The 69191-nt window shown below is 54.5% G+C and overlaps 2 protein-coding genes and 1 pseudogene across 6 annotated transcripts; 1 reads left to right on the top strand and 2 right to left on the bottom strand.

Annotated features, from left to right (window-relative positions):
* The first annotated feature begins 5866 nt into the window (after positions 1–5866).
* On the top strand, positions 5867–9653 carry LOC112610156 (annotated as a pseudogene).
* Positions 9654–37933: 28280 nt separating this feature from the next.
* TMEM235 (transmembrane protein 235) lies at positions 37934–46208 on the bottom strand. Its single transcript, XM_025363193.1, has 4 exons — positions 46019–46208; positions 43865–44002; positions 39599–39848; positions 37934–39123 (listed from the first exon to the last, which is right to left on the bottom strand). The coding sequence occupies exons 1-4, from the start codon at positions 46206–46208 to the stop codon at positions 39111–39113; spliced, it is 591 nt and encodes a 196-aa protein (XP_025218978.1). The 3' UTR covers positions 37934–39110.
* Positions 46209–46902: 694 nt separating this feature from the next.
* On the bottom strand, positions 46903–65246 carry BIRC5 (baculoviral IAP repeat containing 5). 5 transcript variants are annotated; one of them, XM_025363547.1, is made up of 5 exons: positions 65017–65245; positions 64655–64764; positions 62987–63104; positions 61913–61914; positions 52693–54525 (listed from the first exon to the last, which is right to left on the bottom strand). In XM_025363547.1, exons 1-5 carry the CDS (start codon positions 65125–65127, stop codon positions 54303–54305), a joined length of 564 nt encoding a protein of 187 aa, XP_025219332.1. In that variant the 5' UTR covers positions 65128–65245; the 3' UTR covers positions 52693–54302. The 5 variants fall into 5 exon arrangements, 4 of the variants coding, with proteins under 4 accessions (XP_025219332.1, XP_025219334.1, XP_025219333.1 ...); XR_003116292.1 differs by lacking the exons at positions 61913–61914; positions 62987–63104 and adding an exon at positions 46903–46934 and having other exon boundaries at positions 53988–54525; XM_025363549.1 differs by lacking the exon at positions 61913–61914 and having other exon boundaries at positions 65017–65246.
* Positions 65247–69191: the final 3945 nt, after the last annotated feature.

Here is a 69191-nt window from a genome sequence, read left to right as displayed (position 1 = left end):
TGCAATCAACCCTGGTTTATAGGAACTGGGGCCCCAATGCCCAGACTCATGGGCCTCCAGGGGAGCAGGTGGGAGGCCCTGCCCAGCTCACCTCCCTGTGAGCATGGATCTGAGGTCACACACACCTGGCTGGAAGTGACTTATCCTGTGAACCTCAGTGTCCTTACCTGTAAAAGGCAACAAAAATCCCTCTTCCTCCAAGCGGCTGAGAAAGGTAGAGAAAACAGCACAAGAGCAGCTGGTCCCAGGCCCGTAAGCACCAGCCTGGACCCCTCGGGCGGGATCCCCTCGTACCATCTCTGCCCACGATCCAAGGAGACCATTTCAGAGAGGTTAAACAACATGCCGGGCTCAGGGCACGGGGCAGGCTTTAGCTTAGCCACAGCCAGCTGGCTGGTGAGCAGGCGCGGGGTGGCCGTGAGCCTGGAGAGTGAGAGCAACTTCTTTCTACCCCCTCCCAGAAGGAAAAAACCTACATTTTTAGGTACCACAGCAACCCTTTTGGGCAACAGGCTTCCCTTTTTTTTTTGAGACAGAGTCTTGCTCTGTCACCCAGGCTGGAGTGCAGTGGCATGATCTCGGTTCACTGCAGCCTCCACCTCCTGGGTTCAAGTGATTCTCCTGCCTCAGCCTCCCAAGTAGCTGGGACTACAGGCAGCTGCCACCACGCCCAGCTAATTTTTTGTATTTTTAGTAGAGATGGGGTTTTACCATGTTGGCCAGGCTGGTCTGGAACTCCTGACCTCAGATGATCTGCCCGCCTTGGCCTCCCAAAATGCTGGGATTACAGGTGTGAGCCACCATGCCCAGCCCTCTTTAAAAAAAAAAAAAAACTTTTAAGTTCACGGGTACAAATGCAAGTTTGTTATATAGGTAAACCCGTGACATTGGGGTTTGTTGTACAGATTATTTCACCACCTGGGTACTAAGTCTAGTACCCACTAGTTATTTTTTCTGATCCTCTTCCTCTTCCCAGCTTCCACCCTCTGATAGGCTCCCGTGTCGGCTGGTCTCCTCTATGCAGGTTCTTAGCAATATCAACTGAGACCAGGTGCGGTGGCTCACGCCTGTAATCCCAGCACTTTGGGAGGCCGAGGCGGGAGGATTACCTGAGGTCAGGAGTTCAAGACCAGCCTGGCCAACATGGCAAACCCCCCTCTCAACCAGAAATACAAAAATTAGCCGGGCGTGGTGGCACCTGTAATCCCAGCTACTCAGGAGGCTGAGGCAAGAGAATTGCTTGAATCTGGGAGGTAGAGGTTGCAGTGAGCCAATATTGTGCCACTGCACTCCAGCCTGGGTGACAGAGGGAGACTCTGTCTCAAAAAAAAAAAAAAAAAAAAAAAAAGATAACTACCCCTGATGGAATGCAAGGGGAAAGCTCTGCTCTTGCCCATCAATCCTGGCAGGTGCTCCATCCTCCCACTTGGGGACCCAGGTGGCAGCCAGCAGAGAGAGCTCAGAAACTCTACGTCAAGGTGGCAAAGCAGCCTCCGTCTGGGTCCCCTAAGGGGGTAGGGCTGCGTAGACTGGGTGCACCCGCCCTGGGCTGTTACAGAAGGAGAAATAAACTTCTTCTCCACGAGCCACAGCTGCTATTGTTGGCTACTGTGCCGCAGCTGCTAAGCCTACCTTAACTAGTGCCAGTTACAAGAAACAGAAACTCATCTCAAACCAGCTTAAGTCAAATGGAGACTGAAATGCAAATTAAAACCACAAGAAGACACCACTTAATACCCATTAGGATGGCTACTATTTTTTAAAAAAACAACAGAAAATAACAAGTGTTGGTGAAGATGTGGAGAAATTGGAATCCTGTGCATTCCACTTTTTTTTTTTTTTTGAGGCGGAGTCTCACTATCGCCTAGGCTGGAGTGCAGTGGCGCTATCTCGGCTCACCACAACCTCCACCTCCCAGATTCAAACAATTCTCGTGTCTCAGCCTCCCAAGTAGCTGGAATTACAGGCACGCGCCACCAAGCCCAACTGATTTTTGTATTTTTAGTAGAGTCAGGGTTTCACCATGTTGGCCAGGCTGGTGTCAAACTCCTGACCTCAAGTGAGCCACCTGCCTCGGCCTCCCAAAGTGCTGGGATTACAGGCATGCACCACCACGGCCCGACTAATTTTTATATTTTTAGTAGAGACAGGGTTTCACCATGTTGGCCAGGCTGACCTCAAGTGATCCACCAGCCTCGGCCTCCCAAAGTGCCGGGATTACAGGCGTGAGTCACGGCACTTGGCCCTGTGCACTCAATTTTGGTGGGAATGTAAAATGGTAGAGTTGCTGTGGAAAACAGTGCGGTGAGATCCCCAAAAAGTGAAACATAGAATTAGCGTATAACCCAGCACTTCCACTCCTGTGTCTATCCCCAAAAGAATTAAAAGCAGTGACTCAGAGAGATATATGTTCACCCGCGTTCATAGCAGCATTATTCATTTGCAATAGCCAAAAGATAGAAGCAACCCTAGTGTCCACGGACGCATGAATGGATAAACTGTGGTCCATCCATACGGTGGAATATTATTCAGCCTTTAAAAAGGAAGGAAATTCTATCACATAGATGAAGCTTGAAGACATCACACTGAGTGAAATCAGCCAGTCACACAAAGACACATATCGTGTGATTCCACTCACGTGAGATCGTTAGATTTGTAGAGACAGAAAATAGAATGGAGGTTGCCAGGGGCTGGGGTTCAGGGAAATGGGGAGCTAGTGTTAATGGGACAGTTTCAGGTTGGGAAGATTAGAATGTTCAGGAGCTGGAGAGTGATTGTGTAACAGTGGTAATTAATGCCACTGAATTATACACTTGAAAATGGTTAAAATGGTAAATTTTGTTATGTGTGTATATATTTATATATATATATATCTTTATATACATAAATTATTTATTTTACAGATGGGCAAAATTAGTTTAAAAAATACACTTTACCAAGGAAAAAAAACAGGTTAGACAAACATGGGAAAATATTAATAATTTTCCCATGTGAAATCTGGGTGATGTTCTGTGGGGATTCATTATGCCCTTCTGCCTATTTTTATTTATTTATTTATTTATTTTTTGAGATGGAGTCTCGCTCTGTTGCCCAGGCTGGAGTGCAGTGGCGCAATCTCAGGTCACTGCAATCTCCGCCTCCCCGGTTCACGCCATTCTCCTGCCTCAGCCTCCCGAGTAGCTGGGACTACAGGCGCCCGCCACCACGCCTGGCTAATTTTTTAAAAATTTTTTTAGTAGAGATGGGGTTTCACTGCATTAGCCAGGATGGTCTCAATCTCCTGATCTCGTGATCCACCGGCCTCTGCCTCCCTATGTGCTGGGATTACAGGTGTGAGCCACCACGCCTGGCCCCTTCTGCCTATTTTTTAAAAATATTTTCATAGGCTGGGCACAGAGGGTCAGGCCTGTAATCCTAGCACTTTAGGAGGCCGAGGTGGGCAGATCACCTGAGGTCAGGAGTTTGAGACCAGCTTGGCCAACATGGCGAAACCCCGTATCTACTAAAAATACAAAAATTAGCTGGGTGTGATGGCAGAAGCCTGTAGTCCCAGCTACTCAGGGGGGCTGAAGCAAGAGAACTGCTTGAACTGGAGAGGTGGAGGTTGCAGCAAGCTGAGATCACACCACTGCACTTCAGCCAGCCTGGGTGACAGAACAAGACTTGGTCTCAAAAAAAAATTTTTTTTTTCATAATAAAAACTAAAAACAAGGGGAGAATGGAATGATCAGTCCTGCTTCTTCACTCCCTTGTAGTAGAATTATGCATTCATATCCTTGATATGGGCATGGCTATGGGACTTGATCAGCACGATATCAGGGGATATGGAGTGAGTAGACTTGAACTGTGCTTGCACAATGAACTTGCTCTCTTGCGCTGCTGAAGTCATCCTGGAAGGAACACGCCTCAGGTAGCCTGCTGGGCCAAGGTTGATAAGAAACATGTGAAGCAAACCTGGACCCAACTCACAGCCCAGATGCCAGCCAGCTAATTCGAGCCTGGATCTGGTGAACCCCAACAGACCCACAGAGATGTGAGCAAAAAAACAAATGCTTATTGTAGAATGCCACCAGGATTGTGGGGCTGCTTGTTACACAGCCTGATTATGGCAATCACTAACTGATACAGGGAGTTTCTCATGAAACCCAAGAGAAGCCACTAGTCAGTATTGTGACTGACAGTGGCACTCTGGTTAACCCAGGTAGAAAAGGAATTGAGTGGGTGTAATCGTTAGCACAGAATGGCCTGCATAGGGTATCGAGGCTGGATACTCACTGTGTGCTGTGACACACTGCTGTCTGGCTCTGCCACAATTCTTAGGAACAATCCTAAATGAATCTTTTTTTTTTTTTTTGAGAGTCTTGCTGTGTCACCCAGGCTGGAGTGCAGTGACGTGATCTTGGCTCATTGCAACCTCCGCCTCCTGGGTTCAAGTGATTTTCCTGTCTCGGCCTCCCGAGTAGCTGGGATTATAGGTGCACACCACCACACCTGACTAATTTTTGCATTTTCAGTAGAGACAGGGTTTCACCATGTTGGCCAGGCTTGTCTCAAACTCCTGGCCTCAAGTGATCCACCCGCCTCGGCCTCCCAAAATGCTAGGATTACAGGCGTGAGCCACCACACCTGCCCCTAAATTACTCTTGAACTTGGCATCTCATCTTCACCATTAAACATTCAGGTGGAAGCATTTAATGTGATCACTTTGGTCCCATTCCCAGGAGTCAGTTTTCAGAGCCTGGGAAAGAGAGCAGGGACTCCCAGGACCCTACCTCCAACATAGAAAGGGTATTTGACACCAGGCAACCAAAAGGGCAAATGTCTACCACTGGCAGGAATGGAGGGGCTGAAGACAGGGCTGAGCGCTCGGCAGGAGTCGGGGGCCTGCTCCTACCTCCTGCTGTTCCCCCACGTCCCATCTGTTTTGAACTCAGAGTTTCGGACAAGAGCCTCCTCCTGCTGTCTGAAGGGCACCAGTGTGGCTGCCCACTGCTCCCAGGTTCCACGTGCCCAGCTTCAGCCACCTGGAGGGAGACTGGTTCCTCTTCCTCATTCCAGTTCTGATTTCTGGAGCCAAGCAAAAGCCATTCGGGCCGGGCGCGGTGGCTCACGCCTGTAATCCCAGCACTTTGGGAGGCCGAGGTGGGTGGATCACGAGGTCAGGAGATCAAGACCATCCTGGCGAACACGGTGAAACCCCGTCTCTACTAAAAATATAAAAAAATTAGCCGGGCGTGGTGGCGGGTGCCTGTAGTCCCAGCTTCTAGGGAGGCTGAGGCAGGAGAATGGCGTGAACCCGGGAGGCAACGGAGCTTGCAGTGAGCGGAGATCGTGCCACTGCACTCCAGCCTGGGCGACAGAGCGAGACTCCGTCTCAAAAAAAAAAAAAAAAAAAAAAGCCATTCGGAGAAATGTCCCTCGGCTTCCACTGTCTCCAGGCAAAGGGTAGGAAGGAGCGGTTCCCAGAGGCTGAGAAGAGGACTCAGATGAGGCCACGGGTGTCTGCAGCCATATGGAGTCTGGCAGATGCAGGCGGTGACATGGGGAGTTGTCGACGTCCCAGCTAAGTCAGCTGAGAACAGAAAGCCAGTGAGACAGGCAACCCCAACTCACAGGGCGGCTGGGGGGCTGGGGCGAGGCATGCCGAGTACACCTGACTGATCCCAGCCCAACTCTAGGACAGCTGGAGGGCTGGGGAAAGGCATGCTGACCAATCCCAGCCCTGGACAGACAGGCATGGAGAGGGCTGTGAGGGAGGCAGACAGAGGAACACCCATGCCTCCAACTGCACTGTCCCTCACCCCCATGTTCTACAGGTGCCTCCTACTGTGGGCTCCACAGAGGCAGAGGATGAGGGAGCCCACTGATACGCCCCTGTCGGGCAGCCTCCCTGAGCGAGCAGGAGCAGGTCAGGGGTGAGTGTGGAAGGATGACAGCCCAGGGCATCCTAGGCCCCCGGGGCAAGGGCCAGTTCCCCGTACTTCCTGACCTCTGCCTCATTTGCAGATACACATGCTCCTGTTGGGAGATACCTGGAGTCATCTCAACTCCTGTCCTCCATTCCCCAGGTCCACAAGTCACCAGGTTCCATTCCCCTTCCCCTCCACATATCTCAGAGCTGTCACAGACTCTCCATGCCCCATTTCAGGGGTCTCGGCCCAGGTCTTGTCATGCCTTATCTGGACCAAGAGCAATGGTCTCCAACCAGCTCCACCCAGGTACCCCCTGCCCCGCCCATGTCCCCCACGGTTGCACCATGCCTGCTTGCACCTGCCCTCTCTCTTCGCTGCAGAGGCAGGGCTGAACCCTAGGCCTGCTCTCAGGGCCCCACCTCCTGCTCATCCTCCATGTGGCCCAAGCCCTCTATGGCTGTTTGCCTATTGCCCACATCTTCCATGTTGACGTTGCCTGGGACTGGAGGATGTATCAGCATATGGGTCCTCGGGCCAGGTTAAAAACGGTGTGTGAGGCCAGGTGCGGCGGCTCATGCCTATAATCCCAGCACTTTGGGAGGCTGAGGTGGGTGGATCACCTAAGGTCAGGAGCTTAAGACCAGCTTGGCCAACATGGTGAAACCTCATCTCTACTAAAAATACAAAAATTAACCAGGTGTGGTGTCACGTGCCTATAATCCCAGCTACTCGGGAGGCTAAGGCAGGAGAATCGCTTGAGCCTGGGAGGTGGAGGCTGCAGTGAACCAAGATCGTACCATTGCACTCCAGCCTGGGCCACTGAGGAGAATCTGTCTCAAAAAACAACAAACCAGGCCGGGCGCGGTGGCTCAAGCCTGTAATCCCAGCACTTTGGGAGGCCGAGACGGGCGGATCACGAGGTCAGGAGATCGAGACCATCCTGGCTAACCCGGTGAAACCCCGTCTCTACTAAAAAATACAAAAAACTAGCCGGGCGAGGTGGCGGGCGCCTGTAGTCCCAGCTACTCGGGAGGCTGAGGCAGGAGAATGGCGTAAACCCGGGAGGCGGAGCTTGCAGTGAGCTGAGATCCGGTCACTGCACTCCAGCCTGGGCCACTGAGAGAGAATCTGTCTCAAAAAACAAACAAACCCGATGCGTGAGTCCAGCTTTGCCACTCAGCTTCTTCATGTTCATTTCCTTCATTCACTCATTCATTCAATCAACAAAGCTTTATCTGTGCCAGGTTCTGCCCTGAGGCTCTGCAGACCCAGCTGCAGAACAAGCCCACCCTCTACCTTCACAGGGTCTACAGGAGTCAGTGCATGCAGTGTGCTTAGCACAGGGCCTGCTGGAGGGATGTTTACTACTATTATTAATGACTGATAGCCGGGGCTAGTGATCCAGCATTTCCTGCCAAGAGCCCCAGCCCTCCTCAGCCTCACCAGGGACATTGACAGGTCTGACCCCCTGCAGCCTACAGGCAAGAACGCTTTTGTCTTTTCCTGTTACTTCCTAGTTCCGGAAAAGGGACTGGGGTTCAGGCGGTGGGGTGGGCTGGACTGAAGGAGCCCAGGACCAGAGTCTATCCTGCAAGGGAACTGCTCCCAAGACTGAGCCACACCCACCCCCACTCCCGGAGGGGTCCCCATCTTGCCTCTTAGAAGATAGAGGGAGCAGAGTTGAGGCTAAGGGGTGCTGCCCCCTCATACCAGAAATCAGGACAGAACCACGGCAGGGTGCCAAGTTGGGGCTCAGCCCCCACACTTCCTCCTGAGCAGGAGAGAGCAGGTCCTAGGCAAAGGCCGAGCCCCTGGTCCTGCTGAGCAGCCACGGGTGTGAATTAAATGTCTGGTATGGCCCCAGCCGGCAAGCCGGCCCCACGCAGGCTTCCATCCTCCCTTTATCATCTGCAGCAAAGCGTTTACAGTCAATAAGCTGGCTAATTAATTCTCTTCAAAGACCTCTCAATTATTCATCCTGGGCTACAGAGAGAACAATTAGAGCATCTCCTCGCTCGCTCTCGCTACAGAGTGAGGCTGGGCCTGGGCCACGGAGCCCCCTGGGCCCCTGCAGCCTCGGGTGTCCCCAGGGGCCCCTCCCCCCGGCAGAGGCAGCAGGACAGAACCTTCTAGGGGGGGATCCTCTTCCCCAAGCTTGGAAGCAGCTCGGATCATTATCCCCACTGCTCAGGGGGAGGACACGGAGACCCTGAGCAGGCAGCGACTTCTGGAGTTCAACAGCCCCCTAGGGCAGACCCGTGGATGCAGAGCCGGGCTCCAGGTGCCGGCAGCTGGGCCACAGGGACCTGGGGCTGAGCCCTCTCTGCCTCCAGGAAAAAGGTTTGTGCTGGGAGGGGAGGGGAGGAAGAGGGGAGCAGCTAACAGGGTAGCAGCTGCAGCCAAGCCGGGAAGGGTCTCGTGTCCCAGCGACTGCAGCAGGGGTCACTCTAGAAGGGGTGAAGTCCCAGAGCAGCCCTCAGGTTCCAAGAGGAGCCGCACTGTGGGCCCCAGCTAGGACTCCTCTATGCCAAGGGGGCCCCTAGGTCAGAGCTAGCTTCACTGCTCCGCTCCAACTTCCTGGAGTTGCTCAAGTCACTCACTGGGGCCTTCAAGGACAGGGCAGCTGGTTGTGCCCCCGGTCCACCCTCTCCTCTCCAGCCTGGGGCCCGCATTGCCAGCTCTCGTTCCTGTCTCCCCCAAACAACAGACACCAGCATGCGCAGAGTTAACTCCCCGAGGCTCCAAGACCGCGCAGAGTGGGGGGTGGGGGGCCGGGCGTGCCTGTCGGGAAGTATGGATTTCTGCAGTGGTTTTACTGGAAAAGCTGTAGCTGAAGGTGGGAGGGGGTCACCATGGCAACTTCTGGCTGTGGGAACAGGTTGGCTAGTGGGAACCCATTGTTCCAGGGGCCCAAGGGGGCCCAGCAGGCCCTGGGGGACCCCACATTTGCCTCCCAGGGGTCTTCACCCACTCCGAGAGCTACGGAGACCCTCCTCAATCTGGAATTACCAACCTCCCCGCCTCCCTTCCTGTCCTCCCTCCTGTAACATCTCCCCAGGGCTGGGCCCCTCACTCAGCCGCCCCGCCCCCCCACTGAAGTGCCCCTTGCACCCGAGCTGTTAATCGAAGCACCAATTACCCGGCGGAGGCCCAGGAGCTCCAGGGAATCTCCCTCTTGGAAGAGCTTTTCATGTGGAGCGAGCCTGGCTTCAAAGCCTGGGGTGAATTCAGGGGATGCCATAATTGAAGCTCCCGACCCCAACACAACCCACCAGAGGGAGCCCGGGATTCCGGCGGCGGGCGGTGGGCGGGGTGGGCAAGAGCTCACCCCAACCCCACCCCAACAGGGAAGATTCCAAACAAAGCAACAAATTCTAGGAAGTCCTCCCCACCCCACCACAAACCTGCACAGCCCTCCCTGCAAGGGAAATCAGGGTAAGGGGAGGCGGCCCGGAAGGGACAGGGGGCTCCCAGGTGCCCCTCCAAATCCCAATGCCCCCCTGCCTGCTCTCTGCCCAGGAAGGCTCCTTGGTAGCTGGGATCAGCCCTGCCCAGCGTCCCATGCCAGTGCAAGTGCGCTGCACTAAACCTCCCATGGGGACCCTCTGCGACGCCTTGCTGAAGCCCTCGCAGCTGACTCAGCCCCGGCCCCGGAGCGCCTACTGGGTGCAGGGTGCACGGGATCGGCGATCAGGCCAAGGGAACACGGGGCACATGAAAGCAGACACAGCTGGCTCCTAGGCCCTCCAGGCTCAGGTTCCTCCCTGGTCCTGCAGGGCTCCGGGCTGGCCTTGGAGCCCTCCTGCAAACCAGGGAGGCACAGAGTGGGGGGCTGGGAGGGCCCCGGAGGATGTGTGTGTGTGTGTGTGGCCCGAAGGCACTTCCAGGAATCTCCAGTGGCACTGCCCAAAAGGCCCTGGCCAAGCAGGGATGGCTGCGGGGGAGTGAGGGGGGACGGTGGCGGGGGGGTGGGGTGAGGAGAGCCACGCCCCCTGCTTTTGTTCCTTTCTCTTGGGATGCTGTCCCAAAAGCCCACCCGCCCGCCCCCCACCTGGGCCCCTCCCTGCTGTGCTGGAGGTCCTCAGATCAGTGACTCCTCTCACTCTGGTTTCCTCTTCTCAATATGGGCCAGATAAGCCCACTTCCAGGGGGTGGTGGGCGCCGAAGGAGATCAGGTGATACACGGGAAGTTAATAGGTGACGGATTCCTAGTCACGCTGGTTCCTCCTTCACCCCCACCAGAAAAGGGCAGTGGCCCTTCTTAAGTCCTGGGTTGCTGCTGAGAGGTGTGGCTCCCTACCCTCCCTCCAGTCCACCAGAGTCCTGTGGGGCACGGGGGACATCAGCACAGGCCAGACCCCACAAAGTTGCGGAAGGCCTGCCCAGGCCAAACACCCGGGTGCGATTTTGCAGCGTTGGGCAGGGCCTGAAAGAGTTAACCTCACTGTCCTTAACCAGGGTCTTTCCTTCCTCTGGGTCATCCAGCTGATTTGGGGGACACCCCAACTTCCGGGGCCTCCCTGTGCTCCCATAATATCCCTGCCCCGGCCCCACACCCGCTGCCTGCACACTCGATCTGCCGAATCCCGATAAAACATTTGGAGGAGATAAGTACTGCATATAAATAATTAAGACCACATGCAGATTCGCCAACAAAAGAAAAGTTTCAAACCCCTATTCCGGGAACAGCTGCCCGTGTGGGGCCCGGCAGGGCTGTGGAGACCCACCCCACCCCACTGGAGGCCCACCCCACTGGAGGCCCACCCCACAGACTCTGTCTTCTGGAAGGACCAGCCAGGGGCTCCTCCCCAAGCCAGTGCCTCCCCCAGCACCAGGGGGCCTGGCTTCCAGAGTGGGCAGGGGGAGTGTGGCAGAGGCACTGAGCCCAGGGTAGGATGGGGAGCGCCAGCACCACTGTGGGGTGGCCCTCACGTACCCACAGAGCCCAAACCCCTAGGCAGGGTCCCCTAACCCCAACACCAGGTAGGCTCTAGCCACCCTGTCGGTGCCCAATAAGCCATTTACTGAATAAAGATTGAACCCAAAACTCCAGGTTCCCGGGGAGTGTGACTCCTGAGCTCTGGCTGAGGGCAGCCGAGCTGGAGGAACTGCCAGAGGGAGTAGCTGTCCCCCATGCCCTTCCCCTCTGCGGGACAGGTTGGCGCAGGCTCGCCCTGGACTAAAGGAAGGCTTGCCCTGCCATGCCCCTGCTCAAGGACCTGCCAGGGCTCCCTATGGATGTTAGTATCTGATCCCATCCCTCTGCCTGGCTTTCAAGGTCCTCCTGGGGCTCATCCCTCTAGGTTCACTTCTCACCTTCAGAAGCAATTCCCTCTCCACCCCCTGCTGTTTCCTCAGCCACGTTTCTCCAGTTATTTCCTGAATGCCATGATGCCCTAAGCCCCCTGCTAGGGATCCTGAGAATGAAAGACTCAGGTCTTTCCCTCCGGGAGCCTGAAACCCAGTGAGGGACGCTGTGTGACCGATGACAAAGGCAACTGTGAGATAAGACAGGTTCCAAGGAAAAAGGGAAAAGAGGGTGTGTGTCTTGGCAGAGGGGTAGGGCTATCACGCAAGGCTTCCTGGAGGAAGAGAGAGGCTGAAAAACAACTGGAATTCTTCCAAGTGCAGAAGAGGAGGAGGCTGGGCAATGCCTGGAGGCCCAACAGCACTGCCCCCGGCTGACTCCACACACACCTGGGGTACACACAGCCAGGGTGGGTCCTAGAGGGAGGCAGAGACCTTAGCAGTGCAGGTTCCAATCCTGGTTTTACTGCTCACCAGCAAGGTTCTCTTCCTCCCTAATCTGTTTCCTCCCCAGCAAAATGGGATCATGGTCCCAGCAGTTCATTCGAGATCCTCTCCCCTTGGCAGGAGATGAAGGACACTGACGCCAGCACCCAGCATGGGCTGGCAAACCTAATCAGTGCCCATGCATTAGGTGTGCCATCCACTGACTGGTGAATGGATTGAGGACCTTGGAGTTATCTTCCTGAATCTTCCCTCCTTGGTGGCAACTCACCTCCGCTCACCAAGGGGTCCAGGAAGGCACCTGACTCTCAGGACTGCTGGCGTCTTGTTCGTGTCAGTCACCTACCTGACCAGGAATGCATGGCAGCACACAGCACCTCTGCTCCTGCCCAGGGCCCTGGCAGGAGCGTGACAAATACTTCTTGTGGAATTATGTTCTCCAGTGATGACGCTCTGCCCAGGGATCCCAGGGCAGCTTGGCAAGTGGGCGTGCCTCAGCAGGTGCCCAGTTGTCTTTCTGTTCCCAGGAAGGGGCTCTTGGGTTCCTAATCAGAGGGCCCATGGCCGGGAGCAGTGGCTCATGCCTGTAATCCCAGCACTGGGAGGCCGAGGAGGGCAGATCACCTGAGGTCAGGAGTTCGAGACCAGCCTGGCCAACATAAAGAAACCCCGTCTCTACTGAAAGTACAAAATTAGCCAGGCGTGGTGGTGTGTGGCTGTAATTCCAGCTGCTTGGGAGGCTGAGGCAGGAGAATCACTTGCACCTGGGAGGTGGGGGCTGCAGTGAGCCAAGATTGCATCATTGCACTCCAGCCTGGGCAACAAGAGCGAAACTCTGTCTCAGAAAACAAAACAAAACAAAACAGAGGGCCCAGCAGGGTCTTGTCTCTGCTTCCAGTGAGGGCAAGTGCTCACCAGAGAGAGGCCCGAGCCCCATGTGTGTCCACGTCACCTCTCAGTCTTCAGGCCCGCCCGTGCTACTCATTAAACTAGGCCTTTCTGCTGCAGCCGGTCCTGCAGGTCCCCGAATGTGGGACCTTCTTTCATCCTGCCATCCTTGACCTTGGGATCAGCAAGTGGGTGGCCAAGGACAGAAATTATAAGACCTAGAGCCAGATGCGGTGGCACACGCCTGCAGTCCCAGCTACCCTAGAGGCTAAGGCGGGAGGATCTCTTGAGCCCAGGAGTTCGAGGATGCAGTGAGCTTTAGCCTGGGTTACAAAGCAAGACTCCATCTCTAAAATAAATAAATAAATAAAAAGTAATTAAAGAAATAATAAGACCTAGGGGAAAGTGACCTTCAAATCTTCACACTATTGTGATCATGCACCCTTACCCGTACAAATGATATATGCATAGTTATTTTTAGATTACAAGTTTCCATGACTGTATGAATACATTACTTGCATTATAAAACATTCACGAAAGATAGGCATTTAAAAAGAATGAGATTGGCCGGGCGCGGTGGCTCAAGCCTGTAATCCCAGCACTTTGGGAGGCCGAGACGGGCGGATCACGAGGTCAGGAGATGGAGACCATCCTGGCTAACACGGTGAAATCCCGTGTCTACTAAAAAACACAAAAAACTAGCGGGGCGAGTTGGCAGGCGCCTGTAGTCCCAGCTACTCGGGAGGCTGAGGCAGGAGAATGGTGTAAACCCAGGAGGTGGAGCTTGCAGCGAGCTGAGATCCGGCCACTGCACTCCAGCTCAGGCAACAGAGCGAGACTGTCTCAAAAAAAAAAAAAGAATGAGATTTAAACGCTAAGTATAACATTCTCCTCCCCGCCCCAGGCGGTCATCCTTTATACCCATTCTAGAGGCCGATGTCAGCAGGACAGCCCTCCCCTCCCCAGCTAGGATGGAGCCCCTCCCCTCTGATCCATCCCCCAGCCACAAGTTCCAACCTTCCTTCCTCCCAAAGACCCCCTCGCAAACTCTGCCACTATGAAAACCATACTTTTCCTCTTTTCCTGATCCCAACTGTTCTTTTCTTTTTCTTTTTTTTTGAGACAGAGTCTCGCTCTCTCGTCCAGGCTAGAGTGCAGTGGCACGATCGCAGCTCACTGCAACCTCCACCTTCCGGGTTCAAGTGATTCTCCTGCCTCAGCCATCTGAGTAGCTGAGATTACAGGTATCTGCCACCATGCCTGGCTAATTTTTGTATTTTTAGGAGAGACAGGGTTTCACCATGTTGGCCAGGCTGGTCTCGAACTCCTGACCTCAAGTGATCCGCCCGCCTCGGCCTCCCAAAGTGCTGGAATTACAGGTGTGAGCCACCGTGCCTGGTCTGTCTCAGCTGTTCTATCATCAGCTGGGGAGCCATGCCTGGGGTGCCCAGGGCTCCTCTCACAAGGGCCATTTCTCATCCTCTGCAGGGCCACCCTGGGACAGAAATTCATCTTGCTTATGGCACAGGGACAGAAGCAGACTGGCTGAGGACAAGGTAACAGAAGGGCTAGGGTTTTTAGAAGACAAAGCTTCCTTCATGGATGCAGAAGGAGAATGCTGTTTCGCTGCGCTGGGCAACTTGGGTTTGAATCCCACCTCTGGGATACGTGACTGACTGCAGGGCGCACAGCAGGTGTTCGGTACACAGAGCCCTTACTGCAGATACTGCTCAACAAGGCAGGATCTGCCTGGCCCTTGCTTCAGGCCCTCGGCGGGGATTGGGCAGCCGCTCTTGCCCATGCCCTGGGGGCTCCGAGATGCCAGTACTCCTCTGGGTAGTTGGGGAACCCACCCAGGGTGGAGGAAGTGGGCAAGCCCAGGGATTCCACATCTCCAGGGCAGCAGACCCCACAGTCTCCAGGGATCTTGTCCATGCCCAAACTCGCCTTCCCTGTCCTTCCCCACAAGAGCCCTGGCCCTGGTGGCTGCAGGAGTGGGAGGAGGGGATGTGGGGGGTCTGGGGAAGGCTGCCCTCCGTGACGCTCTGCCAAGCCAGGAGGGGCGAAGGAGTCACGCGGTCCCCATGCTGGACCCTGGAGTCCAGGGAGCAGCGCCTGCAGCTGGCTCAGCCTTGGGTCCCCTGCCCCTGTGGAGCTGGCCCTACCCCAGATGGCCACCGTGCCTGATGCCCGGCATCTGACCCTGTGTCCTCCCTGCCGAGGGGCCAGAACAGAGGCCCCGGGAACAGGCAAGGCGCAGTGCACGGAGCTGACCCCGTGCCTCGGTCCAGGCCTAGTAACAGGAAGTGAGAGGCCAATGCCGGTAAACGAGATCCGAAAGATTAGAGGCCTCGCTGCCGCCCCAAGTTAGAGGACAAGTTCCCGGAAGGAGGAGGAAGCTGCCGCAGTAAATAACGCCAGACCCCAGCACGCGCCCCAGCTGTCAGCAGCCCTTGTGGCCGCAGGCTGGTGGGCCCGGGCGGGAGCAGGTGGGGGCAGAAGGCCAAGGGGGTGCCCTGGTCTCAGCCTGAGCTGGGGACACCTGGAAGGCAGTAGAGCGGTTCCCGAGGGTTCCCCCAGCCTAATCCCCAAGTCCCCATTCCCCTGTCCACACACACCACAGCTTGCAACTGTATCTAAAGACAGAAGCAGGGCCGGGTGCAGTGGCTCATGCCTGTAATCCCAGCACCTTGGGAGGCCAAGGCGGGTGGATCACCTGAGATCAGGAGTTCAAGACCAGCCCAGCCAACATGGTGAAAGCCCCTCTCTATTAAATACAAAAATTAGCTGTGTATGGTGGCCGGTGCCCGTAATCTCAGCTACTGGGGAGGCTGAGGCAGAGAATCGCTTGAACCTAGGAGGTGGAGGTTTCGGAGAGACGAGATTGCACCACTGCACTCCAGCCTGGGAGACAGAGCATGACTCCATCTCAAGAAAAAAAAAGAGAGAGAAGAAAGAAAGGAAGAAAGGAAGGAAGGAAGGAAGGGAGGGAGGGAGGGAGGGAGGGAGGGAGGGAGGGAAGGAAGGAGAAGAAAGAAAGAAGAGAGAGAGAAAGGAAGGAAGGAAGGAAGGAAGGAAGGAAGGAAAGAAGGAAGGAAGGAAGGAAGAAAGAGGAAAGAAAGGAAAGAAAGAAAGAAAGAAAGAAAGAAAGAAAGAAAGAAAGAAAAGAAAGAAAAGAAAGAAAAGAAAGAAAAGAAAGAAAAGAAAGAAAAGAAAGAAAAGAAAGAAAGAAAGAAAGAAAAGCCAGCCAGCTGCAGTGGCTCATGCCTGTAATCCCAGCACTTTGGGATGCCAGGTTGGGAGGACTGCTTTAGGACAAGAGTTTGAGACCAGCTTGGGCAACATAGCAAGACCTCATGTCTGCAAATAAAATAAATTAGCCAGGCATGGTGGTATGTCCCTGCTACTCTGGAAGCTGAGACCAGAGGACTGCTTGAGCCCAGGAGGTTGAGGCTATAGTGAGCTATGATCATACCACTGCACTCCAACCTGAGCAAGAGAGTCAGACCCTGTCTCAAACAACAACAACAAAAAAAGACAAACCACAGCACGGGGGAAATTTTTTTTTTTTTTCTTCAGACAGACTCTTGCTCTGTCACCCAGGCTGGAGTGCAGTAGCTCAATCTCAGCTCACTGCAGCCTCCCCCTCCTGGGTTCAAGCCATTCTCCTGCCTCAGCCTCCCCAGTAGCTGGGATTACAGGCATGTGCCACCACACCTGGCTAATTTCTGTATTGTGAGTACAGACGGGGTTTCGCCATTCGCCATGTTGGCCAGGCTGGTCTCGAACTCCTGACATCCAGTGATCCCCCTGCCTTGGCCTCCCAAAGTGCTGGGATTATAGGCGAGAGCCACCGCGGCTGGACTGGGGGGAAAATTTTTTTTTTTTTTTTGAGATGGAGTCTCGCATTGTTTTCTGGGCTGGAGTGCAATGGCGCAATCTCGGCTCACTGCAACCTCTGCCCCCTGGGTTCATGCGATTCTCCTGCCTCAGTCTCCCGTGTAGCTGGGATTACAGGCACCCACCACCACACCCAGATAGTCTTTTGTATTTTTGGTAGGTATGGGGTTTCACTATGTTGGCCAGACTGGTGTTGAACTCCTGATCTCGTGATCTGCCTGCCTTGGCCTCTCAAAGTGCTGGGATTGAAGGCATGAGCCACCACACCTAGGCCTGGGGTGAAATCTTTGCAACACACAGAACCCACAGGGATCAGTATGCTTGCACATACAAACCAGCCTGACCAGTCAATGAGAAAAGACCAGAACAGGCTTTCACAAAGAGGAATTCAAACGGCTAAAACATAAGACAAGGTGCTCTCCTTTAGCAGTTATCAGAAAGAGCAGGGCCCGGTTCGGTGGCTCATGCCTATAATCCCAGCACCTTGGGAGGCTGAGGCAGGTGGATTGCTTGAGCCCAGGAGTTCAGCCTGCAATGAGCTATGATTGTACCACTGCACTGCAGCCTGGGTGACAGAGCAAGACTCAGTTTCTTACAAAAAAGAAAAAAAAGAAAAAAAAGAAAAAAAAAAAGAGGCGGGGAACAGTGGCTCATGCCTGTAATCCCACCACTTTGGGAGGCTGAGGCAGGCAGATCACCTGAGGTCAAGAGTTCAAGACTAGCCTGGCCAACATGGTGAATCCCCCATCTCTACTAAAAATACAAAAATTAGCTGGGTGTGGTGGTGGGCACCTATAATCCCCGCTACTCAGGAGGCTGAGGCAGGAGAATCGCTTGAACCCAGGAGACAGAGGTTGCAGTGAGCTGAGATCGCGTCACTGCACTCCAGCCTGGGTGACAGAGTGAGATTCCATCAAAAAAAAAAAAGAAAAAAAGATCAGATTAAAATTGCCAGAAGATATCACCACATACCACAAGAACGGCTAAGATGAAGCAGTCTGATAACACTAGCGTCACTGAGATGGACAAGTGTGGGAAAGTGGGGGAGGAGAGCATTCCCAGCACTTTGGGAAAGGATTTGGCCCACCTCGTAAAGCTGCAGATGAGGGACCCCAGAATCAGCAGCCCCTCCACGAGGCGCCTGCCCTCCCGAAGCAGGCTCCTGGACCCCAGCAGACAGAAATCAGAACGCCCACCAGCGCCACCGTACATGGCCAGTCTGGAAACACAACCCCAAATGTCCCTAAACGGGTAGAATGGAGAAATAAACTATGCTCTAGGGACCCAGTGGAAAAGCACCTGGTGGCAGAGAATAAATGACAGCCACAGCACAGGTGACTCTGGCAAACACAATACCGGCCTGACGAAGCCAGACATAAAAGGAGACACCCTGATTCGACTTCTGTAAAGTTCACGCACAGGCCACACTCAACACTCAACTGCTATTAAGGGATACATCCATGGTGGCAAAATCATAAAGAAAAGCAAGTCCTGGCCATGAAAGTCAAGCCAGGCCAGGCCTGGTGGCTCACGCCTGTAATCCCAGAGGTTTGGGAGGATCGCTTAAGTCCAGGAGTTCAAAAGCAGCCTGGGCAACATAGCTAGACTCCGTCTCTAAAGAAACAAACAAACAAACAACAAAAAATATATACATATATGGAGAGAGAGAGGGAGAGGAGACAGAGAGAGAGAGAGAGAGAGAAAGAAAAGAAAGAAAAATGTCAGGGCAGCAGTAACTTCTGCAGAGGGAGGGGATGTACATAGGAAGGAAACTTCTGGAATCCTGGCCATGGTCTATTTCTTTTGTGTGTGTGTGTGCGTTTGTGTGTGTGTGTGTGTGTGTGTGAGAGAGACGGAGTCTTGCTCTGTCACCCAGGTGGAGTGCAATGGCACGATCTTGACTCACTGCAACCTCTGCCTCCTGAGTTCAAGTGATTCTCCTGCCTTAGCCTCCTGAATAGCTGAGATTCCAAGCGCCCACCACCATGCCTGGGTAATTTTTTGTATTTTTGGTAGGGATGGGGTTTCACCATGTTGGCCAGGCTGGTCTTGAACTCCTGACCTCAGGTGATCCGCCTGCTTTGGCCTCCCAAAGTGCTGGGATTACAGGCATGAGCCACCACACTCAGCCATGGACTATTTCTTGATCTGAGTCGCTATGGCATGGGAGTTTATTTTATATGTATTTATTTGTAACACTACAAATATGCTTCATGCACATTTCTGTATGAGTGGTAAATTTCTTAATTTTTTTTTTTTTTTTTTTTTTTGAGACGGAGTCTCACTCTTTCGCCCAAGCTGGAGTGCAGTGGCACTATCTCGGCTCACTGCAAGCTCCGCCTCCCAGGTTCACGCCATTCTCCTGCCTCAGCCTCCGGAGTAGCTGGGACTACAGGCGCCTGCCACCGCGCCCGGCTAATTTTTTGTATTTTTAGTACAGATGGGGTTTCACCGTGCTGGCCAGGATGGTCTCGATCTCCTGACCTCGTGATCCACCCGCCTCAGCCTCCCAAAGTGCTGGGATTACAAGTGTGAGCCACCACGCCCGGCCAAATTTCTTAAGTTTTTAAACAAGCAAGTGTATTTGAACACCCACTGTGTTGGGCACTGGGGATGGGCCATGCCCAGCTCCCGCCCAGCCTACAATGAGCTGATGGAGTGCGGGTGAACATCCTGTGGCTGCCCATTGGGGTCACGCACAGGGTCTCCCCAGCTCTGTAGCCCCCCTTGCTCTGCACCTGGCTGGGGAACAGCCCTCACTCCACCCTCCATTCTCTTCTGGTCTCGCACCCTCAAGGCACCTCACTCTGGATTTCTGGAGATGGTGCTGAAGGCGAACCTGGAGAGGCACATCTTTCCCACTGGGGGATCCCAGTTGGGGAAGTGCAGGGGCTTGGAGGAGCTCCCTCCCTTCTCACCCTCCCAACAGCACACATGACCTTGACACCCAGTGGCCCCCACGTGGGCCAAGTGCATGCCCACCGTGGGCCCAGCCAGGCCCCCAGGCCCAGTCCTTTGCCACCCAGTCCCCCAGACTGGGAATGATGATGGCAGTGCCAACAGCTCCCCTCTGAATATCAAGCTATTGGGGCTGGGCCTAGGCTAGGGCCCTATAGATCCTGCAGGCCCAGGGCCAAGAGGATGGGATGCAAAGGACATTCCCCCCCACCCCCCCGCCACCTGTTTACCAGGACCCAGGGCTGCTATCTCCAGCTGCGATCTGCTGCCTCCCTTTATCTCAGCGGGGCCAGCCCCGGGTTCCCAGCAGCAGCCTCCCCGGCGCGCACTTCCTGCCAGCAACCCAGCGTTACAGGAATCCGCACACTGAACTCAGCGTGTGAGTGTGTGTCCACACCCCAGCGCCTGCGCCTGGGCGGGTGCCAGGGAGCGGGGGGTGCCGTGAAAGGCAGCCCACCTGGGGCTTATGTCACAAGCCCCCCTCCAGCTGGCCCAGTGGCCTCCCACTGCTCAGGGGAGCCGAAAATCTCTCAAGAAGGCCGGGAGGGGGTTGTCTTTGGGACCCCCAGACCTGACTCTGAGAGGCTGAGGCCAGGCCAGGCCCTGTTCTCCTGGAATCCTCGCCATGTCCTTCTGCACAGGGGTCTCACACGATGCACCCAAGCTGCCTGGGGGTCTCAGGGGCGGGGGATGGCGAACCACATGTCCCTCCAGTGTCAGTCACCTGGCAGGTGTTTGCTGAGTCCTGTGGCCTTGGCGCTGGGCTAGGCACGCAGGACACACCAAAGGACGAGGGCATCTGGGCCCTGCATGCGCAGAGCATCAGCCACACGGAGAAGTCAGAGGAGGAAACAGGCCGCTGTGACCCGTGGGCAGAGGGAAGAAAAGGTGCCACAGGCACCGCAGGAGGAGGGCCACCTCCATCCTCCCCTGGGCTGGGCCAGGAGGGCTTCATGGAGAATGAGGTGTCTCAGCTAAGATCTGAAGATGGAGGAGGTGGTGACCAAGGACGCGTGCCGATGGCTGGGGGTTTTCCAGACAGAATGCAGGTGCAGAGGTCTCGGGGTGAAAGACAGGCCAGCACATTCGGGAACAGAAGTGTTGCAAGCCCGAGTGTGGGGCGGGGAGACGTCTGGGAGGCAGAAGGGCTGGATCCCACAGAGGCCAGGGAGGAAGCCCCGCTGAGAGGCCCCACTGTCCCCACCCACAGAGGAGCTCAGAAGTTTGGGAACAGCTGGGCTGCAGGGGCCAGTCCTGGAAGGCAGGGGCTCAGGAGAGAAGGGAGCAGCTGGCGTGTGGGGCCAGGGCCAGCCTGCATTGGGGCAGGAGATGACCCTAGGACCTCCAGTGACGGTGACCCTTCTGGTGAGAATGTCAAGAAGAACTGCAGAGAGGGCGAGGAAAGAGGGCCGGTGCTGTGACAGCAGTGGGGGAAGGGGAGTTGGTTCCACACAGGGCTTTGGGTTTCTCATCCCAGCCTGAGAACTGTGGCCTGTCCCCAGCTTACCAGTAAGACAACTCAGATCTCAGCTGCAGCCAGGGTCACACACACACGCATGCACACACAGAGACACACATGTACACACGCATGCATACACACACGCATGCACACACCTGCACACACAGAGGCACACATGTACACACGCATGCATACACACACGCATGCACACACGTGCACACACAGAGGCACACATGTACACACGCATGCATACACACACGCGTGCACACACGTGCACACACAGAGGCACACATGTACACACGCATGCATACACACACGCATGCACACACGTGCACACACAGACACACATGTACACACGCAGGAGCCCAGACAACCCCCCAGAGGCCAAGCTGTGGTCAAAGGGTCCACCCGCCACTGGCCTCACTGCACCTTTCCCTATGAGAGCCCACCCTTCTTGCTCCTCCACACTGTTGGGCACCACTGGGACAAGGCAGGGGTGGCCCGGGTGACCTGGGGACTAGAGAGGAGGACCTGGAAGAAGGAAACTGTTCTGCCCCAGGTTCCCCCAGGGAGAGGCCACCTATCTGGGGAGACCGCTCTAATTTGGGAGAAAGGGAGAAAGGTCCTGCTGAGTGACCAGTTGTGCCTCTCGGGCAGGGTCCTTGGGCCTCTATGACCCCAACCTCCCTGCCCATCCTCCCACTGCAAGGCTGCTGCAAGCATTGACAGGGAAGCTGCAGAGGGCAGGCTTTGCAGACTGCAAAGCTCGGCAAACAGGAGGCCATTCTGTGATTCTGCCATAGCTGGGAAGGGCCTGGGGTCCATCTGGTTGTCCCCTTCCTCCCCTGACAGCTGCTATCCCTGCCCCCAACCCCTGCCCCGCCAGACCATCCACCTCCCTTCCTTCCCACAGAGGCCTCCGCTCCCCACCCCCTACTTCCCAGCAGAAGGTCTGGAGCCGGACAATGAGATAAGGGGCTTGTTTTCTCAGGGCAGGAATTTGGTGCAGTTTGCGGGTCAGGCCCAGAAGGGCTCTGGGGAGGGGAGGGCAGCAAGCCTGTCCATCAGATGGGTGTCCTTGGGACCATAGACCCCGCGGGTACTCAGGATTCCCACCAAGCTGAAGGAAGAGAGATGGAGAGCCCCTGAGAGGTCACCCGGCCCCGGATGTAGCTTCCGGGCTCCATCCCCACCCCTGTTCACTTCCCCAGCCACGCTGGCCCTCAGGGCCACAAATGCAGCAGCTCCTCTCTCCCCCCAGCCTTCACCCCGCTATTCCCTTTGTCAAAAGTCGAAGCTCAGCCTAATCACTGCTTCCTCCAGGAAGCCTGACCTGCTGCCTGGACTGGGCCTGTTAGAGCTGCTCCCTCGCTGCCATCCTCTCATGGCCAGCATCTCGTCCCCCACCCCTGGGACCTGAGCTCTAGAGGGCAGGCCACCTCTGCTCGCCCTAAGTCCCCAGGCCCGGCCTGGAGCTGGCTTGTGGTAGAGGCCTGGCCATGACTGATCTAGGATGGGTGTCCTCCTCACCCTCGCCCTCGCCAGACGCTCGGCCCAGGAGCTGTGGCCCCTCCTGGATCTATTTTCTCCTATGGGGGACAGACAGCCCCTGTGGCTCCAAGAAGAGGAACCGCTGAGTGGCAATGGGTGCCTGTGTTCCCTGTGGGGAACCCCTGGGGGGAAGGGCACCCCACAGTCTGGACTGAGTCAGAGTGCACCCCAAAGCCCCCGGGCCCTCAGGGTTCCAAGCTGGGATCAGTAACGACAATGATAGTAACAGCCACAGCTGGGCAGGTCGCGGTGGCTCACGCCTCTAATCTCAGCACTTTGTGGGACTGAGGGAGAATGGCTTGGGCTCAGGAGCTTGAGACCAGCCTGAGCAACGCAGCAAGACCTTGTCTCTACAAAAAAGACAGAAAAATTAGCCGGGCATAGTAGCACTTGCCTGTAGTCCCAACTATTTGGGAGGCTGAGGCGGGAGGCTCACCTAAGCCCAGGAGGTCAAGACTGTGGTGAGGGGTAATCACACCACTGCATTCCAGCTTGGGGGATAGAGTGAGACTCTGTCTGTCTTAAAAAATGTAAAAATAGCCACAGTGGGGTGACCACCCTGAGCTTACAGCAAGCCAGGCACTGGGGTCAGCACCAAACACATATCCAGTCACTGAATGCTCACAACAGTCCAATCTGCAGTTGAGGAAACTGAGGCACAACGCGGCTACGTGGCTTGTCCAAGGCCACACAGCTGGCTTGAACTTCAGCACCACCCTGCCCCCATGGAGGCAGTCTGCCCAGGGCCAGGGGCTTATGGAGGAGGGGCTCCCCACGCACCCTTTTAGCAGTCTCCTGTTAGACTGGGACCTGGGTGGAGCCATTGCCCTGTCCCCCTGCCTGGCACCCGGACACTGCCTGGCGCACCGCACTTGCTCAACAAATCAATACTGAAAACAGTAAACGAGGGAAGCTGCGTTTTAGGGCAGCATGACACGGTGATTTAGGGTTGCTCTCTGGAGACAGCCGCACCCCGCCCCGACCAATTCCTACCCAAGTGGCCTCCAGCTGTCTGTTAGCTCCGCATCTCCCGTTCCCCATCTGCAAGACAGGGATAGCAATAGCGCTCGTCTCCTAGAGTTGTTAGGAGCTTAACTAAGCTAATATTTGCAAAGGGCCTGGGGCAGAGCCTGGCACACAGCAAGTGCCACACGAGCGTCTGCGCTATAAAAACTCACCCGGGGTCAGGCGCAGTGGCTCACACCTGTAATCCCAGCACTTTGGGAGGCCAAGGCGGGCGGATCACCTGAGGTCAAGAGTTCGAGACCAGCCTGGCCAACATGGTGAAACCTCATCTCTACTAAAAATACAAAAAAAAAAAAAAAGAAAGAAACAAAGAAAAAGAAAATTAGCTGGGTGTGGTGGCACGCGCCTGTAATCCCAGATATTCGGGAGGTTGAGACAGGACAATTGCTTGTACCCGTGAGGCGGAGGTTGCAGTGAGTCAAGATCGCGTCACTGCACTGCGGCCTGGGCGACAAAGCGAGACTCTGTTTCTCTCTCTCACACACACACACAAAAAAACAAAAAACAAACAACAAACAAACAAAACTCGCTCGGCCTCGGTTTCTCCTTCAATGAGCAGAACCTTCTGCTCCAGCATCACGGGCTCGCTGGTTCTCCTCTGCGACGCAGCACGAACTACAGCTCCCAGCGTGCCACGGGGCCAGTTCTCAGACGCTCGCGCAGGCACGCCGCGAGGGAGCGCGAACTACAACTCCCAGCGTGCCACGGGTCCCGCTCTCTGGCCCCCCGGCCCAGGGCGGCTGCTTCCCCGCTCTAGGAATTCTGGCAGCACCCACCCCGCCGCTCCCGCAGCCCTAGCTGGGGAGTACAAAAGTCAGCAGCTCCCGTCGGGGTGGGGATCCGGGCGCTGTCCGCGCCATGCTCCGCAGACTGGCCCGAGCGGCGGCCCCGGTACATGGGGCTCTCCGGGCGCGGGGGTCTGGGAGCCGCGCGGGGGTCGCAGCCCCCGTGGTGGGCCTGCGCAGCGACACGGTGACCACGCCCGGGCCGCCCATAAGGCGCGCCATGGCCGAGGCGGTCGTGGGGGACGACTATGGCGAAGACCGGCGTGCAGGCCGGGGGTCGTGGAGGCGGCAACAGAGCGCTGTCCGTGGTGGACTGGGACGCAGGGGAGGTGGCTCTGCTGGAGCTTAAAACCCATTTATGCCTAGTGTTCCATTATTGGAACACTAAGCATCTGGGAGGTATTTATAGCCTACTGCTCAAGGTCATCGCCAAGGTCTGATGGCAACAATTCAAAAAATTGCAACCTCCGACATAAATGGGTTTAATGAACACCTGCCACAGGATAGGCTTGCCCTCTGCGTGCGTGCGGCTGTTATCTGAAAGTTAGAAATGCAGATTCCGGCCGGGCACAGTGGCTCATGCCTGTAATCCTAGCATTTTGAGAGGCCAAGGCGGGAGGATCACGAGGTCAGGAGTTCGAGACCAGCCTGGCCAACATGGTGAAACCCCATCTCTATTAAAAATACAAAAATTAGCCGGGTGTGGTGGTGGGCGCCTGTAATCCCAGCTTCTCAGGAGGCTGAGGCAGGAGAATCACTTGAACCTGGGAGGCAGAGGTTGCAATGAGCCGAGATCATCCCACTGCAGTCCAGCCTGCACAACAAGAGCAAGACTCCATCTCAAAAAGAAAGAAAGAAAGAAAGAGACCGGGCGCAGTGGCTCAAGCCTGTAATCCCAGCACTTTGGGAGGCCGAGGCAGGCAGATCATGAGGTCAGGAGATTGAGACCATCCTGGCTAACACGGTGAAACCCTGTCTCTACTAAAAATACAAAAAGAAATCAGCCAGGAGTGGTGGCGGGCACCTGTAGTCCCAGCCACTCGGGAGGCTGAGGCAGGAGAATGGCATGAACCCGGGAGGCAGAGCTTGCGGTGAGCCGGATGCTACTGCACTCAAGTCTGGGCAACAGAGCAAGGCTATGTCTCAAAAAAAAAAAAAAAAAAAAAAAAAAAGGAAAGAAAGAAAAGAAATGCAGATTCTCAGGGCCCGCTGAGGAGAACCTGCATTTCTACAGGCTCACCAGGTGGTTGTGTGTGCCCTGCATTGTCACCCAGCTGCCCCCTGAAATGGGTGATGTCCAGTCTTGCACAGGAGGGCTCTGAGATGTGGAGGGAGGCGATCCAGGCCGCATACTTAGTAAATGGCAGAACCAAGGTTTGAACACGGGTCTTCTGACTCTGAAACCCACAACTGTTCTCCTGCACTGCCTTCCCCCACAGAAGGCAAAGGGAAAATAGATGTAGAAAGGGGCAGGTTCTACAGGCTGCACCTCCCAAGGAGTGGGTTATAATAACCTAGGGAGTGTCTCCAGGGTACAGTGACCCCCAGCCCCAGCCCTGGGTTGTGAGTTGCCATAGTGAACCACTTTGACTGCTGGGGTGTGCACACCCCTCAGCTAGGACAGGACAAACCATGGGGTCGCCAGTTTGATCCCGAGGTCCCATCTGTTAAGGGGTGGCTGGGGCTGAGCACGTATCCAGCTGCCGCCTAGTGTGGCCGGAGATGCTGACCTCCATGCTCCCAGGCAGCCTCACATGTCAACAAGTCACTGCCACGCAAGGGGAGGCTGGGGAGGTGCTTGAGTTGACGGGAGTCTATAGAGGGTGCCCTGGAAAGCAGAGGATGGGGAGAGGCTGTGGCTCATGGGGAAGGGTCCTTCCCAGAGGAACCCTCCTGCAGGCTGAGTGGAAGCATCCCAGGCAGGGAAGGAAGTGCCGGCTCACAGGGCAGGGGCTTCAGGAGCAGAAGCAGACTAGTGAGAAAGGTCTTCAGGGCTCAGGTGGGTATGTGGCAGGAGTGGAGAGTGCAGGAGGCTCTGAGGAACTGGGGGCAGAGGCCAGGTCACGCCAGCCCTGAGTGTCATGCTAAGGACTTGATGCCACAGTTGCGGGGGACCACAGTGGGCTTTACAGCAAGAGTGGGAGCCTTCCTCGCCCTCCAGCTGCACCCTCATGCCCTGTCCAGCCCCCCAGTCACCCCTCCTGATGAGGAAAGGAAGTCAGCAGAGAAACCACAGGCCCCACCTGCAAAGGGCTGAGGGGAGAGGAAGTGAGACAGGTGTGAGGCCTGCCAGAGATGGGTTCAAACCACAAGAGAGGTTCTTGGGGGGAGCGGGGAGAGGCCATGGCCCTGGGGAGGTGGGGTGCAGAGTTCACTGAGGGCCCTGTGGAGCTGGATGTGTGGTTCCTAAGCCCACAGAGTGTGCAGCTGGTGGACGGGGCTCCAAACCCACTTGGCCGCTCACCGGAGCCTCGGGCTAGGGGCCTCACCTGGGCTCAGGGCATGCTCTGGCCCAAGTGACACAGGGAAAGCAGTGTGGACGGTGCTGACACCCGAGTGTGCGAGCACAATGGCTTCCCTGTCCCTCCACAGAGCTGCAAGAAATGCCTGCGGAGCTGCTAGGGCTGGAGCACACCCTCTTTGTGCCCTCCAACACTATGGCCAACCTCATCTCTGGTGAGCACAGGGTGACTTCTGTCTATCCAGCGGGTCCTCAGTGCATACGGGGAGCTGTGACACTCGTGGACCACATTCCTGCATTTGTTTGGTTCAGCCTTTTCAGGCCCTGGAAAGAGATGGGGGAGGAAGAGAGTGGGGGCTACAGGTCTGCTCCTCCCCAGCTCCTCTTCCGAGGGTCCCCAGGGCCTTTGGGCCAACGCCAGGGACCTCTCCACACAGCCCTGGCTCTGGGTTCCTGCAGCCACACCTTCCTCTTACCCCTCAGTCCTGTCCTCCGGGCTTCCCTGCTCCTGCCTCCCCCTCAGTGAACCATCCCATGATTAAACACTGCCAGTTTCCCAGTATGTGTGTGCCATCTGTTTCCTGCCAGGGTCTGACGCCTGCAGGTGCCTTGGCGACTTGTCCACCCAGAAGCAGCATCGCAGCAGCTTCTCCAGCAGGTGATGCTCTGCGGAGGCGCCTCGGGGTGCAGGTGTGCAGGCTGGGCGTGGCCCAGCGATTCCCAGCACAGCGTGGCCATCCTAGACTTGTGTGTTTAACGGGAGTGCACGTGGCACTGAGGTGTCTTGAAGGTGCCGTTTCCTTGCTGGCCTCAGGCACTTGAGTTGGCTGTAGCCTTAGGGCTCAGCCTGGCCACACTGAGCAGGGCCACATGCCTCCAGACTCAGTGCCAAGACCTGCCCTCCTTCTGTCTCAGTGATGTGTCACTGCCGGTGCCGGGGCTCCCAGCTCCTCCTTGGGCAGGAGTGCCACCTCCACATCTATGAGCAGAGTGGGGGCGGCTCAGGTAAGGAGCAGGCACTGCTCACCTGGGGCCCTGGGCATCCTTCAGCCAGCGCAGGCTGCTCAGGGGTAAGGCCCCAGGCTGAGACCTGCAGAGGGAAGGAAGGGACAGCCACGGAGAAGCTGGCTGGGATGGTGGCCTCTCCAGGGGAGGGAGGAAGGAAGGAGAGCAGAGCCCCAGATTTGCCACTTGGGGGCGGCAGCGGCTGGGGCTGGCCCCAGGCTTGCCGGGCAGACACCTGGGCGGTGCTTGCTGCCTGCTGCCCTCTAGTGGGCACTCAGAGCACTCCCGCGCTCCCGACGGGAGCCAGACAGCAGCATCTGAAGAGTTAACAGGGGAGGGGCCCAGTGTCCCCCAGCTGTGACGTCTGTTCAGGTGCACAGAACAGAGGAAAATCTTCAATGCCCAGGGCTCAGGGGAGCCGGCACAGAACTCAAGGTCTGGCTCCTTACTCCAGAGGAGCCCCCCACTCCGCCAGGAGGTGCCCCTGGACCCCTCAGCCCTCATCTCCTCCCTGACCCACAGATTGCTAGAGTGTACTCCCACTCCCTTCCAGACCTGCCCCATGGCACCCTGGACCTGGCTGAGCTGGAGAGGATGATCACATGGGGCCTCCGGAGCACCTACTACCAGGTCTGGAAGCTCATTTGCCTGGAGAACTCACATAGCACCTTTGGGGGGGCCGGGTCCTCTCCATCGACTACCTACGCCAGGTAGGCCCGGCCCCACCACTGTGCGCCCTCCACCAGCCTGATCCTGGCTTCCTGTGCCCCTGGCCCATCCTGGGGTTCAGTCCCCCCTGATTTGTGCCATGGGCACCCATCAGTGGCCAGACCTGTCACAGGAAGGACACATGTATGGTCCTAGGCTGAGACACAAAGGGAATTATTGCCCCAGGCCAGGGCCTCTAGTGCCTACAGCAGCCCAAGAGCAGAGATGCCCCCACCTCCAAGCCCCGAGAGCCGAGTCCCAGAGCAGCACCAGGGTCTGCTGCCTTGGCCTGGAAACACGCGCCCCGTCAGGCTGTAGGAACGAGCGTGTGTGAGTGCCCTCCACCTGGTCCTTGCCACCCACATGCGAGGTGAGGAGGCCGCAGTGTCTGAGCTCTGCTGTTTACCAGACACTAATTAGACAGCAGCCTAACCCTCCAAGCCTTGCGTTCCTTGCCTGTGAAATGGGAGCAGTGGCGTCTCCCTTGAGTTGTCGTGAAGCCTAAATGAGGTGACACACATTTACCCTTGGCCCACGGCTAGCATTTGGCCCATGGTCAGTGTGCGACAAAGCTGGGTTAAATGTGCACCCCCAGCCCCTCCCAGAGCCCAGCACGGAGGCTCAGGCAGCACAGCCTGACTGCTCAGGTCCCAGATCGCCAGAGCCAGTCACCAGCCAGGTCTCCTGATCCCTCATGATTCCTCAGGCAGCTAAGCCCAGACCCCTCTTCCCTCTATGCCTCCCTCAGGCTTGGCCCCTCTGACTGCCTGCACCTCGTCCCCAGGTGCACCTCATCTCCAGGTGCACCTCCTGGCCCAGATCTACAGGGCCCAGGTCCACCTGGATGGGACCCAGCTGATGAACATGGCACTGGCCCTGCATGTCCCACCACCCACATTGTGGAGCACTGTGACTCTGTGTCTTTCTGCCTCTCCGAGGTGGGAAAGCCCTGGGCTGGCCTCCCACAGACAGGTGGGGTGGGGCGCCCCAGCAGGAGGCAGTGTTGGATTCCTGAGCTCCATCCCTGGCAGCCGGCCCCAGGTTCCCCTTTAACACCTCTGCAGACAGGGCTATGCATCTGTGCCTACCCCGGGCCAAGGACAGGGATGTGGGCTAGCAGGAGTCTCTCCTTGCCACCTCCCAGGGCCTGGACGCCCCCGTAGGGTGCTGGGAGGCTCAAGGACTTCATTGAAGAAGCTTGGTGCCTCCAAAAAGCCCTGGGTGGAGGCGTGCACCAGGTGGGGGTGCTGGCCGCGGCGGCCCTGGTGGGACTGGCTGACACAGAGCAGGCACTGCAGCGGGACCACGGGAACGCCCAGAGATTCACCAAAGGTGCCTGGACAGGACACCCCACCCTCGCTTCCCTGTGCTTCCTCTGACTTGGCTTGAGCTGTGCCGTGGAGGGTCCCCCAGCAGGTCTGCAGGCTTCTGGACCCTGGGACTCAGGGTGGCCGTTGAGTCACTAGGGCGGGACCCAGGGCACCAGCTGCTTCAGCAGGCCCTACTCAGTGCAGAGTCCAGCCTGAGGAAGCCCTCGGTGGATGGCCAGAATTGTAATGCTCCGCAGAGTCTGGCAGAGCCTCTAACCCGGGTCTTTCATCTCTTCACTGAGTCCTCCAACAACCCCCTGACGTCCCTACTTCACAATGAGGAAACAGAGGCCCAGAGAGGTCATAGGTTTGTCTGAGATCACACAGCTAAACGCAGCAGAGCCCAGTCTGTGTGACTGCAAAGGCCAGGCTCTTCCTTCCCCCACGGCAACTGGACTGCCCCCTGCCTCCTGGGTGACCTCTCTGGACAATGGGGTCAGGGTCAGAGCCTGGGGTGGTCTCCACTCACCTCAGGGCCTGGCCTAGGACTCCAGGAGCTGGTGTTGTCCGTCTGCTCCCTTGATCCCACCTTCACGGAGACAGACATAGTGATGGTGAGCGTGGCTGGGTTGCGGGCTGGGAGCGCTGATGAGATGGCCCACACTGGCCACGTGGTGTGCATGCCGCTGTTCCTATGGACAGAGCAGTCGCCGTGTGGCACCACGACATCTGGGCACGGGACACTGAACTGGTGCTGAGGAAGTGGGAGTTTGTGCTGAGGCCGTTGGAGTCCTGAGGACAGAGTGACCGGACCCTGTGCCCGGGCTGGCATGGAAGCAGGGAGTGGAGGTGCTCCCAGCAAGCAGAGGAGGCATTACCTGCTCCTGGGGCTCTTTGATCCCCTTCACCCCCACAACACTCAGGGTCAGGACCTCCCCCGTGCTTGTCAGCACATCCTGAGTTCCTCCAGTGTCTGGGACAGGGTGCAGGGACAGGAAGGACACCCTTCTAGCTCCCATCACCAGAGCTCGGGAGGCAGCAGGGCCGGCCTTCACTCTGGGTCACAGAGGAGCCCTTTGTTCAGGGCCACGCAGCCAGTGATGGCTTCCTGAGTTCAGGAAGGGAACCGTGAGAAGGAAGCAGTAAGGGATATGGTAACTTGATGGTGAGGGCTTTACCTGCTGTGGTGAGGGATTTCCACTTTATCTTGTGGTCCTCTAATACGTCTTTTCCTTTTTAGGAAATAAATGACTCAGGCCCGGGCATGGTGGCGTGAGCCACCAGCACTCTGGGAGGCCGAGGCAGGCGGATCACTTGAGGTCAGGAGTTGGAGACCAGCCTGGCCAACATGGTGAAACCCCATCTCTACTAAATATACAAAAATTAGCCAGGCATGGTGGTGCATGCCTGTAATCCCAGCTACTTGGGAGGCAGAGGTGAGAGAATCTCTTGAACTTGGGAGGTGGAGGTTGCAGTGAGCCAAGATTGCACCACTGCACTCCAGCCTGGGTGACAGAGCAAGACTCCATCTCAAAAAAAAAAAAAAGAAAAAGAAAAAAAATTACTCTGCTTAATAAAATAATATGTCTGTATTGTAGATGATTTGGGAGTAACTCTCACTTTTAGCAATTCTTAGGGTAATTCAGGCAGACTCACTCAAAAAAAAAAAAAAAAAAAAAAAAGCCAGGCATTGTGGGGTGTGCATCTGTGGTCCCAGCTACGTGAGCGCCTGGGGTAGGAGGATCACGTAAGTCCAGGAGGTGGAGGCTGTAGTGAGCTAAGATCACACCACTGCATTCCAGCCTGGGCGACAGAGGGAGACCCCGTCTCAACAAACAAACAATCTGATAGTACTAAAGGGCCTGCAAGGCAGTCATGAATTGTGAGGTCAAGATTGGGAGAAGAGGGAACCTAGAGAGGTGAGCCTGGCATTTGGGACACTTTTCCTCTACACAGCTGCTTAGGAGCTGAGGAACAGAGCAGAGCTTTTCACAGGCACACAGGGCTGAGGGGCAGAGAGCTGAAGTTCAAGGCCTGCTGAAAGACCCTCGTAAGCGTCCCCTAACCCTCAAGCTTTGGGTTGGGTTGGGTCCCTGAGGGGCCACCCACTAGGAGTAAGGGCAATTGGAAGTTGACCGACCGTCTGGCCGCCTGCCAGAAGTAAAGATCTGTCTTCTCTGGAGGAAGATGACGCCTCCCAGAGCCTCCAATTTCCTCTACAGTTATTCATATGGGATGCCCCCACTCAATCAGAAATAACCAGTCATACAATGGGACAAGATGTGATTGAAAATGAGAAAAAAAAAAAAAAAATGGACAAAAGAGGCCAGGCATGGTGGCTCATGTCTCCAATTCCAGCACTTTGGGAGGCAGAGGCGGGCAGATCACTTGAGGTCAGGAGTTCAAGACCAGCCTGGCCCACATAGTGATACTCCATCTCTACTAAAAATTAAAAAAAAAAAAAATTAGCTGGGCATGGTGGTGCGGGCCTGTAATCCCAGCTATTCGGGAGGCTGAGGCAAATAAATCATTTGAACCCAGGAGGTGGAAGTTGCAGTGAGCCGAGATCACACCACTGCACTCCAACCTGTGTGACAGAGCAAGACTCTGTCTCCAAAAAAAAAAAAAAAAAAAAAAAAGAAACAGACCCTTAGGTGACCCAGATAATGAAGTGGCTTGTGCCTGTACCCCCAGCTACCCAGGAGGCTGAGGTGGGAGGATCACTTGAGACCAGGAGTTCAAGGCTACAGTGAACCATGATCATGCCACTGCACTCCAGCCTGGGTGACAGAGCAAGACCCATCTCTAAAAAAATAAATAAATAGCTTGAGTGTAGTGGCTCACGCCTGTAATCCCAGCACTTTGGGAAGCCAAGGTGGGTGGATCACTTGAGATCAGGAGTTCGAGACCAGCCTGGCCAACATGGTGAAACTCCATCTCTACTAAAAATACAAAAATTAGCTGGGCATGGTGGCACACACCTGTAATCTCAGCTACTCTGGAGGCTGAGGCAGGAGAATTGCTTGAATCCAGGAGGCAGAGATTGCAATTAGCCAAGATTGCCCCACTGCACTCCAGCCTGGGTGACAGTGAGACTCTGTCTCAAAATAAAATTAATTAATTAAATTAAATAATCTAGGCTGGGTGTGGTGGCTCATGCTTGTAATTTCAGCATTTTGGGAGTCCCAGGCAGGCAGATTGCCTGAACCCAGGAGTTCAAAACCAGCCTGGGCAACATGGCAAAACCCTGTTTCTACTTAAAAGTACAAAAATTAGCCAGGTGTGACAGTGTGCACCTGTAGACCCAGCTACGTGGGAGACTGAGGTGAGAGGATTGCTTGAGCCGAGGAGGTGGAGGTTGCAGTGAACTAAGATTGTGCCACTGCATTCCAGCCTGGGTGACACAGAGAGACCCCATCTCAAAAAAATAAAAAATAAAATATTCAAGGAATTATAAGGCAAGATAAAAAATTTGGCAGGAATCTTGAAACTTTAAGAAGGCCACATGGAAATTCTAGAACTGAAAAATACGATAACTTAAGAACTCAGTAGATAGGTTTAACAGTAGATGAGACACAGCTGGAGAGAGAATTAGTGAAGAGGGAGATAAATCAAGAGAAATATCCAGATAAACAAAAGATGAAAAGAGTTCTTTGAAAAGAGTAATAAAATTGATAAACCTCTAATAAGACTGATCAAGAACAAAAGAAAGGAAGTGAAAATAACTTATAATAATATTAAAAAGAATAAAGAGGCTGGGCATGGTGGCTCATGCCTGTAATCCCAGCACTTTGGCAGGCTGAGGCAGGTGGATCACCTGAGGTCAGGAGTTTGAGACCTGCCTGGCCAATATAGTGAAACTCCGTCTCTACTAAAAATAAAAAAAATTATCCAGGCCTGGTAGTGGGCGCTTATAATCCCAGCTACTCAGGGGAGCTGAAGCAGAAGAAGTGCTTGAACCCAGGAGTCAGAGGTTGCAGTGAGCCGAGATCCCACCACTGCACTTCAGCCTGGGCAAGACAGTGAGATTCCATCTCAAAATAAATAAATAAATAAATAAATAAATAAATAAATAAATAAAATAAAAATTACATATATATATATTTTTTTAATCTGAGACGGAGTCTTGCTCTGTCACCCAGGCTGGCGCTATCTCGGTTCACTGCAAGCTCTACCTCCCAGGTTCACACCATTCTCCTGCCTCAATCTCCCGAGTAGCTGGGACTACAGGCGCCCGCAACCACGCCCGGCTAATTTTTTGTATTTTTAGTAGAGATGAGGTTTCACCGTGTTAGCCAGGATGGTCCTGATCTCCTGACCATGTGATCCGCCCACCTCAGCCTCCCAAAGTGCTGGGATTACAGGCATGAGTCACCGTGCCCGGCCAAAAAATTACCTATATTTTTATCATCCAAGAATAACCACTAATATTTTTTGTCTATTTCATTCTGGATATGTATATATGTATATAAATCTGTGTGTGTGTGTATGTGTATTAAAGAGGGGAGATACACAGTCACATCAGTGCTTTAGAAAGCCCTTAATAGGAATCGCAGAAGGAGGATTAGTTTTAGAATGGTAAAGTAGAGACTTCAGCTTAAGAGTGTTAACTTTGAGACCCCAAGAAGAGGTGATTAAGAAGCTGCCAGGAGTATAAGCACAGAGTTCAGGAGAGGGCCTGGACTAGAGGAAGAGCTATGAGAAACCACAGCATGGGCCGGGCATGGTGGCTCACGCCTGTAATCCCAGCACTTAGAGAGGCTGAGGTGGGAGGATCACCTGAGATCGGGAGTTTGAGACCAGCCTGACCAACATGGAGAAACCCCATCTCTACTAAAAATACAAAATTAGCTGGGCGTGGTGGCGCATGCCTGTAATCCCAGCTACTTGAGAGGCTCAGGCAGGAGAATCACTTGAACCTGGGAGGCGGAGGTTGCAGTGAGCCAAGATCGTGCCATTGCACTCCAGCCTGGGCACCAGAGAACAGAGTGAAACTCTGTCTCAAAAAAAAAAAAAAAGAAACCACAGGATGGTGGAAATCTTGGACTTCAGTGAGTGTAAGGGGAGAAGAGTCCACGTGGCAAGCAAAGGGCAGTCTCCCTCTGTCCCTCCATCTCTTAGAAGAATCCAGATCCATACTGTGGAAGATCCAGTATACAGGAGTTCCCAGGGCCCCAGAACTGCTCTCCTGTGCTTGAGAAGGTGGTAACTCAGAATATCAAAAGAAAGTCAGCAAGTCTTACACCTGTAACCCAACACTTTGGGAGGCAGGTGGATCACCTGAGGTCAGGAGTTCAAGACCAGCCTGGCCAACATGGAGAAATCCCACCTGCACTAAGAGCACAAAAATTAGCAGGGCGTGGTAGCAGGTGCCTGTAATCCCAGCTACTCAGGAGGCTGAGGCAGGAGAATCACTAAAATCTGGGAGGCGGAGGTTGCGGTGAGCCGAGATCGCACCACTGCACTCCAGCCTGGGCGACAAGAGGGAGACTCTGTCTCAAAGCAAAAAAAAAAAAAGAAGAAGAAGAAAGCCAGCAGCTCTGAGCCCCTGTAATTCCATGTCTCCCTTACTGACCTGTCTGGGGCAAGCACCAGCAAAAGTGCATTATATATCCATTGCTGCATAATAAGTGACCCCAAAACATAGTGCCTTAAAGCAACAATCATTTCCCATCGCACTGCGGGGTAGGAATTGGGGAGTGAGCCAGGTGTGGCGGCTCACACACACCTGTAGTCGATCCCAGCACTTCGGAAGGCCAAGGCAGGTGGACTGCTTGAGCCCAGAAGTTTGAGACCAGCCTGGCCAACATGGTGAAACTCCATCTCTGTATAAACAAAAACAAAAAGTAGCCAGGTGGCCAGGTGTGGTGACTCACGTTTGTAATCCCAGCACTTTGGGAGGCCGAAGCGGCGGGGGGAGGGTATCGCCTGAGATCAGGAGTTGGAGATCAGCCTGGCCAACATGGTAAAACCCCATCTCTACTAAAAATACAAAAATCAGCCAGGCACAGTGGCGTGCGCCTGTAATCCCAGCTACCGGGAGGCTGAGGCAGGAGAATCACTTGAACTTGGGAGGCGGAGGTTGCAGTGAGCCAAGATCGCACCACTGCACTCCAGCCTGGGCGATAGAGCAAAAACTCCGTCTCAAAAAAGAAAGTAACCAAGCCTGGTGGCTCACACCTGTGGCCCCAGCTACTTGAGAGGCTGAGGTGGGAGGATCGCTTGAGCCCAGGAGGGCCATGCCTCAGTGAGCGGAGACGGAGCCATTGCTATCCAGCCTAGGTGACAGAGACCCTATCTCAAAAAAAAGCGGGGAGAGGCGGAATTTGGGAGTGGCTTACAGTTTCTCACGAGGCTGCAGTCAAGACATCAGTGAGAACTGCATTAGCTGAATAATCCTCTTGCAGGTGGTGTGCTCACACAGCTGACGCGCTGCTGCTGCTGGTGGCAGAGGCCTCAGTCCTGCCCACGTGAACATCTCCTCAGGGCTTCCTGGGTGTCTTCGCTCTCTGATGACTTGCTTCCCCTAGGGTGAGCAGTCTGAGACCGAGGCAGAAGCTGCGTTTTTACGACCTCTTCCCACGCTGGTACTTCTTACTTGACACCGAAGTCAGCTCTGACTCAGTGTGGTAGTGTGGTAAGGCTGACAGAGGGGTGAGCACCAGCAGATGAGGACAGATGAGGGCTCACTTGGGGGCTGCCTACTGCATTTATAAATGCCAGCTGGGCAAAGGGCCTGAGCTCACAGAGGTCAGGCCCCTGGCAGGGGCACCCACCAGGTGGTGCAGATAAACGTGCCAGAGTGGGATGCAAGTACGCCCAGGACCTGGCGGAGCTGGGCCACCCCTGGAGAAAGGGCTTTGCTGTGGTGAGAGGAGCAAGAACCTTCGATGCTGGGGGAAGGGCCTCTGAGTCAGGGCTGCTTTCCGGCACGCGCACACGCTTGCTCACACACACGCACAGGACGCCTCTGGATGGACAGACGGGCGCTTGCTCACACACACGCACAGGACGCCTCTGGATGGACAGACGGGCGCTTGCTCACACACACGCACAGGACGCCTCTGGATGGACAGACGGGCGCTTGCTCACACACACGCACAGGACGCCTCTGGATGGACGGGCGCACAGCTGGTGACAGTGTTTACTCGCCTTTGTGCTGTTTGTGACACACAGGCATGTGTTACCTATTTTGAAAAGTTCTAAGAAAAATCGAAGAAAGAGGCCCACTTGGGCCAGTGGATCCAACCGTGGGAACCACCATTACAAGGGGATTGGATGCACAGGCGCTCTCCTCTTGCTGTAAACAATGCAGCACCATTTGAGCCTGATGTCATGTTGTCTATTCTGGGTGACCTTGAACCATGCACTGTCTCTTCCCTGGGAGGCACTCATCCGCCTCTTAATCACACCTGCAAAGCCTGACACTCAGAGAACCATGAACACAGATAGAACCCTTGGGCCAATCACTGTGGAGACTAGCCAGAGAGTGAGGAGTTAACTGGCCAATCAGAGGGGGAACACTGGCCAATCAGAGTGTGGCGCATTAACTGGCCAGAGTGGCGTCAACTAGCTAATCAGAGGGTGAGGGATGTGGTTGGCCAATCAGAGTGAAGGAGTTGACTAGCCAATCAGAGCATGAGGGAGTCCACTAGCCAACTACAGGGTGAGGGTCGGCCAATCAGAGGGTGAGGGCTGTGGCTGGCCAATAAGAGAGTGAAGAAGTTACCTGGCCTGGCTGAATTCCACACCCCCTAGAACAGGTGGAGGCAAGGTGGGCAGGTCTGTTGTGGAAGGGAAGGTGCAAGCAGCCCCTCCCCCCCGACACACACACTCTCCGGGAACTCTGCTGGTCCCAGCAGCCCCTCCCCGGTGTGTCTTCCCCAGTGTCCTATCCCCAGAGCCCAAGCCCATCTGCCGTGAGAAGCCTGAAGTTAGGCTCACACCCCTGGCTTCCCAGCAAACCCCCGGGAGAAGCCTCCTCAGCAGGGGCGGGGGGCCAGGAGGAGGAGAGAAGGAGTCCCCCACACCTTTCCCCCCAAGCTGAGAGGACATGCCCACGAAGCCAGCCCCCGTTTCCAACACGGAGCCCCAGGCCCCGGCCTCCCTGTGCTGACCTTGGAATAAGTAGGCTTGTGTGTCTGCAGATGACTTCACAGTGGACACACATGGGCACACACGCTCTCAGAACACCTCTGGATGGACACGTGCACAGCTGGTGACAGTGTTTGCTCACCTTTGTACTGTTTATGACAGACGGGAATGTGTTACCCATTTTGAAAAATTCTAGCAAAATAAAAGGCCTATATTGCACACAGCACAAGTGATTTACGTAAGAACAAATAGGCACGATGTTCCCACATGGAATGGTAAACGTTCAAACGCCGGGAGGAAGAGGAGGCCGGGCTCACGCCGCCCAGATTGGTCCTCACTGGGCCTCACCAAAACTGTGCCACCGCCTCGAGCTCCCAGGAGCTTCCTTAACCTTTGAATCAATAAGGAGACCTCGGGGTGGGTCAGGGAGGAGGAAGATCAAGCTACAAGAGGCCGCCACCTTCCTCAGCACACCTCTCAAGACTCGGGAAGGGCCCCCAAACCCCAAACGGGGCTGTTTACTGCTTCCACATGTTGCACAGGCCCTGGGAACCCGTCTCCTGCGGCCGCCTCAACTGTCCATCTGCATAACGGTGGGCGTGCCCCAGCTTTTGTGGTCCGAGGGGACCCAGGTGTGTGCTGGCCATCCCTGTTCTCACCTCTCTCTCTCTGGGACCTGCAGTGGGCCTGGGCCTGCAAGCTGAGCCCCTCCCAACCTGGGGTTCTGCCCTCTGTTTAACAAGTCTGCATCCCAAACTCCAGGCCTAGCCCTGCGCCACCCCAGGCAGCCTGGGTCCCTGTGGTCAAGAAGCCCCCTCAGCCAGGCCCCCTTTGAGGCAAGCAAGGAGTGGCCCCAAACTCCTCCACCATGGCATGACACCCCCATGCCACCCTTCTGGGACTTCCATCTCTGCCAGCTCAGTGTGCCCACCAGGGCACTCACAATGGCATACCTCCCCCAGGTTGCTGCAGAGAAGAAGGGTCGGGGGCCGGAAGCAGCAGAGCCTGTGCCAGGACAAGGACAGAGATCTGGGCGCCTGCTCTCCCCAGAAGCGTTCAGTGAAAAGTACCTAGCAGGCTTGAAAACAAGGGAGCGGACGGAGGGGCACATCTGGCTGGCTCAGCTCCTCGCCCCCCACACCTGCAAGTCGGAGGGGGCTCTTGGGCCCTCTCCTCAGCCTCTTCTCCACCAAGCCGGCCCTCCGGGGAGAGTGGACAGAACGAGGCCAGGGAAGTCTTGGCCTAAAATGGCATCTCTCTGGTGCCAGATGATCTGGGTGGGTCCCTGTGCCACTCCGGGCCTCAGTCTCCCCCTCTGTAAAATGGATAAAGGGTAGCCATTGAGTAGGGCCACTGTTGGACTGGAGAGCAGCATGGAGCCCAGCCCCACCGCATTTAACAGACTCCTACTTTTCTCCCAGGTCCTTAGGAACGGGGGCAGCAGCGGCTCATGAGCCTGCTGGGGGAGAGGCGCCCCCACCCAACTCTGCCACTCAGCCTGTGTCACCTGGGCCACTTCCTCTTTCTGGACTGGCTCTTCTCATCTCTAAGAGGCAGTTGAACCAGTTAGTCCCTAACGAGCCTGCCGGGGCAGGGGAGCCTCCCCAAATATCTACGGAGAAACCTGAGCTGGATTCTTGGCTCTGTCCCCCACCCCTTGTCACCCCCAGGGCTGCTTTCTGGCCAGGACCCCAGCCAGACCCAGGGAAGGGATTCCCAGACTCTCAAGGGGCCCTGGCCCTGACAGCCCAATCCCAGGAGGTGCAAAGGGAAACCCAGCCCCCTCTCACCTCCCTCCCACCTGCTGGGGGCTCAGATGACCACAGAGTGGGGGGCTCAGGCTGAGGGTCCGGGCTGCCGAGAGCAGGAGGGCTCCGCTGAATGCCTCTGAGGCACAGGAGCCCCAGGCCAGGGCCATGGACCAGCTGAAGCTGATGCGGACACCCTGCACGTGCTGTGGGCCATACTGCCGCGCCGTCTCCGCGAAGGCCAGGTGCGAGTAGCTGATGTAGATGTTGACCCCCGTCAGGGTTAGGACACCTGGGGGAGAGATGGGGCGGGCAGCTGCTCCGTATCTGCTCCAGCGGGCCCAGGCCCAGGTGGTCCTGCAGATACCGCCTCAGCATCCCCGCCCCACTGGCATTCAGGCAGAGCTGCAGGCAGCACATCACCCTTCCTGTCCTGGTTAGCCTTGCCTGGCGATCAACCTGGCCCCCAGACACCAACTCCTGCTTGGGGTCAGACAAGACCCCAAGGTAGTCACCTGCATTTGGGGGAGTGGAGCTTTAAGAGGCTGCAATTCAGTCCTCAAACCCCAGAGACCTCATCCCACAAAGCCTCCGGAAACAGTGCCACCTGCCCCTCAACATGGTTCCCACTCACATAACTGCCCCACACACCCTGTACCCTCCATGGCCCCCAGCACACACACACACATGCACACACATGTACACGTACACATTCGCACACATTCACACACAGACAGCCATGGCCTCTGCTGGCAGCAGGGTTGCCCAGTGCTCTGAGCAGAGTGAGTCCCTGCCCTGCACCCCCTCCTCCTCTTCCTCACACCTTCGCCCTCCCTACCTCTGGGGCTAACATCCCCCTCCGACTCTCCTTCCAGAGCCCCCCTGTCCTCCCAGCTCTGAGTTTCGGGCCCTTCCTCAGGGGAGGAGGCCTGCCCTGGGCCCTCCTCGCTCCTCCCTCCCACTCTCCACGTGGTCAAAGCTGTTGTCAAAGGAATGAAGCCGAGCTTTGCACAGGGTGGCAGGCACCAGGTTTCATCCAGCAGTTCAGGGTCCAGCGAAGAGCTGGGCAGGGGACTCAGCCCATGCCCCCAGGGTATTTTCCTGTCTGCTGGGCTTGGAGGAACCAGCCCGGAGTGCCACCCCCTTCCCACAGCTTCAGGCTGATGAGAAAGCCTGTCCTTGGTGCCGACTGTAGGGAATGTTAGCCAGGGGGGCAGGTGGCCCTGATTTCCCCACAGGCACTTCCTGGGTGCACAGGGTCCCCTCTGGGCACTGCCCAGCCAAAAGAAGGCCACTGACCCAAGCTGACGTTCAGGGCCAGGTCTGGATCTCACTGGTGCCCAGTGAAGGGGCACAGCCCAGCCTGGTCTTCTGTGATTCCCCCTGAGAAGAGTGGGAAGAAGACAGCATGGGGAGGCCGGGGGAGGGAGGACATATAGGTGCCTGCCCGGCTGGGCAGTGTAGCAACAGAAATTATGGATTTACTTTGGGGAGGAATGTGAAGCCAAATTGAATGAAGCAGGCCCTGGGAGAAGCAGGGGCGGGGGCCAGCCCCCAGCAGCGGGGGTTGACTGCGCAGCAGGAGGTGCCTGTCTCTGCCTGCAGCACTGGCCTCAGCTGCAGCCCAAGGCCCCACTTCCTGGCAGGCCGCGCCACCAGCTGAGCCCTCTCCAAACACCAGCTGCCTCCTGTAGACTGGCCGAGGACACGGCCTTTCTCCCAAAATGAAGGGGAAGAGTAAGTTGCCACGCTGGGACCTGAAGTGCCTCCGACTCCCTGGTGAGGGGGCCTGGGCTCAGCTCCTGGCAGACCTCTCTGTCAGCCTCCCGCCTCCTAAAGGAGGCTTCCGCGGCTGGCACCTGCAGCCTCAAGCTGGGAAACTCTAGAGGACTGTGTCACCACAGGCCCTGTCGGTCCTCCAGGCCCCCCATGATCCTGTCTCAGGGACGGGCACCCAATCCGTCTGGGGTGCTCCATCTCCTTCCCGCTCCTTGCAGTGCTAGTGAGGGGTGAGGGCTGAGCTGACCCTAGGCAGGTGCCCTCGGTGTGACATCCTGAGAGCCCTCTGTGCTTCGGCCCACAGCTGACCCTCATTCTAGGAGTGGAGACCCTCTCTGCCTGGGGAGGCTGGAGTCGCAGTGGAACCCCCACCCATCCACCAGCTACCTCCAGCCCCTCCGCCTCCTAGCCGGTGCCTTCGCTCCCAGGCACAATGCAGAGGGTCCGTGTCCCTGTAAGTTCTTCCGGTTACAATCCCGACCCAATCATTCCTGTCACTGTCTCCTGGTTACAATCCCAACCCAATCATTCCTGTCACTGTCTCCCGGTTATAATCCCAATCCGATTACTCCCGTCGCTGGCCCCAAAGGTCCTCGTGATTGGATTTTGAACACTCACAGATGGGCTCCAGGGTCCGGTCATTTGAATTCTTCCTGATTTCATCGTCTAGAGACTTTGACTTCAATGTTGCTCTCATGTGGCCTGTGATCAATGCCAGGGCTGCTTGCTTCCCCAATCTCTGCACCCAGCCGGGCCTCCTCAGTGGCAGAGGCCTCCCAGAGAAGCAGGGAGGGTGCCCCCAGCCCTGGACGGTCCGCTCCTCGTGGCCACGGCCTTGACAGTGGAGCTGGCCTGAGATACCAGGCCTGGCTCAAGCCTGGCCTTGGTTGACAGGGGCAGCTAAGGACAGACCGTCTGGAGCCCCCAGTCTACCTTCCACAACAGCTAGCCCTGGCCAGTCGGTGGAAACTGAGGAGACAGCACAGCGGGATTGGAGTCCAGGCCCTCGTCCCTCTCCAGGCCTCAGATTTCTCACCTGCAGCTGGGACTGGGGAGCCTTCGGAGGAGCCTTCGGAGGAGCACTTGGCCAGCACTCAGCCAGCACTCGGCATGTAGTCAGAGCTGGAGCCGTGTCAGTGGATGGGTAGTTACTGGTTACAGTCTCAGCCTGTGCTGGGGTCAGAGCTGAGGCCTCTGGTGCCCTGTTGCACCTGCCTTCATGCCTGGACCTGCCTCGTCTGTGCCAAACCCCTGAGCCCTTGCTTCTCCCACCAGGACAGTGTGGGAAGAAGGGTGTGGTAAGGGGCTGGCCCCAGGCCCCCCAGCATGATCTGACCCAGCAAAGCAGGTCCTGGGGTTGCCCTGGAGGCCCTCATCCCCCCCACCCCCGCCAAGAAGCTTGGACCCTGGTGCTCCTCCCTGTCCGAGGCTCTGACCCACAGCCAGAAGCCCTGCTCCTATCACAGTGCTATGGTTTGGTGTCCCAGCCCGAATCTCATGTGAAATGGTAATCCCCAGTATTGGAGGTGGGGCCTGGTGGGAGGTGACTGGATCATGGCGGTGGCTTCTCATGAATGGGTTAGCACCATTTCCCTTGGTGCTGTTCTCTGGATAGTGAGTGAGTGCTGAGATCTGGTTGTTTAAAAGTATGTAGCACCCAGCTGGGCACAGTGGCTCACACCTGTAATCCCGGCACTTAGGGAGGCTGAGGCAGGTGGATTATCTGAGGTCAGGAGTTTGAGATCAGCCTGAGCAACATGGAGAGACCCTGTCTCCACCCAAAATACAAAATTAGCTGGGTGTGGCGGCACATGCCTGTAATCCCAGCTACTCAGGAGGCTGAGGCAGGAGAATTGCTTGAATCCGGGATGCAGAGGTTGCAGTGAGCTGAGATCATGCGATTGCACTCCAGCCTGGGCAACAAGAGCAAAACTCCATCAAAAAAAAAAGAAAAAAAAAGTGTGTAGCACCTCCCTACTCTCTTCCTCCTGTCCCAGCCATGTGAAATGCTGGCTCCCTGACTTGGCCTTCCGCCCGTGATTGTCATTTTCCTGAAGCCTCCCCAGAAGCAAAGCAGATGCCAGCATCATGCTTCCTCTACAGTGTGCAGAACCATGAGCCGATTAAACTTCTTTTCTTTATAAGCCTAGCTAATTTTTGTATTTTTTGTAAAGATGGGGTTTCACCATGTTGGTCAGGCTGGTTTTGAACTCCTGACATCAGATGATCTACCCACCTCAGCCTCCCAAAGTTCTGGGATTACAGGCATGAGCCACCGCGCCCAGCCTAAACCTCTTTTCTTTATAAATTACTCAGTCTCAGGCATTTCTTTATAGCGATGTGAGAACAAATACACATGGGTACCTTCTGGAACCACAGGGAGCTGCCTGCCACGGCTCCATCACCAGGCTCAGCACCTGCCCAGAGGGAAGCAGGGGACGAGGGCAACAGTAGAGGCAGCACCCCACTCCCGGAACCTGTGGCCCAGCTCCCGTCTTTGGAGCCACTCTCCCAGGGCCCCAGACTCACCCCCCAGCAGGAAGTAGCAGCCGGTGAAGAGCAGCAGAGGCGCGCTCTGGGCCAGGGAGCTGAGCAGGCCGCAGATCCAGCCGCATACGAGAAGGACCAGGCTCAGGGGCAGGACCACCATGACTGCGCGGTGCAGCACTGCAGGAGAGGGGGCTCAGGTGAGAATTCTGGTCCAGGTAGGCCCTTCAGCGCTTGTCTGCCAGAGGACAGTGACATGGTGCTTCATCTTCTCAGGAAAAGCGGCTGACGCCCATCTCCGTGAAAACCACTGGACCTTCCCAGTGGCCCCCTCTCGCCCTGGCAGGGGCTTCCTAAGGCCGGGAGAGGGAGGCGTCCCCAGAACCCTCCCAACCCCCATCCCAGGCCTCGCATGTCCCCTGACCCACCAGGGGGAAGGTGCCAGTCAGGTAGACAGCAGGCCATCTGGAAGAACCGAGTCCTAAATGGGGAGCCAGGAGTCTGCAGCGCCCACAGGATCCAGCCCCGCTCGGAGCTGCCTGACTTCCCCAACAACAAAGAATGAGCCTTCGCCACTGAGAGGGAAACTGAGACAGGGGAAAACAGGACAGGCTGGGAGCCGGGCACCTGTGGTTAGGCACAGTAGCACAGCACTGGGACAGGTCTGCGTGGAAACGTCCTCTTGGAGATGCAGGGGCAGTGGAAGCAGTGCTGCGGGATGGGGATGGGGATGGGGTTGGCTGGGATCCAGCCTTGCCTGAATATTTGGAAAGGAGGCAGCCCCACCCACGAGTCACAGACGAGGTGGAGACGTCCAGGCTCTCACTGGCGAAAGGGTCGACCAGCGGGATGCAGCTGTTCTGCCCTGGGAAACAGAGGCCTCGAAGCCTGGGGCCTGGATGCTGTGAGGCACCCAGCAGCCTACCCGAGCCCAGGGGACCCCCCGGCACCACAGGGCCCTGCCACCTTCTCTCTCATGCTGAAACTCGGGGCTGGGACTCCAAGTGGGATGAAAGGCCCAAGACCTTTCGCCTTATTTTCACATGCAAGTTATGCCTGCACAGATGCATTTTTAAAATTTCAAACGCTCCATGGAGGCTCCCTCAGAGTCCCTCAGGCAGGGGTCCTTGTAATGCGTTTGTGTGTGGAACTCAGGCTTTCCTTTGGGTCAGGAAAAAGGTGTGTGCAAAACGGGTTCCTGGGAAGCCTTGCTCCAGAATCTTCCTGACTCGTGTCATGTGGGCATACATACTCTGGTTCTCACACACGTGCAGAGCCACCTGCATAGGCACATGCGTGTGCACACCTGCACACAGGTGCATGTCAGGAGGTCTTTGTAGCACAGTTAGGCACAGTCTATCGGATGGATGAGCACACGGCTCCTAACTCCTCCCCAGTTGCACTGAGGAAGCCACCAGCACACGCGCACCACCCACACTCGCACTCACTCATACATGCCCACACACTCTCACATGCACATACATGCACACTAACATGCACACACAACTACACACACTCACATTCATATTTACATACACAGCCAGGTGCTCACACATGTTATATTCAGCACATGCACACATATTCAGATGCGCACACAGACTCACTCACACTCAGACCTCCTTGCCATGCCAGCCCCCTGTGCAGGGGAAGCTCCCCAGGCGCCGCCGCAGCTCCTGAGGAGGGAGCTGGGGGGAATGGAGGGGGCCCTGTGGACCCTGCAGCCTCCTCTCTCCCTGTGCTCTGAAGCCTCTGCACACATTTGGAACCCCTGTCCCCAGGGCATCAGGAGGTGTGGGGTGAGCAGCTCTGAGGGTGCCTGACAGGGAGGGGGACAAGGGGCTGCAAGGCCCAAACCCCGGGGAGGGCGATCAAGAAACAACCCCTGGTGACTTGGATGAGGCCCCCCAGCTACACACCTGGAGGCTTCCCTCCCCGACCCTCGCCCCACAGCCCCCTCCTCCGGCTGTGAGGGGCCCTGAACAGGGCTCCCTCCCTCTTGTAGCCCCTGGACTGTCAGTTTTGGGGGGTGCCGGAGGGTGATGGGGAGGGAGCTGAGAGACACCCTGGGGCAGAGCGGGATGCAAGGGAGGGGTCCTGGGAGGGGGTCTGGCGGGGCGACACGGGCGGGGCGGGGTTAGGGGGGTGTCGGAGGGAAGAGGTCGCAGAGGGAGGACGGCCGGCGGGGTGGCCGGTTACCTTCGCAGACGCGCCAGAGCCCCGAGTGCGAGGAGAGCAGCTCTGCGCGCCCGGGCCCGGCGCTGCCATTGCCGGCGTCCGCCACCTCCAGGATGTACCAGTAGTCGCTGGCGACCGCGGCGGCCAGGAGCGCGAAGCTGAGCAGCGCACCGAGGGCGGCGGCCAGGAGCAGCACACCCAGCCGGGCCATGGGGGCGGCCGGCGGGTGGGGACGGGTCGGGGGTAGCGGGGCCCGGGGGGTGGCGGGGGACGCGCGGAGCCGGGAGCCGGGAGCCGGGAGCCGGGGGGCGGGCGCGGCGGCGCTCGAGGCTCTTCTGGGCACGTCCCCGCTCCTGCCCGCGCACTGGCCTCGCGGGCCCCCTGGGGTCGCAGGGAGCTCGCCCCTGGGAGAAAGGAGAGGAAGTCGGGAGCCGCGCGGCGAACCTGGAACCTGGGCTCCAATCTCAGCGTCCCCACGTGCCCTGGGCACGTTGCTTAATCTCCCTGAACCCCGGCTCTTCAGCAACCAAATGGGATGCGCCTGTCTGGCCGGGCTGTGCAGGGCTTGGGAGGAGGAGGGAGGGTCCGCCAGAGACAGACCCCAGGAGGATGGCCGGCTGGGAAGCAGGACCACCCACCCAAGCTCCTGGGCTCCTGGAAGCATAGGAGCCTGGCACGGGCTGGCCCTGGGGTCCTGTATCAGTCCTGAGGACCAACCAGACGGCAAGTGTAGTGCGTGGGCCCCGTGGCTGGGCCGGGGGCTGAGGAAGGAAAAAATCTTGCTTTGGATTCGCTCATAATTACAAATGCCCCCTCCAGCAAGGCCGGCCTCTGCCTGGCCAGCCACTCACGGAGCAAACAGGCAGAAAGAATCTTCTAGGACAGGCGTCAGGTGCCAGTGGGGGTGGGAGGCAGAGGAGCCGCAGAGAGGCACCCCCTCCCCCCACCCAGGAGTAGCCCCATGAGCAACCCCGCGTGGGCAGCCACGCAGGTGGAAGGGACAGGCCGGGCAGCCATCAGTAAGGTCTGGGGTTAAATCTTAAACGAAGGGGAGGCTTCCTCTGGGTCGCCACACAGAGCAGGGCAGGGCCTGAACAGAGGGGGTCAGAGGTCTGAGGACATCCTCCCGGATGGTGGCCCTTGGAGGTGAAGCCAAGGCTGTCTTCTTGGGGTGTTTTGGCCATGCTTTCCTCCGCTAGGCTCTTGTTGGTTTGAGGAATATAGTCAGGAAGGGGAAACCAGCCTAGCAGTTATGGAAACAATATTTCAAAGGGAGTTCAGACAGAGTGACAGAATGGCTCAGGTATTTTGTAGCTGTCCTCACACCTGAGCACCAAAGACTGCGAAGCTGCTGCACATGGGCGGCTCTGGGGTTTTCCAGCCCCTTTGGAGCTGGGGCTTCCCTGACCACAGCCCCTCTCTGGGAGCCGTGTGGCATCCAGCAGCCCTGTTCTCTAGGGGTGGGGATAACTTGTTAGGTCTGGAAGGTGAATGAACTCAACAGGTGCTCAGAGAGTAGCAGCTGCTATGAAGGCAGAGGTGATAGGGATGGGGGGTGGGGCCTCGTGCCCTCCCTAAACTCACTACAGCTGGGGAAAGAACAGTGCTGAATGAAAACTCGTGGTGCTGACACTGACCCCACAATAAAGCAATATAACAAGAATCAATATTGCTTTGTTTGGGTCAACACCTTTGTGCGTGCGAAAGGTACACATTGACTGTGCGGGGGGAACAGAGGAGCCCCATTTGGGCTGCGTGCTCCACGTGTGTCCTCCCGTTCTCTTCTATTTATTTTTTTAGAGACAGGGTCTCCCTATGTTGACCAGGCTGGTCTCGAACTCCAGGGTTCAAGTGATCCTCCTGCCTCAGCTTCCCAAAGTGCTGGGATTATAGGCGTGACCCACTGCGCCCAGCTTCCCCTTCTCTTGAGCTGAGAGCTGGTTTGAGAAGATCTGTTATTGCGCCCACATAAAGCTTACGTAGGGCCAGACGTGGTGGAATGAGCCACCTGTGGTCTCAGCTACTTGGGAGGCCAAGGTGGGAGGATGGCTTGAACCCAGGCAGGAGGTTGAGGCTGCAGTGAGCTGTGGCTGTGATCAATAGAGTGAGACCCTATCTTAAAAAATCGAAAAAAGACCAGGTGTAGTGGCTCAGGCTTGTAATCTCAGCACTTTGGGAGGCCGAGGTAGGCGGATCACTTGAAGTCAGGAGTTTGGGAGACCAGCCTGGCCAACATGGTGAAACCCTCTCTCTACTAAAAATACAAAAATTAGCCGGGCATGGTGACTCACGCCTGTAATCCCAGCTACTCAGGAGCCTGAGGCAGAAGAATTGCTTGAACCCGGGAGGCAGAGGTTGCAGTGAGCTGAGATCACACCACTGCACTCCAGCCTGGGCAACAGAGCAAGACTCCATCTAAAAAAAAAAAAAAAAAAAAAAACAACGCAGCTGTTATCTAGAAGGAGGTTTCGGCCGGGTGCAGTGGCTCACACCTGTAATCCCAGCACTTTGGGAGGCCAAGGCAGGCGGATCATGAGGTCAGGAGATCGAGACCATCCAGGCTAACACGGTGAAACCCTGTCTCTACTAAAAATACAAAAATTAGCCGGGCGTGGTGATGGGCGCCTGTAGTCCCAGCGACTCAGGAGGCTGAGGGAGGAGAACTGCATGAACCCGGGAGGCGGAGGTTGCAGTGAGCCGAGACAGCACCACTGCACTCCAGCCTGGGCAACAGAGCGAGACTCCGTCTCAAAAGAAAAAAAAAAAGAAGGAGGTTTCAGCATCACAGAGCCGCGTCTCTGCAGAATGGACACGTGTTTCACTCATGCTGCAGTGCTAGGAGACAACCACGTTAGCAATCCACACCCCATCTGCATGAGAAAGCCTGGGTTCAGTGTTTCCAACCCTAGATGTGCAGCTGGAACCACTGATTACTTTGTCCCCGAGGCAGCAGGCACCAGCCTTCGAGGGGCTACTTTGATGAATTCTGCTAGTATATGTCCCTTGAAATGGACCCAAATTATACCCTAGCCCAGTATGAAAAGGCACTGCTTTAGAACAACCCATTATTTTTCATTATTCATCATTCTTTCATCAACTTGGAGCTCCAAGCTTGTCTCTAGGCTGTCAGGCCTCTTCCAAGCCAGCATCAGACCCCTATTACTGAAATCAGTGCTGAATGGGCTTTTGATGGACGAAATTCCAGTTATAAGTGCCAAAAAACGATGTGGCATCCAAGCCTCTTCTTTTTTTTTTTTTTTCCCCCAGAGGTGAGGTCTTGCTCTGTCGCCCAGGTTAGAGTGGTGCAGTGGTGTAGTGGTGTGATCACGGCTCAATGCAACCTCAACTTCCTAGTACGAGTGTTCCTCCCACCTGAGCCTCCAGAGTAGCTGGGATCACAGGCATGTCACAGCATTCCTGGGTAATTTTTTAAATTATTATTTTGGTAGAGACAGGGTCTTGCTTTGTCACCCAGGCTGGTCTCAAACTCCTGGCCTCAAGCAGTATTCCCACCTCAGCTTCCCAAAGTGCTGGGATTACAGGTGTGAGCCACTGCACCCTGCCTCTCTTATTTTTATTTTATTGATTGATTGATTTTTGTTTGTTTTAGACAGAGTCTCGTTCTGTTGCCCAGGCTGGAGTGCAGTGGCATGATCTTGACTCATTATAACCTCTGCCTCCCGGGTTCAAGCAATTCTCCTGCCTCAGCCTCCTGAGTAGCTGGAACAATAGGCACCCACCACCACGCCCGGCTAATTTTTTTGTATTTAGTGGAGGCTGGGTTTCACCATGTTGGTCAGGCTGATTTCGAACTCCTAACCTCAGATGATCACCCACCTCGGCCTCCCAAAGTGCTGGGATTACAGGCATGAGCCACTGCACCTGGCCCTGCCTCTCTTCTTGTAAACCCATATGTAACTACCTGGAGCCAGCAGCTGGAGGACCAGCAGGCCTGGCCCTTGTGATGCCAGCGAGCAGAGCCCTCTGCTCCAGGTTGATGACACCATCTGCCACCTCCCCCACAGGGCTGGGGAAGCAGCTGGAGCCATGGCTGAGTCACTGTTGGAGCAGCTCAGTGCCACCTTTGTTGCAACTGATTTCACTGCATTGACAAACATCCCCCGACAGAAAATGAACCTCGCTGAGTTTTCCTGTCCGACCGGTCAATTCATTAACTCAGGGCATTAGGAAGCTAATCCCCCCTGGTAGACTCAAAGCCACTGTTCGAGTCAAAACCCCACATTCTAAGGGCTCTTACATGGTTGGGGCCACAGGTTAGAACCATGCACCTTTTCACTTTTTGTCGACAGTGGTATCGTTTGTGGGATGTGGCCATGATTGGGAGGCAGCCGAAGAGCGAGGAGGTCTCATCCCCAAGCACAACTCCCAGGCCTGTGAGGGGCTCAGCACGGTCACCCAGGCTTCCCCAGCACCTGCCCAGCGACCCTGGCAGCCCAACAGGGCCCCACTCTCAGGGGGGCAGGCAGGCGCCTCCCGGGCCACACGGGGTTTCTAAGGGACAAGCTTCTTGGGCAGCCGTGGTTTGGGCACTGCAGCATCTGCCCAGCATCCCGGATGGTGGCTGGAAATGATATCCTGGAGAAATAACTTCCTCAAAGGGCAATGAGTTCGTGTTTTCTAGAGTGAAAGTTCCTCTCCAGACAAAGCTGAGACCTGCACTGGCTTTGAGTGACTAAATGTCTTGCTGGGAGGCTTTGACTCACTGGGTAACGTGGAATGAGCAGTGCCTTAGGCTGCAGGACTTCTCCGGCGTCATCCCGGAATCAGCCTGTGCTTCCCCACATCACAGAGCGCACCTGCAGTGCCCGTTCCGTTCCTTCCGGTCTGTGCATCCTCCCCTTCCCTTCCTGGTCCCACTGGCAGCCTGCCACCTATGCCAGGACAAACAGCTGCATAAGGATGCCCTTTCCTGTCGCCATCCAGGGCAGAGCTCACCGTCTTCTCGGTACTGCTGCAGACACCAGCCACACATGTGCAGACGTGCATGGCTGTTTGCTGACCTGTCTTCCCACCGTTCAGAGAACAAAAACCCGGGGAACTCACTGCCAAGAGTTGTTCGTGGGCTTCAATTCCTGGACCTGGCACCTGGCACACTGTAGGTGCACAAGCAAATACCTGAGTGAACGAATGGATGTCACCCCTTTGGGGATCACGTGGAAACCCCGGAAGTGAAGGTCTTAGTTTGGTCCCATCCAGCTGAAAACAGCTGTAAATAATGTAGGCTAAGCCCAGTGGAGAGAAAATCTGCAGCTTAGTTGGTCCTTTGTTGAGCTAGATTCAGCTGAGTCAGGAAATCCTTCGTGATGGCAAGATAGGCCCGGGGCAAGCTGGGCCGCACAACTCACCCTCTCAACGCAGACCTTGGATGTTGAAAGTGAATACAGTGCACTGTCCTCACAACGGCAGAAAGGAGGGGAACGGAACCGGGACCACCTGTACTAGCCTCACAACTTCCTGTGAATTTACATTTCAACGTAAAAGGTTACAATGTACAGCGAGGATCTGTGGAAGCCTTGGGGAGGCAGGTGTCAGTTCCATGACAGCCTTTCTGACAAAGCCGTCTGAAAATGGAATAGGGGTGCTTTAAAGACAGCCCTCCCTCCCTAGAATCAGACAGCCGACCACAGCCACCCCCACAAACTGACAGTGTCCTTCATCAGTGAGGGCCCAGACTGCCTGGGTTCCAATCCCAGCCCTAAAAGTTACTTATTCTACTGTCTTGGATGAGTTATTTCATTTCTACAAGTCTTCATTTCTGCATTAAAAAATGGTAGCTACGACTGGGCGCGGTGGCTCGAGCCTGTAATCCCAGCACTTTGGGAGGCCGAGACGGGCGGATCACGAGGTCAGGAGATCGAGACCATCCTGGCTGACATGGTGAAACCCCGTCTCTACTAAAAAAATACAAAAAACTAGCCAGGCGAGGTGGCGGGCGCCTGTAAGTCCCCGCTACTTGGGAGGCTGAGGCAGGAGAATGGCATAAACCCGGGAGTTGGAGCTTGCAGTGAGCTGAGATCCAGCCACTGCACCCCAGGCTGGGCGACAGAGAAAGACTCCGTCTCATTAAAAAAAAAAAAAAAAAAAAAAAATGGTAGCTAGGCCAGGCATAGTGGCTCCCGGCCATAATACCAACAATCCCAATGCTGAAGCAGGACAATCACTTGAGCCCAGGAGTTTGAGACCAGCCTGGGCAACAAAGTGAGATCCCATCTAAACAAAACAAAATTTTTCAATTAGCCGGGTGTGACGGCCTGCACCTGTAGTCCCAGCTATTTGGGAAGCTGAGGTGGGAGGTTCACCTGAACGCAACAATTTGAGGTTGTGGTGAGCTTTGTTCATTCCACTGCATTCCAGCCTGGGAGGGCAAGGCCTTGTCTCCAGGGGAAAAAAAAAAAGTAGATAAAACCACATTAGACTTTATTGGCAATTGTGTTATTCTTTCCACATGGCAACAGCCTGCAGTGGGGGCTCCAGTTTGGCTTGCTGGTCTCTTCTGGTGGCAGGCACTGCTGTCTCTACCTTCCAGGGTGGCAGTTGCCCCGAAGGGCTCTAACTTGACATTGGAACTTCACCCACAGCCCAGAAGCCTCCATTCACAACCCTTCCCACACTCCACTCTGACTTAGAGAACCTGGAAAACGGACACATGGACACGAATCTGAAAGTCTGAGTGGTTGCCCTCAGACAAGGGCCTATGGCTTTATTAACAGATGTTGAGGAAGCTTTCAGGTGCTGGCAGCCATGAGGGTCTGGTTTTAAGAATGGCCTTTAAGGAAAAGCCATAGCAGGCGGGCTGAGAGAGGTGGCTCCAGCTCAGCCCCGCCCCCAGCACAGGCTGACAGAAGCCGAGATCCACTTCACCACCTGGCGTGCAAAGGAGCTGAAGACAAAACCATTTTTTCCAGCTTCTCTACAAAGTCAATTTATAAGCAAGTTATTAAAGTGAAGCATCCATTTATAGACTGGTACAAATATCAAAAATAAGCAGCTTAGATGAGTAGAGGCTGGAGTGCATTTTCTGCTAACAAAAACCACTGTGATATTCTCCAAGTTTAGAGGAAAAGTCTGAGGCCGACTCAGATGTGGCAGAAATAAGTGGGTCTGAAGTGCATTTTCAGTTGTTTCTACCCGGAAGGAGCCGGGATGATACAAACAGGTCTGGGGTTCGTGGCTCTGGTGAGCGCCCAGACAACTGCGTCTCTGCTAGGATGCTCGTCCTCACTGCGGCTATCTGGGCAGATGGCTGTTGGCAGGCTAGGGACGACGATGAAAAACTGACAGTATTTTAAAAACCCAGTAGGGTCCACAGCAGTGTTTGAAATGACAGGCTTTTTATTTCTCAGGAACAGCCAAGATGACCTCCAGAGGTTTCCAACGAAGCTGTAACAATCCACCCTGCAGCTCTGTGACAGGGAGGAGGGCGAATCCAATCCATCATCTTACGCCAGACTTCAGCCCTGCGGGAGCTGCTGCTGCCAAAGAAAGCGGGGACCTGGGCGGACTGCATCCCTCCCCCGTGTGGAGAACGTGACAGATGTGAAGGTCGGGCTGACAGACACACGGCCTGCAGCAGCCCAGCCAGTCCCACACAGCATCGAGCCAAGTCATTTAAAAAGGGTTCAGGCCACTGCCTTTTTCTCAGGGAGGAGCAGCCAGCATGTGCCCTGCAGCTCACTGGGCCTGTCTAATCACACAGCAGTGGCAAAAGGAGTATCTGCCAGACGCTTCCTATCACTCTCTTCTGTCTCCAAGTCCACCTGAAGTTCACCCCGTTTCCCCAATGACTTAGAATGGCTTTGTGCTTAGTTTTAATTGTAGTTTGTGCTATTCTGTGAATTAACAATTCAAACAAAATAAGAAAGACTCTGTCTCCATTCCCCTCCTCATCACACACAAGTCATGCATCTACCAAAAAAAAAAAAAAAAGTGGCCTCTGAGGCAGCACAGGCGTGACAGATGAGGAATCTGCAGCTCAGATTCAACAGGCACCTGCCAAGTCCACACTCAGGACTGTGTGACAGCCTCAACAACATGAGGTCCAGACACATTCACTGTGGAAGGCTCTGACCAAGTGAACAAAGCCATCAGCTCTAGCAAAACGGACACCGCCTTCTTCCTCCCCCACTTCTCACCTGGTAAGTCTGGGAATCAAGAAGACAAAAATGAGCCAAAAAAAAAAAATAGAGAGAGAGAGAGGCAGTCACTGTTATCAGCAGCACCCGCTGCACAGGTAGAAGCACCTCTGGTGCCACTTTCAAGACAAAACAAGATACAGCTGAAATATCTAATTGTGAAATATTGATCTTCTCCTTTCCCAAGGCATTGCTAAGGGTCCCACAGGAAGGCTGGTGGCACCAGGGAATAAACCCTGGAAGTGGTGCAACCACTCTGGGACCAGGCAGCTCCAGCCAGAGGCCTCAGTCCATGGCAGCCAGCTGCTCGATGGCACAGCGCACTTTCTTCGCAGTTTCCTCAAATTCTTTCTTCTTATTGTTGGTTTCCTTTGCCTGGAAATAAAGAATAGACACAGGACACTGAAACCAGAGCTTCCCAGTCACATCCTGTAGATAAGAAGACAAAGGAAAAAACAATCAGGGAACACTGATAGGGCAACTAAATCAACTGGGCACTGGGCTGGGGCAGATTCCCAGCTACCTGGGACAAACATCCTGATTCAGATCAACTCCTCTAGTTTAAGCTGCCTCCTAATCATCGAATAACAGAAAACATGGACGGAGCGCTTGGTATGCACCCAGCACCATTCTACCGGCTTCACTCCATTGACTGATTTATGCTCAGTGACCCTGCAGTGGGTGCTCCCATCTCTCTACTATACAGATGAGGAAAGCGAAGTCCAGCCTGAAGCAGCCACTCCAAACACCCAGCTAGTCTAGGTATCTAGCTAGTCTAGGCAGAGCTCTGCTCTTAACCACCGCCCTAGCTTTCTCCTGAAACTCCTGGAGGGAAGTCCAGAGCCTTCCTCTTCATGTCCAGTTAAACAGATCCTGGCAAACATCAGGCTCTTCCTCAAACAGAAATTCTTTTTGCTTCCAGTCCCTCCCTGAATCTGGCTTCCAATTTTTTCATTCTGCTAACAGAGCTCTCTCCTAAAGGGCAAATGACAATCACATTAGCAAATCCAGGGACCCCCTTCCCTATCATATTTTTTATTCACCCTAACTCCTCTGCTACATTAAAAAACAAAAACCTTTATTGGGTTAAATTTGTTTTCTGATAGAGGTTACCTTAAAAAAATTACTTTATTTTTTTGAGACAGACTTGCTTTTGTTGCCCAGGCTGGAGTGCAAAGGCGTGATCTCAGCTCACTGCAACGCCTCCCGGGTTCAAGAGATTCTCCTACCACAGCCTCCTGAGCAGCTGGGATTACAGGCATGCGCCACCATGCCTGGCTAATTTTGTATTTTTAATAGACACGAGGTTTCTCCATGTTGGTCAGGCTGGTCTTGAACTCCCGACTTCAGGTGATCCACCCGCCTCAGCCTCCCAAAGTGCTGGGATTACAGGCGTGAGCCACTGCGCCCAGCCAAAAAATTACTTTTCAATATGTACTTTATATATCTTAAGTTTTACCTCATGTATAATAATTTATAATTTATTTTTACATACATTTATAATTTGTAAATTATTAATTGAAAGAAAATTTAAAAATAATAAATTGATAAGAAAAAAACAGTGCACCTTTTTTTTTTTTTAGAGACAGGGTCTCACTCTGTCCCCCAGGATGGAATGCACTGGCAAGATTATGGCTTACTGCAGCTTTGACCTCCAAGGCTCAAAGTGATCCTCCCACCCCAGCCTCCTGAGTAGTTGAGACTACAGGCACATGCCACCATGCCTGGCTAATTTTTTGTGAATTTTTTGAAGAGATGAGGTCTGGCCACATTGCCCAGGCTCGCCTCAAAACTCCTGGGCTCAATCAATCCTCCTGCCTTGGCCTCCCAAAGTGCTGGGATTCAGGCACAAGCCACTGCACCTGGCCCAACAATGCACCTTGTAATGGACTGTAATGGACAACTCTGCAGTCCCAGGGAGCCTCACCTTTACTGATATGGAAAGATAACCATGGCTTAAAAAAAAAAAAAAAAAAAATATATATATATATATATACACACACACACACACACACACACAGATTATTCAGTTTCTTCTTCACTTTCAAAAAAGCATAAAATTAACAAAGCTCCTTTGCATACATACTATAATTTAACCACCCCAATGTGGAGGTCAATATCTCCATTTTATACATTTTTCCACTAAAGGGAGGGGCAAAGCAAACACAAGAACTCTCACTATTGAAAAACAAAACAGGCCGGGCGCAGTGGCTCACACCTGTAATCCCAGCACTTTGGGAGGCCGAGGTAGGCAGATCATGAGGTCAGGAGTTCAAGACCAGCCTGGCCAACATGGTGAAACCCCGTCTCTACTAAAAATACAAAACTAAGCTGGGTGTGGTGGTGGGCGCCTGTAATCCCAGCTACTCAGGAGGCCGAGGCAGGAGAATCATTTGAACCCGGGAGGAAGAGGTTGCAGTGAGCAAGATCTCACCATTGTACTCCAGCCTGGGTGACAGGGCAAGACTGTCTCCAAAAAAAAAAAAAAAAAGAAAAAGAAAAGAAAAACAAAACAGGCCGGGTGCAGTGGCTCACGCCTGTAAAACTCACTGACAAAACTTCTGGCTGGGTGCGGTGGCTCAAGCCCATAACCCCAGCACTTTGGGAGGCCAAGGCAGGAGGATCAGGTGAGCCCAGAAGTACAAGACCACCTTGGGCAATGTACCAAGGCCACTGTCTCTACAAAAAATTTAAAATTTGGGCCGGGCGCGGTGGCTCATGCCTGTAATCCCAGCACTTTGGGAGGCTGAGGCAGGCGGATCACCTGAGGTCAGGAATTCGAGACCAGCCTGGCCAAGATGATGAAACCCTGTCTCTACTAAAAATATAAAAATCAGCCACACGTGGTGGTGGGCGCCTGTAGTCCCAGCTACTCAGGAGGCAGAGGTTGCAGCGAGCCGAGAAGATGCCATTGTATTCCAGACTGGGCGACAAGAGTGAAACTCTATCTCAAAAAAAAAAAAAGAAAAAAAAAAATTAGGCCAGGCGCGGTGGCTCAAGCCTGTAATCCCAGCACTTTGGGAGGCCGAGACGGGTGGATCACGAGGTCAGGAGATCAAGACCATCCTGGCTAACACAGTGAAACCCCGTCTCTACTAAAAAATACAAAAAACTAGCCAGGCGAGGTGGCGGGAGCCTGTAGTCCCAGCTACTCGGGAGGCTGAGGCAGGAGAATGGCGTAAACCCGGGAGGCGGAGCTTGCAGTGAGCTGAGATCCGGCCACTGCACTCCAGCCCGGGCAACAGAGCCAGACTCTGTCTCAAAAAAAAAAAATAAATAAAAATAAAAATAAATAAATAAATAAATAAATAAATAAATAAATTAGCCAGGCATGGCAGCATGTGCCTGTAGTCCCAGCTACTGGGGAGGCTGAGGCAGGAGGATTGCTTGAGTCCAGGAGGTCAAGGCTATAGTGAGCTGTGATTGTGCCACTGTACTTCAGCCTGAGCAACAGAGCAAGACCCTATCTCTGAAAACAAACAAAAAACTCCTGCCGCCCAGGTCTACAACTCGCCTCTCCTTCTAGTGCTTTGTTTTGTCCTCATCGCAAGTATTTATCAAGTAAACTATTATGAATAAGTTGCGCTGTTTATTTCCACATGAAATTTATTCCCCAATTGATTTTCACATCGGTTCTAATTTATTTCATTGTTTCAAAAGCTAAGCACCAAGGCAGCAGCAGAAACAAGAATCAGCACCCAGTGCAGCGCCCTGGGTGGCCAGACCTCAGCTTCCACAGAAGCACCTTCCTGGCACCCTGGCAAGGCAGCAGACAGGGACAACCTGCCGTTAAGTCTGGGATCTTGGGAATCCCTAGCATCACCAGCAACAGCATCCTTGTCTTCAGGATTTGTATAGCACAACACGTGTGCCTGTGGTCCCAGCTACTTGGGAGGCTAAGGTGGGAGGATCGTTTGAGCCTAGGAGGTTGAGGCTGAGGTGAGCCAAGATCACACCACTGCACTCAGCCTGGGTGACAGAGTAAGACCCTGTCTCAAAAAAAAAATTATATTGTTTCAGAATTAAAGTAATAAAAACAAATCCATAAAAGTATTCTGTATTCTGAATCGGGGAAAACAAAAAACAGTTCAAAATAAAAGCCAAGTAGCTTTTTAAATCTCCCCACTGTTCTCAAAGGCTGGAATGTCTCCCCTCATTCCAATCTGGCTGGGGCTATCAGGAGACGGAGACCGAGGGGTCTCCTGCGGGGGCCGAGGCCTCTACTTCTGCGTCCTGCCCCTTCAGCTCACACATCCTGAAAGTCTGCTTTTCTTAATCTCATCTTCAAACAGGTGAGTCGACTTCCCACACCAGACTGCATCCTCACCCCTGTAACCCTAGAGCAGAGCACCCCGCAGCGTCCACCAGCACTTCAGGGCTTTCTGGAACTGGACTGTGTCAGATTTCAGTTGCTCTGTTTGCAATGGCAACAACCCTCTGTCTTTCTCAGCGCTCTGGGACCTGGCTTCCAGCCCACGCCTCCACGTCCTCTGCTCCTCCCCTGTGCTCATGATGGTTCCAGGCACACAAGCTGCTCCTTGTCTAAAACAGGGCTTGGCAAGCCAGGGCCTGCTGGCCAAATCCATCCAGCTTGTCATGGCCTTTTTTTGTCCAGCCCACGGGCTAAGAATGCTTTTTATGTTTCTAAAAGGTTGTGAAAAACTACAACAAAAGGCAATATGCAACAGAGGCTGTGACCCACGAGGGCTAAGGGATGGTCTGTGGCACACTACAGAAAAGCTGGCTGACCTCTGACCCAGAACAAGATGATCCCCAGCCCACTTTCCAGTTTCCACGCTGCAGCTCCCACAACCTCAACCGGGTGACGAGCTCTCCCACAGCATGCTTCACCCACCACCGGCCTCTTCCCTCTTCCTGACAAAACGCTATCTTAGTCCTTAGCACTTAAAAGCCACTATATTGAGGCCAGGCGTGGTGGTTGACGCCTGTAATCCCAGCACTTTGGGAGGCCAAGGCGGGCAGATCACTTGAGGCCAGGAGTTCGAGACTGGCTTAGCCAACATGGCAAAACCCCGTCTCTACTAAAAATACAAAAGTTAGCTGGGCCTGGTGGCAGACACCTATAATCCCAGCTACTTGGGAGCCTGAGGCACAAGACTCGCTTGAACCTGGGAGATGGAGGTCGCAGTGAGCCAAGATCGCACCACAGCCCTCCAGCCTGGGCGACTGAGTATCACTCTGTGTCAAATTTTTAAAAAGCCACATATAAGGACATAATTATTTTACGCTGATTTCTAAAAAGAAATACAATTTTCAAGCTGAAAAGGAACCTGAGAAACCATGGGACGGGGGGGGTCTAACTTCTATTTAGCAAGGAAAGTGTGACCATGACTGGTGTCACAACATCTCCTGACTCCGCCCAGGGCTTTGCTACAAGGATATGGAATCCCCCATTACTTATTCTGTGTGGGGCTGCCAGACTTAGGAAATAAGAATATTCGATGCCCAGGCTGGGCGCAGTAGCTCACACCTGTAATCCCAGAGCTTTGGGAGGCCGAGGCAGGCAGATCACTTGAGGTCGGGAGTTTGAGACCAGCCTGACCAACATGATGAAACCCTGTCTCTACTAAAAATACAAAAATTAGCTGGGCGTGGTGGCATGGGCCATTAATCCCAGCTACTTGGGAGGCTGAGGCAGCGTGCACTGCACTGCAGCCTGAGTGACAGAGTGAAACTCTGTCTCAAAAAAAAAAAGAAAAAGAAAAACCGGGCGCGGTGGCTCACGCCCATAATCCCAGCACTTTGGGAGGCCAAGATTGGCGGATCATGAGGTCAGGAGATGGAGCCCATCCTGGCTACCGCAGTGAAACGAAACCCCATCTCTACTAAAAATAACAGAAAAAATTAGCCGGACGTGGTGGTGGGCGCCTATAGTCCCAGCTAATTGGGAGGCTGAGGTAAGAGAATGGTGTGAACCCGGGAGGTGGAGCTTGTAGTGAGCCGAGATCACGCCACTGCACTCCAGCCTGCGCGACAGAGTGAGACTCTGTCTCAAAAAAAAGGCCAGGCATGGCAGCTCATGCCTGTAATCCCAGCACTCTGGGAGGCTAAAGAGGGCAGATCACGAGGTCAGGAGTTCAAGACCTGCCTGGCCAGCTTGGTGAAACCCCGTCTCTACTAAAAATAAAAAAATTAGCCAGGCATGGTGGTGCGTGCCTGTAGTCCCAGCTACTCGGGAGGCTGAGGTAGGAGAATCGCTTGACCTCGGGAGGCAGAGGTTGCAGTGAGCCGAGATCGCGCCACTGCACTCAAGCCTGGGTGACAGAGTGAGACTTCGTCTCAAAAAAAAAAAACAAAAAACAATGCCCAGTTACATTTCAACTTCAGATAAATGACTAAGTTTCTAGTAAATACTGACACAAAATGTGGGATTTGCTTATACTAAAAAAGCATTCCTTGTCCATCTGAAATTCTGCTTTAACTGGAGCTCTAGTCTTCTCTGGCAAGCCTCATGCTCCACACCCTGGCTGCTCGGGAGCCACCCCTTTTGTGGACTCATGGCTTCACCTTCTGCTGTCACAATAGCCCAGCACAACTGGACAAGAGCCTGGAGGGAGTCACCTGCAGAAAACCCTTTGGGTCCTGATGGGCTGCTGCCTCTTTTTACCCCTTCCCCACATACCCTCTACTGTGTGTCCCCAGACCTCTGTTCACACCACTGCCAGCACAGGAGCACGCGGCCATGTGACACCCCATGTAGGTTTTCACTGAGGGCAGGAAGGCAATCCTAATGTTACAATGTCCCCACCAACCAAGGAGCCTCAAGCTCAATACACCTTTACTAAGGGTACATGTTTTTCTGACCACACAACCCCAAGATCATACTCCAGGAGCTTTTTTTTTCTTTTTTGAGACAGAGTCTTGCTCTGTCGCCAGGCTGGGGTGTAGTGGTGCTATCTCGGCTCACTGCAACCTCCGCCTCCCAGGTTCGAGCGATTCCCCTGCCTCAGCCTCCCGAGTAGCTGGGACTACAGGTGCCCACCACCATGCCCAGATAAATTTTTGGAGTTTTAGTAGAGACAGGGTTTCACCATGTTGGTGAGGATGGTCTCGATCTCCTGACCTTGTGATCTGCCTGCCTTAGCCTCCCAAAGTGCTGGGATTACAGGCGTGAGCCATCACGCCCTTTTTTTTCTTTTTTCCTGAGATAGACTCTTGCTCTGTCGCCCAGGCTGGCGTGCAGTGGCGCGATCTTGGCTCACTGCAACCTCTAAGAGATTATCCTGCCTCAGCCTCCCAAGTAGCTGGGATTACAGGTGCCCACCACCATGCCCAGCTAATTTGTATATTTTTAGTAGAGATGGTATTTCATCATGTTGCCCAGGCTGGTCTCAAATTCCTGACCTCAAGTGATCTGCCCGCCTCAGCCTCCCAAAGTGCTGGGATTACAGGTGTGAGCCACCACGCCCGGCCACACTCCACGAGCTTTAAAATCACACATATATCCTAGGGGCTTTAAAAATGATTCCTAGCTGGGTATGGTAGCTCATGCCTGTAATCTCAGCACTTTGGGAGGCCAAGGCAGAAGGATCCCTTGAGCTCAGGAGTTCAAGACCAGCCTGGACAACATAGGGAACCCTCATCTCTACAAAAATAAATAAATAAATAAATAAATAAATAAATAAATAAATAAAGTAGGTGGGCATGGTGGGATGCGCCTGTAGTCCCAATTACTTGGGAGGATGAGGCGGGAGGATCACTTGAGCTCAGGAGTTCGAGGCTGCAGTGAGCTATGGGGTACCACTGCACTGCAGCCCAGGTGACAGAGTGAGTCCCTGTCTCAAAAAAATAAAAACAGCCAGGTGCGATTGCTCACCCCTGTTATCCTAGCACTTTGGGAGGCTGAGGTGGGCGGATCACGAGGTCAGGAGATCGAGACCATCCTGGCTAACACAGCGAAACCCTGTCTCTACTAAAAATACAAAAAAATTAGCTGGGCGTGGTGGCAGGTGCCTGTAGTCCCAGCTACTCGGGAGGCTGAGGCAGGACAATGGCTTGAACCAGGGAGGCAGAGCTTGCAGTGAGCCGAGATCACGTCACTGCACTCCAGGCTGGGCGACAGAGCAAGACTCCATCTCAAATAAATAAATAAAAAAAAATAAAAATAAAAATACTTCCTGAGGCTGGTCATGATGGCTCACACCTGTAATCCCAGCACTCTGGGAGGCCGAGGTGGGCGGATCACCTGAGGTCAGGAGTTCAAGATCAGTCTGGCCAACATGGCAAAACCTCATCTCTATCAAAAATACAAAAATTAGCTGGGTGTGGTGGCACATGCCTATAATCCCGGCTACTTGGGAGGCTGAAGCAGGCAAACCGCTTGAGCCCGGGAGGCAGAAGTTGCAGTGAGCCAAGATCATGCCGCTCCACTCCAGCCTGGGCAACAGAGTGAAACCCTGTCTCAGAGAAAAAAAAAAAGCCAGGTGCGGTGGTTCACACCTGTAATCACAGCACTTTGGGAGGCCGAGGTGGGCGAACCATGAGGTCAGGAGTTTGAGATCAGCCTGGTCAGCATGGTGAAACCCCATCCCTACTAAAAATACAAAAATTAGCTGGGTGTTGTGGCACGTGCCTGTAATCCCAGCTACTTGGGAGGCTGAGGTAGGAGAATCACTTGAACCCAAGAGGTGGAGTTTGCAGTGAGCCGAGATTGCGCCACTGCACTCCAGCCTGGGCAACAAGAGTGAAACTCCGTCTCAGAAAAAAAAACAAAAAATGCTTCCTGAGGAAAACACAGAGTCCCTTTGAGGGACTAGGTAGTTTAGTGCTAAAGACATTGAATAGGGTTTGAACAGTTCTTATTCCCAATACATACAATTTTGTTCTTGGTTCTTTCTCTGTCCAGTTTCAAAAATTCACCGAGGGTTAATTCTTCAAACTGCTTCTTGACAGAAAGGAAAGCGCAACCAGATGAATGCTTTTTATGTTCCTCTCTAGAAAAATCAAAACAACAGCGGAAAGGCAGTTGAAGGGATTAAAGTGGCAGTCCACTCCCAGCGGGCCACCTCCCCGCGCCCTCCAAAGGCACGCCCTGCTCTGCCTCAGAAGCAAGACGTCAAGTCTGAAGTTGATGGCATCCGTGCTGTGTCCAAGCCACATTCCCATATGGCACCTCTTAGCACCTTCTCCTCCCTGTGGACGTCTCCCCCCATATCTGTGTGGCTAATGTATCTATTTTATCTGGACTTCTTTAGCAGTTAGTTGAAAAAGTGTTACATGGTGTAAGTTCAAAGGAATTACATGTCAAACCCCTCTAACATTCTCAAGGAACTGTTTGAAGCAATTTCATTTCACTGAAATTGTTACATAATCCACTGTAAGGATTAAGGGCAGAGAAGGCCGTTATTGCCCAGGGTTCCCCAAGGGACCCCTCTAGCTCATATTCTCATTTCCTGCTAGGGGGGTCTCCCTGCATAGCTGATTATCACCATTACCAGAACTGTATTACAATGAAAGCATGGCCACCCAAAGTCCAAAAGGACAGCCAGTTGTAACTCTAATCTGAAAATATGACAACACTTATTCATTTTCAAGACAAATACCACTGATATTTTCCCAGTGATTACTGGGATGCAGTATAACCACCACAGCAAACATACGAAGAAAAACACAGCTACTCTCTTCTGGCCAACAAGAAAAACAACTGGGGTGATTCTCAAGGGAAAAAAATTCAAGTTGTGGAAGCAACTGATTTGGACAGAAAAAAAGGTGAGAAAAGGTTATGGCATTACAGTGTGGAAAAACAGACATCATCTGAGTACAGAACTTCATTGTCATTAACTAGGCATCTTGAAGAAAAAAAGCCAAAACAACACTGAAGTACATGCTTTCTTTTTTTTTTTTCCAATTTTTTATTTTTATGACGGAGTCTCGCTCTGTTGACCAGGCTGGAGTGCAATGGCACAATCTCTGCTCACTGCAACCTCTGCCTCCCAGGTTCAAGCGATTCTCCTGCCTCAGCCTCCCCAGTAGCTGGGATTACAGGTGCGTGCTACCATGCCCGGCTAATTTCTGTATTTTTAGTAGAGCTGGGGTTTCGCCATGTTGGCCAGGCTGGTCTCTAACTCCTGACCTCAGGTGATCCGCCCGCCTCAGCCTCCCAAAGTGTAAAGTGCACACTTTCAAAGGGTAATTTTTGTGCTGTGTGGGTTATATTTCAATTAAACATTTGCACTTAGACATCCCTGGCAGTTCACAACAACAGGGTCTGCTCATGTATTCTATTGAACATGAAAGGCATCAGGCATCTTATGTGAATGAGACTTTAACATCCACCCTAAGGGCATTTTGGTCAAATGAAATTTAATCAGGTTGTAAGCATCACCAAGGCACCAGCATATAGAGAGGTATCCGTTCAAAACAGCCGTTTAAGAAGCATTGAGGCTGGAAAGCAACCCTCCCATACTAAGTGTCTTCACAATTCAAATCTTTTGACAGCTCAGTTCAAAACAAAGCCCATCGTGGCTGGCCAGAGAAGACTTACATGGGGTCGTCATCCGGCTCCCAGCCTTCCAGCTCCTTGAAGCAGAAGAAACACTGGGCCAAGTCTGGCTCGTTCTCAGTGGGGCAGTGGATGAAGCCAGCCTCGGCCATCTGCAAGGGACAGCACAGCTCGTGAGTGGACTCGGCAGCCCGGAACCCCGAGGCCCAGCCACGAAGGCCTCGATGGGGACAAAGCAAGGAGGGGAGGGCGGCTCGGACCCAAGGTGCCCAGCCACAGTGGCCTCGCTGGGGATAGGACGGGGAGGGGAGGGCGGCTCGTACCCCCGGGTCCCAGCCACAGTGGCCTCGTTAGGGAAAGGGCAAGGCGGGTCTGGGGGACCCCAGGAGGCCGGGCAGTCTCACCCGCTCCGGGGTGCAGGCGCAGCCCTCCAAGAAGGGCCAGTTCTTGAATGTAGAGATGCGGTGGTCCTTGAGAAAGGGCTGCCAGGCAGGGGGCAACGTCGGGGCACCCATGCCGCTGCCGCCACCTCTGCCAACGGGTCCCGCGATTCAAATCTGGCGGTTAATGGCGCGCCGCGGGGCGTGTCGGGAGCGCACGCCCTCTTAGGAGGTTCACCCCCCGCAGCCTTCTGGGAGTAGAGGCGGGGTGGCGCGGGGCGTGCCGGGAGTTGTAGTCCTCCCGCCGCGTGGCTCTGCCCGTGCTCTCTGTGCACCCAGCAACCCTGAGCCAGCTCGTTCCTGTCCATACCAAGCGCCCCCTCGACTGCTTTCAAAGAGCGCGTGCAGGCCGGGTGCAGTGGCTCACGCCTGTAATCCCAACACTTTGGGAGGCCTAGGCGGGAGCATCACTTGAGGCCAGGAGTTCAAGACCAGCCTGGCCATCATGGTGAAACCTTGCCTCTACTAAAAATACAAACATTAGCCGGGCGTGGTGGTGCATGCCTGTTATCCCAAATACTCAGGAGGCCGAGGCAGGAGAATCGCTTGAACCCGGGAGGCAGAGGTTGCAGTGAGCTGAGATTGTGCCATTGCACTCCAGCCTGGGCAACAAGAACGAAACTCAGTCTTAAAAAAAAAAAGTCAGACAGGAGGGCTTTACAGGGCACCACCTCTGCAAAAACCAACCACTCCAGATGGGCATGAAGGACAAATGCACAGGGGAGAGACAGAGTGCAGCAGACATCACTGTCCCAGTGAGTACATTGCTGACTGCACGACCTGGGTTTCCAGGAGGGCCACCTTCTGGAGTCAGGGGCCAGGGACTGGGCCACCACCATGATAAGAAGACAAGAGAGCTGGGGAAAGCCCAGTGGAGGGTGGGGGCCCGTGCTCAGGGCAAACTCCTCCTTTCCCTTTGCAAAGCAGGGCGTCCCACCAACAGTAAGTCCTGCAGCCTATTAAAAAAAAAATGATTGTATCCTCTGCTTTGGAATAGGGTGTTCCGGACCTCTAATGCCCAGCTCCGCACCGCTCACATCTGCTCACTTCTTGGGTTCTCTGGCCAGAGAGAAGAGGCCTGGTCCCATCAGCCCTCCAGTCCCACGTAGGCCTGGTGCCCCCACTCTCTTTTTCATTTTGGGGTTTATTTATTTATTGATATATTTTAGCAACCTTTCCCCACCCCCATCCTCCCACCCTGCCCCTACTCTTTAACACAGTAACTTTTTATTTTGATGTTTATTTATTTGAAACTGAGTCTTGCTCTATGGCCCAGGCTGGAATGCAGTGGCATGATCTCAGTTCACTGCAACCTCCTCCTGCAACCTCCTCCTGCCCCCCCCGGTTCAAGTGATTCTCCTGCTTCAGTCTCCCCAGTAGCTGGGATTACAGGCGAGCACCACTACACCATGCTAATTTTTGTATTTTTAGTAGAGATGGGTTTTTGTCATGTTTGCCAGGCTGGTCTCAAACTCCTGACCTCAGGTGATTTGCCTGCCTCAGCCTCCCAAAGTGCTGGCATTACAGACGTGAGCCACTGCACCCAGCCTGATGTCAATTTAAATAAAAGATAATTGCAAGAATAGTGCAAAGAATACTCATATACCCTTCACCCAGATTTTCTGTTTATGTTTTGCCTATTTCCTTTAACATTCTGCTTCCTCCTGCCTCTCTTTCCTCCTCTCCCTCTCTCTTATCCTTTCCCTCTCTCTACTCCCCACTCTCTCGCTTTCTCCTTCTGTGTCTCCTCTTTCTCTCTCCCTCTCCCTGACCTCCTTTCTCTCCCTCTCTCTCTCTCTCCCCCCATATATATGAACACACACACATCCCTGTATGTGTATATATCATATGCATATATATGTACATATATGGGTGGTTTACCTGAACCATTTGTAAGTTGAAGGCATTACCACACTACCCCGGAATACTTCATTCTCTCACACAACCACAGCACAATCATCAAAATCAGGAAACAACTTTGCTGCAGTTATCAAATCCAGTTAACTTTGGTAGGCCGTCCCTGGGTCCCACTGATTGGCTCGCTAACTGGTCCCTGGAACCACCATAGCTTCTGCTGGGGTGGCCACTGGGCACAGACCAAGAACACGTCACCTCCACTGGCAACCACAGCAGTTGCCTGCGCTCAGGAGGGAGGAAGGGAACAACTCCTTTTCACTTCTGCACACAGTGTCATCAAATGCATGGACAAGGACAGCCCAGGTGTCCACCTGGACCTGAACACCCTCAAAACCAAGTTCCAGGAGCTTCAAAAGCTCATGGGCACCAGGCCCCCAGCATCCTCCTGAACCCAAGCAGCAGCTGCAGCCCCACAGCATCCGGGTGCAAGTCAGGACCAGAAGGAGCTTCCGCAAAAGTGCTGGAGTCTCAGCGCATTTGAAATCCCCGAGAAGGCCAGGCATGGTGGCTCAAGCCTGTAATCCCAGCACTTTGGGAGGCCGAGGCAGGTGGATCACGAGGCCAGGAGGTCAAGACCATCTGGCTAACACGGTGAAACCCCGTCTCTACTAAAAATACAAAAAATTAGCCGGGCATGGTGGTGGGCGCCTGTAGCCCCAGCTACTCGGGAGGCTGAGGCAGGAGAATGGCGTGAACCCAGGAGGCAGAGCTTGCAGTGAGCCGAGACCGTGCCACTGCACTACAGCCTGGGCGACAGAGCGAGACTCCGTCTCAAAAAAAAAAAAAAAAAAGAAATCCCCAAGAGGCAGAGTGAGGCTGACTTCAGGAGTGCCTAAGACGGGGAGAAGCAGTGGCCTGTGTGCCCCAACCCCCACACAGTCCCTTGGGATGTGGTCTCTTTGGACTCCAGCTCTGACTTAAGCCACCTGGGGTGGGGCTGCTGTGCTGTGCCCAGCTTGAATATATCCGCGTGTCTAGACGCATAATAACTTGAGTGCCTGAAGGCGCGATTCAGGATGGTCCTGGAGGCTGGGGAGTGGGTGGAGAATCCTCCCCTGTCTCTGGGAAGGGGGCCATCTGCAGCGAGTCTGACCCCGTCGGCACATCTGAAGGTGCACCAGGAAAGGAGGGGGCTGTTCTTTGCTTCCTTCCCCCCTCTTCTCCCACACCAAGGTACGATCAGTGCGTACCAAGTACATATCATTCCTGTGACCAGCAGGTGCATGAAATATTTGCATAGCGTTCACTGGATAAAATAGTCCTGCGGCGTGGACTTAATATGATAAAAGAAGACTGTGAGAGAACGAACATTGTTTTGAAAGGGCAGAGGGGTCAGGCCGGGCACAGTGGCTCATGCCTGTAATCCCAGGACTTTGGGAGGCTGAGATAGGTGGATCACAAGGTCAGGAGTTCGAGACCAGCCTGGCCAATATGGTGAAACCCTGTCTCTACTAAAAATACAAAAATTAGCTGGGTATGTGGTGCGCGCCTGTAGTACCAGCTACTCGGGAGGCTGAGGTAGGAGAATCTCTTGAACCCGGGAGGCGGAGGTGGCAGTGAGCCGAGATTGTGCCCCTGCACTCCAGCCTGGGCAACAGAGAGAGACTCTGCCTCGAAAAAAATGAAAAAGAAAAAAGGAAAGGGCAGAAGAGTATTTTCCTCCCACAACAGTTGGGTTCCTCTTATGTTTCAGCCCCAATAAACAGAACTGTATCTGTGGGGGTGTCAGCCCTAAGCCCTGCCGGGTAACCTGTCTCCAGGTTCCCCAACTCCTAGATTCTCCTTACCTTCAGTTCACCCACTCCAACTCCTGCCACCTTTGGAGAGTGGCCAAGCCTCTTCCCATCTGCAGTGCTTCCCGGAGCTGGCAGATGCTGTCCTGTCCACCCAGGGTCAAACAGGGCATCAGGTGAACAGATCTTTCCTCAAATGGTATTTCAGATTCACCTTGCCCTGGCTTAAAAAATTATTTACCAGCCGGGTGCAGTGGCTCACCCCTGTAATCCCAGCACTTTGGGAGGCCGAGGCAGGTGGATCATGAGGTCAGGAGATCGAGACCATCCTGGCTAACACAGTGAAACTCCGTCTGTACTAAAAAAGAAAATACAAAAAATTAGCTGGTGTGGTGGCAGGCGCCTGTAGTCCCAGCTACTCGGGAGGCTAAGGAGAATGGCATGAACCCAGGAGGCGGAGCTTCCAGTGAGCCGAGATAGCGCCACTGC

This window comes from Theropithecus gelada, chromosome 16 (genome assembly GCF_003255815.1).
Source record: "Theropithecus gelada isolate Dixy chromosome 16, Tgel_1.0, whole genome shotgun sequence".
Taxonomy (NCBI): Eukaryota; Metazoa; Chordata; class Mammalia; order Primates; family Cercopithecidae; genus Theropithecus; species Theropithecus gelada.
This window is presented reverse-complemented; position numbering and strand designations above follow the sequence as displayed.

What these genes read in the sequence shown, in the direction of transcription:
- BIRC5 (XM_025363547.1), bottom strand. Translation starts at nt 65,127, where the DNA reads ATGGGTGCCCCGACGTTGCCCCCTGCCTGGCAGCCCTTTCTCAAGGAC. An exon ending in GCGCCTGCACCCCGGAGCGG is followed by an intron (nt 64,765 to 65,016) that starts GTGAGACTGCCC and finishes TGTCCCTTGCAG; the next exon opens with ATGGCCGAGGCTGGCTTCAT. An exon ending in GAGCCGGATGACGACCCCAT is followed by an intron (nt 63,105 to 64,654) that starts GTAAGTCTTCTC and finishes TGATTTTTCTAG; the next exon opens with AGAGGAACATAAAAAGCATT.
- TMEM235 (XM_025363193.1), bottom strand. Translation starts at nt 46,208, where the DNA reads ATGGCCCGGCTGGGTGTGCTGCTCCTGGCCGCCGCCCTCGGTGCGCTG. An exon ending in GCTCTGGCGCGTCTGCGAAG is followed by an intron (nt 44,003 to 46,018) that starts GTAACCGGCCAC and finishes CCTCTCCTGCAG; the next exon opens with TGCTGCACCGCGCAGTCATG. An exon ending in CTGCTACTTCCTGCTGGGGG is followed by an intron (nt 39,849 to 43,864) that starts GTGAGTCTGGGG and finishes TCTCTCCCCCAG; the next exon opens with GTGTCCTAACCCTGACGGGG.